The sequence below is a fragment of the Cryptomeria japonica genome, chromosome 2 (assembly GCF_030272615.1).
Source record: "Cryptomeria japonica chromosome 2, Sugi_1.0, whole genome shotgun sequence".
NCBI lineage: Eukaryota > Viridiplantae > Streptophyta > Pinopsida > Cupressales > Cupressaceae > Cryptomeria > Cryptomeria japonica.
This window is the reverse complement of record NC_081406.1, coordinates 611,487,884-611,559,972: the sequence shown is the minus strand read 5'-3', so window position 1 is coordinate 611,559,972 and position 72,089 is coordinate 611,487,884. Positions and strand designations below refer to the sequence as shown.

The following is a 72,089-nucleotide window of genomic DNA, read 5'->3' as shown; positions in this document are numbered from 1 at the left end:
TGTAATTCTTGTTGATCCAAGTCTAGGAGAGGAGTGGAAATGGAATGAACAGATGAAATGGTAAAGCTATGAAATTTCTCAAGAGGGTTGGTGATATGCTCAATAGATTCTTTGTTGGAACGACTCTTAGGACTATTGATATCAAGTGTTTCTTGCACCACTAGAGGAGATTTGCATTCAGACTTAGTAGCCATAACACTCGGTGCTTCATACATAATTTCTTAGCATTGCAAATTGTTTGTAGGTTGTTCCTATCGACGGAATTTCTTAGAAGATAGTGGGAGTTGATCAACATGAAAGATATACTCACCACATCCCATGTCTTTAACCTTGAATTTTTCTTTTAGCTCTGTTTGCTTTGATGTAGAAGCTTTCAAGGATTCTGGATCCACATATGTTGGTGAAGGAACAGCTTCTCGATTGACTGGGATTGTTATTTCTGATCTTTCTCGCAGGTTATTGCAATATATGAACAGATTCGGATCGCCTTTGATGGTCACTTCAACTCCATTGTAAGGAAATTTAATCAATTGATGATATGTAGATGGGATTTCTCTCATCTCATGAATCCATGGATGTCTTAGCAATATGTTGTATGTGAGATCTAGGTCTAGGACTTGACAAACCAGATCCTTAGTTACTGGCCCAACTTTGAGAGGTAAAGTGATTGTGCCTTTGGATGAGCGCTCTTCATCATCATATGCCTTGATGGTGATAGCATGTGTAGAATTCACAGTTTTTTCAGAATATCCCAATTGTTTAATAGTACTCAATGTGCAAATGTTCAGAACCGCTTCTCCATCTATCAAGACTAGTTTGATGCGGTTTTTATAGATAAAGGCTTCAATATGTAAAGGTGCATTATGAGGATGGGTTACCGATGTGTCATCAGCTTCTGTGAATGTGAGGCTATGCAGAACGGAAAGGTATCCCACCATGGCTTGAAACTAGTCCACGTTCAGATAAGTGGGTATGGAAGTTTCTCTCAAAGTTTTATCAAGGATGGCCTTATGTGCGGGGGATATGCGTAAAAGCTCAAGGATGGAGATGAGGGAAGATGTCTTCCCTAGATTATCTACAAGGTCATACTCATTCTTTATGGATGAAGACGATATGGGCTTGGATGGAACTCCTTGCAAGGTGACTTTACCTCGATGGGTTGTGGCATTACATTCAGAGGTTTCATTTTTAGAAGATGGGGAAGATGGTCCAATGCCTTTTAAGACAACATTACTCCTTTGGGTAGGACCTTCAAGATTTTTATCCTTGATGATGATGGTTAAAACATGGTTGTCCATTGAAATGTGATTAATGGTAGAATCATAGTCATAAGGCATCTTGTTATAATTGACTTGATTATCGGTAGTTTTTGTTTTTCCCTTGTCATGTTTAGGAAATGGCTCCTTAAACATTGCATGCTCTTCATTGGATGTATGTCCATCAACTTCTATGTCACCTCTATCAATGAGATCCTATATGATATTCTTCAATTTGTGACAATTGCTAGTAAGATGTCCTTTTCTCTTATGATATTCGCAATATTCATCATCATTCCACCAATTTGGTTTCACTTTTGGCTCATATGGTGGATTATCTAATAGTGTTATGAGCGTGTTTGCTACTAATTTCTTGAATGCGATTTCAATTGGTTCTCCCAACGGGGTGTATTTTCTTAGAGGTTTTGATTGCCTTGGATTGTTCACTTGATTATTTGAGTTAGAAGAACTTGCACCAGGGAAAGTTATCTTAGGTTTCACAACATTTGTATCTACTACCCCGTCATTGATTGTATCCTTATTCTAGTTCCAAAAGTGGGGTTTGTCTTTTCCATTTGATTCATCTTTATTCTCTTTGAATATCTTGATGATACCTTGTTCAATAAGGACTTTTTCTATCGTCATTACTTTCTCAATGACCTCTTTGAAGGTAGACAAACAAGGTTTTCTTAGCTCATATCCGATATCCTTGTTGACGTTTTGAGTGAACAATTCTACCATTTGTTTTTTGTGGTATATCACAAGAGTTTCTACTAGCAAGACCTCTCCATCGCTGTAAAAATGAAGAGAAGGATTCCCCATGTTTATGCTTATTATTGCATAAGGTGGCTATTGACACATCTGTTTCAATGTTGTATGAAAAATGTTGTATGAAAGCCTCTGCTAGATCACCCCATGACTTAATTCCAAGTGGAAGTGGGGATAACCATTCCATAGCTTGTTCACCTAAGCTTTGTGGGAACAATCCCATCAAGTATGTTTCTTTTGTTTCTACCTCAATGCAAGCTGTAAAAAACTTTCTTATGTGTGCCTTAGGATCCCCTTTTCCTTTGTATTTATCAAACTTTGGTATTACAAAATATGGAGGGAATGGAGGCATTGGAATGCTTCTATCAAATGGGTAAGGACATATATCCTTCATTGTGTACTGTGGCTTTGGTGTATTTATGTCTGCCATTTGATTTTGTAGGTCCTTTATTTGTTGTTGCAAGTCATTCTTGGGTGGTGTCCTTTCTCTTTGAGCTAGTCCCATGCTTGAGCCACCAGGCAAAGGAGGAGGGATATAATGCATATATGGATGGTATTTATCATAGATACGTTCATATGGAGGAGGGACATAGTTATAGCTTGCATATGGACCACTTGGTATGGTATTATAGTGATGAGAACTTCGTCTAGGTCGATATATGTCATGACCATGGGGATAGGAGGTGTCATAAGAATGATCTTGGATATTGCCCCCAAATCTGACATGGGGTCTCCTCGTGTCATGATTTTGAATGTTTGATTGAGTGTAATTGTATGCATTGGTATGATCTTGGGTATCATCATGAGCATGTGTGGTGGTAGTTCTTCTCCATGGGAAAGGCCAATTGCGGGGTTGTTCATGAGAGGCTCTCTCATAACTAGCATGAGAATGAGTGTATGTATTTGGAATCTTAGGTTTTTGAAATAGGGATGAAGGTGACTCAAGCATGAGATGCTCTTTCTTACCACCACTATTGGGCCTCCTTTGTCTTGTGTTAACTTGATTTTCTTGATTTGGATCATCCTCCAAAATTTGTGACATATCAAATCCATGAGGTATTCTTGTTCCACTTTGTGCCATGCCTTGTAGGAAATATTGTCTATCCCTTTTCGTGATTTCTTGAACCAGTCTATTAAAATGGGGATCCATGATAGTTTCCTCAACTTCTGCAGAATCCACATATGCATTGTCATTGTCATTATCATTTCCATTGTTATTGTTGTTGTTGTCATTGTCTGGTATATTATTGCAGTGTTCAAATGGATTGTATAATTTATCTGCATCAAACTCATAAGTACTCATGGTTAAAGACCTTAAAGCTTCTTCACCTTCCCTTCTAGACCTTTGTGAAAGGGTTTCAACCATGGACTATTAAAGTCTTGACCAAAATGAAAGGTAGGATGAAAATGCAAAGACTATGGAAGACCAAGAGGTGTATGAAGTGTAGATGAATTTAGGGTAAACTTGCAATGTCCAAGAGTGTAAGACCAAAGTAGGAGAGTAAGGTGTGGCTTCCAAAGAGATGATGGATCTCTTGATGAGGTAAGTTGACCTTAACTCAAGAAGATCAAATGAGACCCTAAGATGATAGATCTTGATGTGGGACTCACCTAGTGTTGTGTTGTAGTAGGTTCGCAAAGTTTGATGAGGACAAGCAAAGTAACCTTTTGACTCAAATTTGGAAGATATGTATGAGGGAAATGCAAGTGAAGGAAAATGATTGACTATGTGTGACCAAGACAGGTTGACTGAAGAATCAAGCCTTATAGGAAGCAGCCTTAGAAGCTATTTAGATCTTAAAACTTAAGTCCTTATTGTTCTCAACAATTCTCTTGTAATCTCTCAACTGTGAATGTAGATGCAGTTTTAACAAATCCATACGTGATTCTGAAAATGTTTTGCAATTATGTCCAATTGTAAAGTATTTGAATGTGACCAAATCTCAATGTTTTGACTTTTTAGTGGCAAGAAGACACAATAACAATGAAGACTCAATGTTTGAAGGTGTTTTGTCTTAAGGATCCAAAATATTTCCAAATGTGAAGTATAATGTGAAATGTTTTTGCATACACTTGAAAACAGGATAGACACAATGTTTCTTTGTTTTGTTTGAAAATGTTTGAGTGTTTTGATCATGCAAACACAAATCCTAGGGCTGGTCGGGACAATAGTTGTTAAATCTCACATGGGGTTTCCCCCGAGCTAAACAATTCAGAGCGGATACTTAGGCACTTGACCCCACTAGCTCCACCCTCGGCACTCACTTCTTCGGGGCAGCCAAGCGCCAGTCCCCACAAAAACTCCCCATGGTGAACTTTGTATCTCTACTAAGAACCATAAGAATGTGAGCTGCTTCAGAGGTTCAACCTCCTGCGCCAACAACTAGAAGGTTCTTGGTCTTTCTAAAACAAAAAGGTGCTAGTAAGGGTTTATGTTATGAGACTATCCTTTGAAGTCGTGCAAGCACGATTGAAGCCTATAGCCCAATAAAGTATCAAACACTTTATTAGTCACACAAACATTATTTAGACCTCAAGGGCTCTACAAATTTCTTGATATGAGATAAATCTCAGATAGCTCCAACCTCCAAAATTTTCATCCCAAGAGGCCTATTTATTATAGTGAGTTGGAATTCTTGGGTTTTAGCCGTACTCACTTGGGTCGTTCCCTCCTCACTAGTAGTCCTAGTGACCACACAAGGAGGCAGACCCTCTAAAGATAAACACAAAAGAGCCTAATGCTCAAAACACGAAAGACACTGGTTCAATTTTAGTGCACCAATTGAAGTATTTACTAGACTAAGAAGATAAAGCTAGCAATTTTAAAATCAAATCTTTGCCAAATTTCCTACACCAAGATTATTAGTAGTTTTGAAATAATACCCCTCCTGCAAGCACACAAGTTAGGTAAATTTTAGATCCAAAAGACTTTGTGAAATAGGGGCCTTTGACAGGACGTTTTTTGATAGATTCAAATATTTGATTGTCCATGAGTTCCTTTGCATCATAGAAAATATACCACCTGTAAAATTTCAAGAAATTTCCAGAAATGTAAGAAAAAACAAAAAAACTTCTAATTTGCTCCAAAAAACATTTTTTATGAAAAACCATAAAAAATTCATAGAAAATACAAGATTGATCCAAAAAATATGATTTTTTTATTGGAAACTCTTAATGGCCTTTCAAACCTGTATCAAATAATTCCTACAAAAATTCCAAGCAGTTTGTGAGATATGATGAAGATAATGCAAAACCCTAATTCTTAAAGATCCAATTTTTTATGAAATATTTTGCATCAAAATTAAAATCACAAAGAATAGATCATGTGTATAATTCTAAGAAATTTCCAAAATTGTAAAAAAACCCGAAAAAAATCGCTCATTTGCTCTCACAATTAAATTTTTATGAAAATGCATAAAAAATTCATAGAAAATTTAAATATGCTCCAAAAATTTATTTTTTTTTACTAAGCACTTATGATACTGTTCTTGACCTGTTAAAAACAACTTATGCAAAAATTCCAAGTCATTTATGAGATCTGATCAAAATAATGAAAAACCCTAATTTTTAAAAATCTGATTTTGTATGAAATATTTTGCATCAAAATTTAAATCACAAAAAATAGACCCCCTATATAATTCTGATAAAATTACAAAACTGTAAGAAAATCCAAAAAAATCGCTCATTTGCTCTCAAAATTATTTTTTTATGGAAAATCATAATAAATTCAAATATGCTCCAAAGATTCTGAATTTTGGATTGAGAGCTCTTGATACTTTCCTCCACCTGCAAAAAAAATTGCTGGAAAATTTATAAGTCGTTTGTGAGATCAGATGAAATCTCTCCAAGATCTTGATCTTGTGTCCAAAACCCTAGTTGCACAAAAGGTTATTCTCCAAATCGTTTTACAAAATAGCAATATAGGATTAGAAAAACCTACAAAAAAAACATAGATCTAACGAAAATCCATGTCCAACTAGGCATGCCAAAATATGTATGGTGAAAATTGGATATTGGAAACAACAATATTGAAAGACTAAATGAGTTCAACCACAAAACCCTAGCCTAACAACAACAAAGATCCACCATAACATATGAAGATTACCTAAGATAATGCAAATCAACAAAATCAAAAAGTTTATACCATCACATGTCCACTAGGGTTTGAATCTTCGTTCTTCCTATCTCCATTGATCTTGTTTGATATGTTTTCTCTCATATTTTATGTGTGCACAAGAGCTCAACAAAGAACGGAAATGTGGTTGATAGCTTGATCACAAAAAGGCTTGATTGCATAAGATTGATTAGAATGCTCATGAGCTGAATAGAATACTTAGAATTCTCATTAGCTTATTAGGGTCGATAATGAAAAAGAGTATCCTCTTATTTAGAAGACACTTTAGAAAATGAAGGGATAAGATTAAGAGGTGTAAAAGATAAATGGTCGGCTAGGATTAAAGGGTAGGTAGAGGAAATAACTAAATAATGAGAGGGTAGGTAGTGTAGGAATTAAGAGATGAATGACATGTGTCATGGGTAGAAAAGGATAATGAATTAATTAAATATATAAAGATTTATTTAATTAATAGAGGAAGTGGGATCAATTAAATAAATAAACTATTTATTTAATTTAGGAAAAGGAGAATTTAAATAAATAAATGTATTTATTTAAATGAGCAAAAAGGCTAGAAAAGGATAAATTAATTAATTAAATAAATAAGGATTTATTTAATTAATAGAAGGATTAGGTTTAAATAATTAAATAAATAAAAATGTTTATTTAATTAGACATGACAATTTTAGGTGTCTACAAATACAGTTTCAGATCTTGATGCATGAATTTTCCAAAAATTGTAAATTCTCATAAAGGTCGTTGTGTAGTTCTCATTTTGGTAACTTCAAAGTTATTTAACTTTTGCAAACAACGTTGGATCGAGGTGATCCTTTTTTTGAAAGTGCGTGATTCTTGTGTACTTCATAGTGATGCTATTTATTTCACTTGGTACTATACCAAAATTGTAATCTCATTTATGAGGATTTATAAAAAGAATTGAAATCAAATCCTTTCAATGTTTCTTGTTAGTGGTATTGTTAACCACACTAAATTTAAAATTCCAGATCATATTTATTTAGGGGGTTCTTTAATTAAATGAATCAAGGGTTGTACGTACTTATACATCTATTTCCTAATGTGCTATATTTTCCTTCAAATTGGTACATTTAAGTTTTCATTGCTAACACCATACACCTACAATCATGACATCAAAATTCATGGAATTCTTTAATGCAACTAGGATATACACCTTATTTTGAAGAAAAAGTAACTAAAACCACCAAAGATAAGGAAAAACTAATTTGGATTATTGAACATAGAAAAATGATTGATTACTCTATATAGTACAATTAATGAAGTTTGGCTTCTTAAATTAACAACAAACTGGTGAGCCTTGATCCTAAGTATTTTGATAACAACCAAGATTGTGTAAGAAAACTCAATAACATTAGAGTCCAATGTAAAATGATGTGGCCTTAAGAGTACAGATGTTGATTTTTTATAGTACTCTCACCAAACTTGGACCTAAATATGCAACTTTTTTTCTAGCTTTAATACTCATAGGTTGGAAATGGGATCTACATTCAATACACTTTCTTATGCTTCCTTCTTTGAAATATTTATGCAAGAACAATGAAAGCTTAATTTAATGGGTCTCATTGAGCTTTCATAGTCTCAATCTTTGTTGCCTAATCAATCAAAGGGTTGTAAAGAATCATGGAAACCTGACAAAAAACAAAAGTAGTTTAAGAAGTCACCAAAAGATTAAGCATAATCATCATCTACACCAAAACTAGACTCCAAATCCTCTTCAAAGGGGAACTATAAAAATAAGGAAATGTCAACTTGTAGCTATTGCAATAAATCTAGTCCTTCAAAATTAGGTAAAGAGAAAGAAATTGTACTTATTTCTCTTTTGAATTCTTCAGAATAGTGGATTCTTCATTGGAGTGCATTACATCACATGGGTTTTGTCAAAGAATAGTTTTCTTTGTCGAAGCCTTGTTTTGTACCCCACATCTCATCAAGGATGATTCTCTAGTGAATGGCATTAGGAAGGATGCAGATAATGTTGGCATCGATACATTGAGGGTGTCATATATCTGTCTAATTTTTTTTACTAGCCTTTTCTCCATCTACCATATCACCCAAAAAAGTAGAAGGGTTGAACTCACTCTTGATGCTATGAGTATCAAGAATATTGAAGATAATACACCCCACACAATTGGTAAGGTTGATCACAATTCTAGACTATGTTTTCTCTCACTTTGTACTTGATGCACATTCTACTACTTTGCTCACCCTTTCATATTTTGAGAGAAAACTTTGGCATAAGCAGTCTGGTCATCTCAACTATCATTACCTTTAACAACTCAGAAAGCAAGATACGGTCATGAGTATCCCTCAAATCAATTATTTTGATTAAATTTGTTTGGTTTGTTCATTCAAAAACTCTCCTGAGGACATGTTCAATAAATGAAAGACTTGGATAGATTTATAGGTCCTTCATCTAGTTCATAGTGACTTGGTAGGTCCTTTTCCATCCTTTTTCTTTAGAAACACTCATTATTTTCTCACCTTCATTGATTAATATTCTAGATATACATGGGTCTATTCTCATCAACACAAAGGAGGTGTCTTTGATATATTTCAACATGTTAAGGCTCATGTCAAGATGTAATCTAGAAAGTGTGACGAAATTCTTAAAACAAATAATTTGTGAACCATCAATTTGACCAATTTCACACTCCTGAAGGGATTGAGCTTCAACATGCTATTGCCTACACACCACAACAAAATGGTGTAACTAAGAGAAAAATTAGGTTCTTGAAAAAATGGTTGGCTACATAATTCACACTCTCCCTTCCACCTACATTCTGGTAGAATTTCTTAACTATGCTACTCACATTCAAAATAAATTTCAACATAAGGCATTGAAGGGCATCCCTCCATTTAAAGCTTGGTGACGTAAAAAATTTGTTACATGTTACACTTCAAGGTTTTGGCTCTCGCGCATGGGAACACATTCCTTCAAAGAATTGTGAGGCCTTGGAATTTATGGGGACCCCCTCTCTTTCTCCTTCTTTCCCTTTTCTCCTTTCCCCTTTCCCTTTTCTTTCCATGTGTTTTGTTGATTTCTTTAGCAAGCTTCTAACCTTGAGTAGATGTAAGAACTTTTGTCTTTTTATCCTTAGTCAACCTACGTTCCTGCTTCCCCTTTATTTGTTTATTGTTTTGTCTTTTCGGTCCTTTGGGTACTAGACAAAAATAAGGAAATTGGTCATGTTGTCCTTGTCTGGCATATGCCCTTGCCCCAGCTTCGCTAATATTATGTCCAATAAAAAATTGGATTCCAAATGGACATAAATATTTTCATCCTTTTTCCCCTATCTACCCTAAGTTCCCACTCTCACCCTTCTTCCTTCTTGTTTGTACCTCAAAATTTCAAGAGGATGGTGCATATGTGGATTATAGTCTATGTGTCTATGTCTAGATTGAGGTCTCACTCTCACAAACCACATTAATGGTGATACTACCATTCCTAGGAAGCACTATCTAATCAACTTGAATGATCATTTGGGCATCTAAATGTTGCAAAATCAATAAAGCATATTGTTGAGACTATTTTATGGATGTACAAACCATGCAAGACAATGAGAGGATTTAACAATAAAGCATATTGTTGAGATTGCTTTATGGATGTACAAACCAAACAACCCACTAATAAAACATGACCTTCATTTATGCTTCTCAACAAGCATTTTAGAACCAATAAGCTTTGGAGTACACTTCTTTCCATTTGCAACATATTTTTTTGTCTCCCTATTACAAATGTCCTTCATTTTTTATCTCCCTCAAGTTAACTTCACCGATATGTCAATTATTTTCTTAGAAGTTCTAGTAGTATGAATACAAGATAGCTCCATATATTGCTTCAAATTTGAGAAAGGAAAGGGAACATGAGATGTCACTCAGTGGTATGATTTCCTCCTTGTATATCTCTTTATTAGAAAATGAATATGTTTCTAGATTCCAACTCTAGATCTCAAATCATTATATTTTCATATTACACTACCTGTAGAATAAGAACCACCAAAAGTCTTTTCCTTACCTATTGGACTTATTTATCCTTTTTTTTAAAGTTAAAACACTTAAACTAGAGGTGTTCTAAGTGATTTTTATGATATGTGGATATATATTGTCTATAACATTCAAATTAAGCTTATAAGCATGCAAAAGGAAGAATAAACATTCATTAGTGAGTGCAATACTCACTTGTCATGGATTCCTTACTTCATTTTAATTCATTTGTTCTCTTAGCATCCCCACATAGAATGAAAATAAATTATTTAAATAATATCTATGATACCAAGCAATTTATGGCACCCGAGGATAGTAACTAAAAATTTCATTTCACTAGTATATGGGATCAATCCATGTGTATTAAGTACTCTACCTTACTACTTGTGTGTATCCACCACTTCTTTATCCAATTTTTGCATTGAAGATAATAGGGAGGCGCTTATAGCTAAAAGTGGCATGTGTGAATATGGATACAATTGCTTGTGCGACATGCCATGAGTGTACTAATTATTTAATGTGTTGTGATGTATGAGGTGGTAACACTTTATGTTACAAAGCATGTTATCATTATTGAGCACTATCTATTCTACGTTGTGCATGTGACATTCTTGTGCCATGCTTTATTTTATCAATATTTTATTTTATATTCATTTATTGAATCAATCTTATTTCTATTGTTCTCTATTTAAACACATTGAGCTAAAGATCCACTTTCTAGTAAAACTTTCTTTTTAAAAATTATGTAGCATGAAATTTCAACTACTAAAAAGAGAGCATTGAGCTATATATTGGAAAACTTGACAAGCCAAAATATCAAACATGTGAAATCCAAGATATTTCCTTCTGCATTTACTAATCATCGATACTATTGTTGAGTTCTCGTGTACAAATTGTGATGTTAATGTCTCTTAAAAATAAAATCACTTCTAAGACTTGAAATTTTACATATCAAGTCAAAATATCCACACAAATGCATGTTATTATATTAATATGAAACAAGGTAAAACAATATTTACAAGATATATAACTACTTTGGTTCAAACATATATAAAAGAAATGCCCAAGGGTTTAAAAGGTAGGACAACAAACAAGAATTGAGACAACTTTTTGTCTTTTAAAGCATAGACAAGATACATTAACAAGTAAAAAAATTCTAAAGCAATGTTTGGAGCTCCTGCCCATGAGACGAATTTAAAATTTTGCAACGGCTCTCTTGTGCGCAAGTCTCCTTTGTTGAAGCTGCTCCTGTAGTGGTCTCCTTTGATGTTGTTGTTTTTTCGCCCCTTCCCCCTCGTGTTGGGGACATTGGTGTTGTTGGTGGTTTGTGCAATGCTCCCCGAGGGAACTCTCTTGTTGGGGACTTTGTTCGCATATGATGAAGCAGTGACAAGCTATGTTGTCATTGATGTCAATATATTCTCAAGCAGGTGAACCGGTATGCACCAATATGAAGATTGGAAGTAGTTATGGTCAACTGGGATGGAGTGGACTGGTGTTGGGGTTCACTAAGTGTGACTATCGGTTGGTAGTCTCTGTTCATCTCTAGGGTTTCCGATTTGGCTTATGCAGTGCAACCGATGGTGTTTTGTGAGCAATAAGGATAAGGATCAAGATGCCATGTCATTTATGTGCATGTGAACGATTTCCTTGAGGATCTTGCACGTGAAGATCGAATGCATTGAATGCCTACCTCGAGAATGCGCGATGTTCTGAGCGGTGTGTGAAGTGTGTGTGATAGGTTACTGATTTCTAGATGTGGTGAAGATTGGACGATGCAGAATGACTTGAGATCTGTTTTAGATTGTTTCACTATATGCAATATGTTTGGGCGGTCAAGATTGGACCGCTTGTAATTGTAAACCTAAAATGTTTAGGGTTTAGGGTTTATGCTACCAACTTAATTGTTGTCTATAAGGTCGATGATGTTTGTTATTGTTTGTGTTGGTAAAAGTTTTGTGTGTCCGCATGTTGAGATACTTGCCAAACCAGAGTGTGGAATCTGCAGTGTGATTGTAGAGGAGAGGAGTTGAAAAGGATCTGCCTTAGCAAGTAGTGTTGTTATCAGATCAGAGCTTTACCTGTTGACTTCTAACCATTTCAACAGAAGGAAAATCCCTTAACCGGGTAGCTTTAACAGGCTTGTTGCAAATCCTCTTTCCAGGTGACTCAAGTTCATTGAGTTCTTTAAATCCTCTAGCGAGGTAACCTTTAATGGGGTTTATAGAGATCCCTTAACCGGGTGATCCCTAACAGGATCGGTTCCTAACAAAACCTTATTGTAAAGTCTTTAACCGGACTAGGCTCCTCCTAGAGTGGACTTCAAAAGAGTTCAAAACAAGCTTGTGGGTATTCATCCCCACCGTGGTTTTTCCCATTTGGGTTTCCACGTGAAAAATTTGTGTGTTATGGGTTGTGAGTTTTCATGTGATGATTGAGTAGTTTTTTTATTAAAGTTGAATATGCATGCAGTGCTAAATGATTGTGGTATTATTAATGCAACTCATGCATGACTAAACTGGTAAAGTAGCTATCAAGATCTGATATCTGTTGAATGTTGTTTTAAGTACTTTTAGTTAATCGGTTTAGGTGTCTGAAGCATTTCTGTTTAACCGCTATTGCTATGATTAAGTACAATGGTATAGACAATCAGTTATTTGTGTTAAGAGAGTGTCAAAATATTGAAGCAAGTTTTTGTCTATATTGATTCACCCCCCCCCCCCCTCTCAGTACTGATTAGGATATTAGTTGTTCATCATTATTCATCAATTGGTATTAGAGAAACTCCAGGTCCTCGATGATATAAGCTTAACCGCTTGAGGCAAAAGATCTTGCTTTAATGATGAAGAGGGAAGGTCCTAAGTTCAATAGGGATAACTTCAAAATATGGAAGGACAGAATGAAGATTTATATCAAGAGTTTGGGCGCTCAACACTGGAGCTATGTTGAGAATGTCTATGTAATCCCCACTGGCACTCTGATCGATGATCAAAAAAGAGAGATTCAAGAAAATGGGCAAGTCATGGAAGCCCTTATTAGCAGCATGTATAATATTGAGTTCATTGATGTATAAGATAAGGACAATCCTAAGGTTGTATGGGACACACTAGAAACCATTTATGGCAGTGATGAGCATGTCAAGCAGGCTAAGCACGAAAGCCTCAGAGGAAAATTTGAAGACGTGAGAATGGTTGAAAGTGAGACCATTCAACAATATGGCATAAGGATCAAGATTGTGGTTGGAGATATCAAGAGCACTAGTGGAACAATTGATGATGCCACCGTTGTCAGTAAAGTTCTCAGATCATTGTTATCAGTCTATGCAATCAGGGTTTGTTTCCTCCGCACCAACTAGAAAAGGAAAAGAAATCAACACCAGTTATGAATCCAGGCCAAGCAAAGACATGGATGATGAGGAGATTCTGATGGAGTTTGAAGCTCTTCTTTCCAAGAGACTTCCAAAAGGCACCGGAAAATACAAAGGTAAGCTTCCTCTAAAATGTTTTTCTTGCAATAAGATAGGACATATAGTTGTTAATTGTCCTAACAATGACAATAAGGATAAACTGAAAAGGTTTAGAAAGTATAAAGGAGGAGGTAGGAGAAATTGTCTTGTTGCAGTGGATGAAGGTGTTACCGATGAAGAATCTGAGGATGAAGAGGAGGACATAGTGTTTGTAGCTATAAAGGAAGAGGTGTCTGATCAGAAAGCCCTTGTCTCTCACATTGACAACTCTAATGAGTGGATCATTGATAGTGGGTGTTCTCACCACATGACCGGTGACTAGAGAAAGTTTGTCTCTGGAAGAATATGATGGAGGTGTTGTCCGATTTGGCAACGATGCACCTTGCATGGTGAAAGGAAAAGGATCCATCTCACTGAATGGAAAGAGCAGTGTGGATGATGTCTATTGGGTGGAAGGCCTTAAGAACAACCTTTTGAGTGTTGCTCAACTGAACGACAAAGGACTCATTCTTGGAGTTCAAAGGTGGAGTCTGTAGAATAATTGGAAAGAGTGGTGAGCTTATTGCCACCGGTAAGCAGACCAGAGGAAACTTGTTTCAGTTGAATGCCAAGATTAGGTATAGGAGACTTTATCATGTGAATTTTGATAATATTGTAAAGGCTAGTAAGATCAAGGTAGTAAGAGGATTGCCTTTGCTGAACAAACTGGAGAATGCTTTATGCAGAGAATGTCAACTTGGGAAGATGTCTTCCTCAACATTCAAAGGTAAGTCTTTTTCAGTAGAGAACTTACTTGATCTTGTGCACACCGATCTATATGGTCTGATGAAAACTAGAAGCATTCAGGGAGATTGGTATTTCATGATTCTTACCAATGATTGCTCAAGAATTATGTGGGTCACATTCTTGAAAGACAAGTCTGAGGCGTTTGGAAAGTTCAAAGCCTTTAGAGCATTGGTAGAGAAGGAGAGCGGTAGAAGAATAAAATGCCTAAGAACCGATCAGGGAGGTTAATTCACTTCTAATAAATTCAACAAATATTATGAAGAGAATGGCATCAAGAGGCAGTTGTCTGCCCCAAGGACACCACAACATAATTGCATAGCAGAAAGGAATAACAGGATTGTAGTTGAAGCAGCCAGAACTATGTTGATCCAAGGAAAGGTTGCTCACACTTTTTGGAGAGAAGCGGTAAGCACTGCAGTCTATACTATGAACCAGGTACTCATCAAGAAAGGTAAAGACCAAACCCCCTATGAGTACTGGACCGGGAGAACTCCTAATGTGAGTTATTTTAAAGTGTTTGGTAGTAAGTGTTATATCAAGAGAGGTGAGCATCTGAGCAAGTTTGATGCTAAATGTGATGAATGAATATTTCTGGGATATTCCACTAAAAGAAAAGCTCTCAAATGCTACAACAACAAGACTTAGAAAATTGGTGAGAGTGTCAATGTCAGGGTTGATGAATCCCCTAAGGAGCCTAAGGAAACCTACAGCAAGCAAGTGGAAGATGAACCGGGTGTAGCCTTCTGGGAACCGGTTAAGAAGGAAACAAATTGCAAACACCAGAAAGACCTCAGTGTTCCTATATCGGTAGAAGCTGCAGTAAGTGAAGAAGAAGATGAAGTGGAAGAAGAAGAGGAAAAGCAAGCAGAACCAGCTAGGGTCATTCCTGGGTATGTGAAACTACATCATGATCTGAAGCAGATCATAGGAGACAAAGATGCAAGGATACTCACAAGGAGAAAGGTGAAAGAAAACTCTTGCATGATTTCAGAATTTGAGCCTAAGACCACTAGAGAGGCACTTACTGATGAAGACTCAATAAAGGCAATGGAAGCGGATTTGGACCAGATAGAAAAGAATTCAACATGGTCCTTGGTACCCAGACCGAAACATAAGAATGTAATTGGTACCAAATGGGTCTTCAAAAATAAGCTGAATGAAGAAGGCACAATGGTAAGGAACAAGGCAAGACTTGTATGCAAGGGATATGCTCAGGAAGAGGGAGAAGACTATGGAGAAACCTTTGCCTCAATGGCTAGACTGGAAGGTGTTCGAATGCTACTTGCATTTGCAACATTCAAGGGATTCAAAGTATACTAGATGGATGTGAAGTATGCATTCCTAAATGGAATCCTAGAAGAAGAAGTGTATATTGAGCAACCAGATGGGTTTGCTTTGTTAGAAGATAGTAACATGGTGTGTAGATTACACAAGACCCTGTATGGATTTGAAACAAACACCAAGGGCATAGTATGAACGATTACACTCTCATCTTGTGAAGATAGGATTTCAGAGAACAAGTGAGGATAGCAACATCTACCTGAAATCTGAAGGTGATTAGATTCTGATCTGTGAAGTATTTGTAGATGACATAATCTTCGGAGGAGAAGATGAAATGAGCCATGCATTCGCAAATGAAATGAAGAAAGAGTTTGAGATGTCTCTGATTGGAGAGATAAAGTTCTTCATTGGTCTAAAGATTCAACATATGAAGGAGGGTATCTTTATTACCCAGTCCAACTATATCAAAGAGGTATTGAAGACCTTTGGCATGGAGGAGAGCAAACCGGTTGGAACACCAATGGTGACCGGTTGCAAACTGACAAGGGAGGATGATATAGCGTTGGTGGATGAGGAGTACCGGTCAATGATTGGTAAGCTGCACTATGTGGTGCACAGCAGACCAAATAATGCCCATGCAGTGGGCATAGTAGCCCCCCCGCACTCTCAGTACCAATTAGGATATTAGTTGTTCATCATTATTCATCAGACTTGACCTCTGTGATGGGAGTCACGGGCTCGTGTCCACCCCCACCAGTTCTTCTGTGGGGTGTTGCTGGTGTTGGCTCTCTAGCTTCTGGTGATGCTTCTGGGGATGCTTCTAGTGATGCTTCTTAGTCGACTGCTGCTGATACTATTGGTGCTAAGTCCAAACCTTTCTCTGTTGGCAAGTGTAGCTTTGCTCGTGTGTCCAGATCTGCTGCCCAGCCCTCCAAAGTAGTTCGTCCTCTTCCCTGTGCCAAATCCTCCCTTGTGGTGGTTTGTGGACAAGATGTGGTGGACAACATTGGGTTCTACCAACGTTGTGCTCTTGTGTGCAAATTTTTCAGGGCTCTGGCCTTCACTATTGGACCTTCATCACTGGGGAAGTGACTCTTGGCAGCCTTTGGTGGCTCGCAATATTGAGCTTTTTCCCTGTGCTAAAGGCTTTTTCATTGCTTCCTTCACATCTTCGACTGATCAGGATTCGGTTTTGGGCATGTTATGGGCTTGGGGAGTGCACTCCCTCTTTGTTAAGCCTTGGACAACCTCTTTTAACTCTCATTGAACCGCATAATGTGCATCTAGTTTGGGTTCGCCTCATAAATCTCCCTCTTCACTTTTGAGAGCACTCTTACTATGAAGCTATTAGAAACTCTATTGGTCGATTCTTAAAGGTCGATAAAGCCACGCTTGGACCACACTACTTTTGCTCGCATCCTTGTGGACATTGACATCTCCTCACCTCTCCCGAGAGATGTGGGTCTCATGGTGGGGGATAGGCCTTGGACACAACTGTTGGACTTTGAGAGCCTCTCCTTTCTTTGTCGAAGATGCTTTTGTATGGGTCATCATGCTTCGAACTGCTTTTCACGCCACAAAGGTGTTGCTACTTGGTGGAAGAATGCTACTACTGGTCATTTAACAGTCAATGCTCCTGACTCTACTTCCCCTGGCTCCTCCCAAGACGAAGTCGTGCCCCTCATAGCTATTGATACTCCTATTGATCCTCCCTTTGTGGCCTCATTTCCTAAGGTCCCTACTGCAACTTCTCCTATTCTACAGCCACAATCTACTCCTACTGGACTTGCTTCTGGTGTTGTTTCGTCACAACCTATTGTTGTTTTGTAGTAGCCTCATGTTGTTATGTTGCAACACTCCGTTGACACCACTAACTGTAACCCTACGGGGTCCCTTCTGTTTGATCTCTCTTTTGATGGTCCTAATGACAACATCGCCTAAACAATGGTCGCTCACAGGTAGAAGGGGAAGTCTCCTCCCCTTCCCCAAACCCCCTTTTGTCGGGGTTTGGGTGTCTCCTCCCCTCCTTGATCGTGGCTTTGGGTGTTCTCTAGTTTGATAGGGCTTTCTTTTGCCTGCCTGACTGTGTTATGTTTCTTACTGCCTTCGGGCAATTGTTTTTGTTGCCAACATCATGTTTTTTTGGTGTTGCTTGTTTTCGATTGATAGATTTTTACTATGTGAAGGGTCAGTGCCCTAGTTAACGTTGATTTACTAATTAAAAACAAGTAAAAAAAATATTAAACAAACCATTCAACAACATAAACATTTAAAAGAAAATATTAATTATAAGTGTGTTTAAAGGGAAAAAAAGGCTACACAAAACTATTTACAAGATGACAGTATCGTATCAACATTTATAAGTTGTTGAGTCAGTCATGGTAAAAGAAAACCTTAAGAAAACGCAAGGATTTATTTGAAAAAAACATGTGAAAATTGAAAAATATTTAGTGAATATAATATCCCCAAATTTTTGTTGATTGTATCATTTAGAGGCAAACTTTTATTGTACATTTACATGAAAGGTGAAACCATCATATTTTGACTTCATAATCTTCATCTTCATAAGAAAATTTTCTAGCTTGAGATTATTGAAACATGTGGAATGTTCCTCTTTTGCATACATAGAAGGTAATCAATCTAAGGTTGACGATATTCATTAGAGCCACATAATGGATTATTCTTCTTTTCAATATTTACTTTTTATTCTAAGCATGCTTAACATATATACATTATTCTTTTATTTTCCAACTTATCACTAATATTTCCTTTCTATCTATTATTTTTTTCATAAATTTTTATCTATAACTTCTTGTCCTTCACATATTTCCAATTATAAATATTACACCTACATAATAGAAAAGATTCTTTGTTTACACCCTTCGTGAATTCAATGAATAAGTACTTCCTTCGTGAATTCAATGAATAAGTACTTCGACACAATCAATCTGATAATATCCTATTATGCCCCCTTTTTATTGACTTTTTATCCCATTATGTGTGGGATCTACTTATGTGTAGGATCTACTTTTTTGTTATTCTTGTTAAGTTATTAATATTATCATTTTTGTAATCCCGACTCCTATGAGGGTAGAACATTATTAAAGGCATTTTCATCAACACATTCCAAACTTTCTAGAAGTCCAACACTTTGTACTAGATGTTAAAGATATTAGTTAGCCATAGATGTCAAAGATATTAGTTAGCAAGAAATATAAGAAGAATATGCGAAAAAACATATTGATATATGTGTATAATTAAAAAAGAACCTTTTGCCTTGCCAAAGGTAGAATTTGGGTTGTTTACAAACTTTGTATGATAGTTTCATTATGATTAGATTAGGTAGAAGTTTATTTTCTAATTGTTTAGATGTTGGGTGGTAACTCGTCCATATTACATCTAATCTAAGGAGATTGAAAAAATTCAGTAGTGTAAATAATATTATGTATATTTTGAATTAAGTTTAAAACTATTTAAATTTTTTCTATAATAATAAGTTATTATAGTTGTGAGCTGAAATTGTGTAGCCTATACACAATAGACATAATCACACATATGTGTTTACCTCCTTCATATATTTTCCTTTAAATTTTCCATTACTAACACAATTTATAAAATGAAAAATTGACAGTCATAAAAGCACCAACTCAAAAAAAAAAAAAATTAAAGAATAACTGCTAAACAAAATAAGCTAGACGGCCACATGAAACCTTACTCTAAATCATTAAAAAGCAAACTTCCATAAACAGATTGTTTTTCAATTTAACGTGACAAGGAGTTAGATCATAGAATGAGATAGTAGACCTTATTAACCATTTGGCAGTATGTGAGGCGTGTGGCTGTTGGATGTAATTATCATTATTACAAAATTATGTAGAGTCTGCCATCTTTTATAGCTCAAAAGCATCCTACTAAGGGGAGTTAGTTGAATTAGCTATTGCATACTAATTTAAAAAGGTATGAATCAGTATGTGCCTTGATTAAATGTAGCAACCCCCTATTTTTGTCTCGTGCCAATAACGCATCCCACATACAAATAATGTGGTTCAATACATAAGGCTTCATTTCTTACAGAACACTGGCCCTTTGCACTTAAAGCAGTTGACAAAATCTATTGTTTTCACCAACTATATTTTAAAGGTTTATTCATACTGCTCCTAAAACATAATTACAGAAAAATAGCTAAATACTCACAATCCTCACAATCTGGATGTATCTTTCTTGTTCTCAAGCTTGCTTAAATATCCCATCATATTGATTTCTGAATAACTAGAAAAACATGAATAGGAATCGAGTCCCACAGTCCACATAGAAAGTAAATAGGAATATAGCAATACTGCCCATTTACTATTTGTGGGTTTGGGATCAGCAAACATGCAATGGTGGCTCCAGTTAACTTAGTTTTTATTCAAAATTCCATCATTAGCAATCATCTCATATTAATGCAAACCAGAATAAAAACTATTGATATAAAATATATAACTAATCAGCATGTAAGTGTCTTTGTTTTCGAAGACACCTACGAATATACCATCTAGCATGAGTCTGCAAGCCAAGACCGACTACAACTTTCAAACTTGCCAACATTAAATATGTCACTGTAAATAGCAGAACAATCCAAAACCATCTCCACCAAACTGGGCCAAAGGGAAGACGTGAAGCATAAATTGGTGTCAAGGCTCTAATAACCTGCAAAGTACAATTTAAAGCACAAATCAGAAGTGTTCCAAGAGAAAGAAAAAAATAAACCGATTCTTTCAATACAATATACTTATTATTCTTCTTTAGATTCTTTAGATTCTTTTTGTTTAACCAGCCCATTCTGAAACTGGGGTAGCATAATAATTCACATTATTAATAAATGAATTTTCCAAAAAGGAACGAGTCTGCTACATGAAGCCATATAACATACCACGCATGCTGGTGCAAGAGGAACAAAGGTCAATGCCTTATGAGCTTCATGTGATTGATTGTTTAAAGTCTGCATCCAATATGTGGAAGAGAATATTAGTCCACTGAGAACGAGAATAAAGAAACAGAAGTCAATATAGCAGAAAGACAACTAGATGGATAAATCTGTTATGATCGTCCTATCTTTTGTCCCATAATGTCCCTTCATGGATTCATTATTTTAAATGGCAACTGTTTCCATATCAATCACACGAACATCTACATGACTTGATATGTTTCAAGGTAATACCTGTTTACAAAGAGCTTCAAGAAATTCTGAATAAGCATCCGGTTTTATCTCATTAAACTTTACAAGAAATGCATGCTTGATAACATCCACGAGAACTTCACAGCTCCATATCATGCATGAGTTCTGTATCCATGACAACGCAATTAGCAATTAAAATGATTACAGAAAATAAAACTATAAGAAAAATTAAAACTATAACTTCTCCATAGTTGTGAAAAATAAAACTATAACTTCTCCATACTGGAATTTAAAACATTAAAAAATTAAGCTCTTTGTTTGGGACTCAAGATTCAATTGCAACAACAGAATACACCATCAATGGTTGCCCAGCAATCCTACCATCACGAAACTCCACAACCATGGACTTTCTGCTTCCAAAATATTTTGAGCCAATACAAATATGACATAAGCCATGATATGGAATCTCTCCACAGTATCTGCAGAAGAAAAAACAAGGGCAACAACAAAAGAATGATCTCTGTATATTTTGGTCATAAAAATCTCGCATACGAATCACACAATAAATATAAAACAAGAGCCAGCTGACTAGATGTGTAGCCATTATTCCTCACAATTCATAGAAAAGCAGCCAAAGAGAGGGTATAAGTAATTATGCTTCCAAAATATTTTAAGCAAATACAAATATAATACAAGCCATGATATGGAATCTCTCCACAGTATCTGCAGAAAACAAGGACAACTAAAAAAGAATGATCTCTGTATATTATATCTCTGTATATTTTGGTCATAAGAATCTTGCCCATGAATCACACAATCAATATAAAACAAGAGCCAGCTGACTAGATGTGTAGCCATTATTCCTCACAGTTCATAGAAAGTGCCCAAAGAGACTAAAAAAATTTATGCCTCAACAAGCTCTCATGATATTAGATAGGATATAAGTATATAACATAGACTTAAGTACGTATTTAAACTGAAATGTAAGCAACAAAATAAGCACAGAATCATCTATTCCCTCTATTTCCAAGAGAATATTATATTTGAACCTGTGAGCACCCTCTTTGTTTTAGATCTGCATTTCTCGGTTTTACAAGATGCAAGTTGCAAGATTCAACCTCATGACGCCAGCTCACACCAATTAAAGAAAAAAACATTATGATTTGCAATCTAATATTTCAATATTATTTGTTATTTGAGCATATTCATTCATCCCAAACAACCTGTTCTCTTTTGTAAGAAATTTTTTTACCCCATCATAACACCCTACAGTTTTCAGGTAATTAAGTCTTCTCTGCTAGTAAGGACTAAAATGTTATCAAAATAAAAAATGATTTACAGAATCATCTATTTTCTATCTTTTGAAAATAATACCATGTTTTTAGATCTGGATATCCTGTTGGTTTTAACTTTTATATCTTTCATTTTTTAATCCATCTTCTAAACATCATGATCCCAAGTGATACAGCCAAGTGATGCAGATAGATCTTGGAATCTACTTTTACAAAAGCAAACCATCCTAAATTAAAGTATCGAACACAGGAGTTTCTAACAGGACTTATTGCCAAACACAGCATATGCATTCCATTTCACTGGCAAACGATTGGTTTGTAGCTTTACCAAAGCAATTTCTCTCATTTGGATGGAAAAAAAGCACAACCAAAATATCTAAAAGGTTCAAACTGACTCTTCATTGTTAATAAACCTATTTCATAGTCACAGTGCTTTAAAAAATATTGTGTGTAACTCAATGTATGTATTTGTATTATACAGGGTAAATATATAAAGAATGGAATTTGCCCCCTCAAAAGTAAAAAAGTGCAAGACAACTCACCGTAATAGGCCATCTTGTGCAAATTCTCTGTGCTCACCCGCTTGAAAACATTGCTCTTAATCTCAGCAAAGTTATTGGATACAAGTAGTGCCATCAAGGCATTGTTATGGGCTATTATTGCAGCTGATAGAGTAATTGCTTGAGCTAAAATAATGAAAGAATGCACAAGTAAAAGCAGTTAAGGGCATTACTATATACAATTGACAATGAAAATGTACACCTCACTGGTAACTGAAATGAGATTATAAATGAGCATTTCATGTCACTGCACACATTAGAACACAAAATTGCTCTTGGAAAGGATATTGAAGGCAACAACAGCAATAGCTTCATCCAAAATAAAGCGCATAATTTCCATTGCCATATGCTCCTTTGAACTACTTGCAACTCCTGCTGCTGAATTGAAAAGTACTTGAAGTACATCCCCTCCAAATGATTGGCACAGTTTATCAAATATCTGTTTTCAATGGCATATGGTTTACTTAGAACACCACAAACCAGGAAGGCTATAGAAAATTAAGACTAGCCTTAATTGAGTTTCAAATCCTTGGAAAAAAATTGTACGTGCTGCATAAAGCTTATAATCTTACCCCACCTCTAAGACATTGTACACCACATAAAGTTTTATTGTGCCCTGTCCTCGAATAAAATGGTAAATTAGGCTAATATCTGTGATTTTACAAAAAGAAAAAGTTAAGTGAAACATAAATATTACAAGAACTACCATTTGCAACAGCTAAAACACAATCCACTACCAAAGCTGCAAAATATCTACTAAAGAAATTAATGGCTGATAGAAATTGACTGTTCTTTCCTCATCCTGATGATGTATCACTGAGTGTGATCTGAAACATTGATGCAAAAAAAACTTACGGAGTGGAATCCAAAAGCATTAGAAATCATGAAACTTACCTGTAACTTGTAAAAGTGTCACTCCCCAAATTAACACCACAAAGCACCCAAAGTCTGAAAGGTCATCAGCCAATGGTATCTGGAACTGCCTGCCCATTTCATTGTCAGTTCATTTGGTAACGTTATAGATGATTAACCATTACAAGCATGTTTGGTACCCACAATTTTAAGGCAAAAAGAACCACTTGCTTTGCTTATTTTAAAATCCAATAGTCCATATTTGAAACATTTAAGGTTTTTATTCCTTAGTGGAAAGGGGACAAAGTAGCTTATCATCCAAAAATCCTTCTTCAAAAGCATACTGATAGTCATATGTGTATTTCTGAGCTGAAAAATGGCACAGACTCAGCAAGTCCAATATGCCAAACTGACTCGGACTCAACAAAAAATCAGCTACTCCAAATAAGATAATTGACTTACAATATGCTTTTTATACTTTCATTTTGTGTTGTGCAGATCCTTGACCATAGTATAAATTGTTACTGCATTTTTATTTAATTTCTTTTTGCTACATGCAAATATGATGTACAAATAGCTATACCTATCCCTTGTATGGTGTACGAGATCAGTAGAACCAGTTTGAGTTGTGTAAATGCTCAGTTAACAATATTTCTCATTTTCTAATTTTCACTCTATCCTTCTTTGTAATGATAGAGATGTGTACAGGTTCTACATGTTCTTGATCTACAATCAGCTTGTGTAGTGTTTTCGTAAATAGTTTATCATATAGAATTTGTGCAAACAAGATTGATTTCCTCTAACAAACTCCAATGATAATTCTCCAGCGAGGGGCTGTGTGTACTACAGCAATTTTGATAAAGCAGGCCAGTACAAGACGAGAATGCATGCCAGTCCCGGATGAATTTTGGCAAAATTAAAATGCTTGTATATGACTTGTAAGATTAATAATGTAGTTGTATGATGTATCCCCCAGTTTTAGTTGATGGCAAGATGCCTATTACAATTCACCTGAATATTAAACTCTACTAGAACCCCTAAGTATCCATAAAATCCTTTCTAACCTGTATAGTTATCAGTTACCACAGTAACTCATAAAATATTAAAATGTTCTCATTCCATTTTGGTGTCTCGTTTATGTTTCAATCAACCATAAACATTCTCATAAAACAAAAATTACAGACTCTATCACAATGTTCTATTATTTCCACAAAAAAATTATTTTCACCAAACACAGAGCTAATAATGATCCAGAAAAAAATTCAATCCCTCAAAAACAAAGAAGAATTAGAGAGATTTTTATACAGTAACAGACAACTAGATACAGCATGGTGGTGGCCGCATTGCTGGCATGTGTTGATGTGTTTTTTATGCACATGCGAACACAGAATAAAATATCTTAAGTATCTTATCCTCTCTTGAACAAAATCTCCTCAAATGCTGAAGATTTCACCTAAGGATCATTCGAAAGGACTCCAAGGTTCTTATATCTCTACGTGTGGATAAGCTTTGTTGGTGTGATGTGATTTTGCTGGAATCACAAGGGGACTTACATTTGATGGCCTGAGTGTTTAATCTGCTGGAACTTGAATCCTATCTACTGGCTGGAAGATAAAGAAACATCAAAAGATACAAGGCTCAAAAAGTCTACTCGATGACCTAGAATGTGAGAAGATGGATGAATGACTAGTTAGAGTCCTACTGGGTTGGGTCTCACCATTAGGCTGAACAATTAACACCAACTCAGTGCGATCTTCTAAGGGATGCTTCGAATATGTTGAAATCGTACACCATCAGACACTGATCACCATTCAAGATAATGCATGAACAATAGACATGTAAAGACTCGAGATTAAGCTCATTCTATGCCAGTTGACCACGCAGAGTGCACTTACAGTCAGCAAAAGGCTAGTGATTTGGACTAGGCGGATTCCACGCAAGTGCATTAAATAACTTCCTTCATTCAATCTAATTATTTACCATCTACGAAGAAGATTCAACAAGACACCATGCATATTGCAAAGAAACAACACACTTCACCATATCTTCAATGAAAATGGAGTCTTTTTACAGCCAAGGCAACAATTTCTTGCCTTCTCTTCCTAATCTACTCTATTGCTATTCTATTCACTATTCTAGCTACTAACTCTTAGCTGCTAACTATTAACTAATCTCTAACTATTAACCCACTATTAACCTTTACAAATGAAGAGCTAGAGCCTTATATAGGGAGCTCTTTACAATTTAATGGCTCTGATTGATTTACAATCAATGGCTAGGATTACAAGATAGAAATCCTAATTAGGGTTTGTTATAACAAACTCCTTTAGCCAATGATAAAATTGCATTTCATAAGAATGGACCAATAGATGCCAGGGGTAGTGTTGACGTGTATTTTGTACACTATCAAACACAGAATAAAATACCCAAGGGTACCTTATCCTCTCTTGAATAAAGCCTCTGAATGCTGAAGATGTCGCGAAAAGGTTCAATCGGGATGACTTCAAGGTTCTTGTATGTAGGGTCTCTACGTGTGGATAAGCTCTCTGTGGTATGATGTGATTTGTTGGAATCACAAGGGGACTTACACTTGATGACTGAACTTCTGATTTGCTTTGAATATTGCTGGAACACAGGCTCTTACTAGCTTTGATTTGAAAAAAGGAAAAAAGACGAGGGCGAGGAGAGGATCTAATTCTAATACTAAGAATGTAGGAGCAATGAATGATCTTTGATGAAATTCTAACTAAGTCTTGTTTTGACATCACAGGACCATCTCCACAAGGTTAGTGCGATCTTCGAAGGAAAGCTTTATGATGTTCAAATCATCACTGCAAGCATAGACACCATCAAGTTGATGCATATCAATGAAGAAGCGACAACTGAAGTTAAGCTCACGCTGAATGATTCCAATTGACTACGCAAGGCAAGTCTGCAATCAACAAACTGCTAGTAGTATGGATATACGAATTCCACCATCAATCAAGCACATTTCTTCCACTCATCTAATAACATGAAATCAAATATGAGAAGTATAAAGACCATGCAAATTGTCGAATCGACCCATAAATTTCACCATTTCTTCAATGAAGTTACAAGACTCTTACAACAACATCTTGGCAACAATCTTTGCCTTCTCTCTCTACTCTACTCTAATTGTTATTCTATCAGCTAGCTAATCACCTTCTAACTACTCTCTATCTGTCTTCTATTAACTGCTTCTATATCTAATACCTTTACAAAATGAAGAGTCGGGGCTTATATAGTGCCCACAATACAATTCGATGGCTAAGATCAATTTGAGATCAACGGCCAAGATTTTACAATGAAAACCCTAATTAGGGTTTGTTACAACCATTACATAACATTTAATGCTCGACCAATGAAATAATTGTATTGCTTGGACACATGTCCTCTCTGGAAAATTCCACCAATGGATAGCCGGGGTAGGTACATCGAAGTTTGTGCCACCTTCCATGAGTTAGGTACATTGAATCTGGACATTGTTGAGGTGGACCAATCCGACTGGAGGAGTGATGACTAGGATGCCACCTCGTCTGACACTTGTAGCTTGGTAGATATTCAATTTGATGTTGTTGAGAAGCTATTTTTAATTAACTCTTCTGAAATTATCTGCTTCTTCAATGAACCCTTGTTCTAACTCCTTTTGTCCTTGATTTGCAGGATGATTGATGTACCTCGCCTTGGAATGTTGGATTGGAAGAGGTCGCCCTTGTTGATGTTTGATCGAAGAAAGCCATCCTTGTCGATGCTAGACTGGAGGAGGTCGCCCTTATCCTTGCTTGATCTTCTTGGAGGAGACCGTCCTTGATTTGGCTTGATTTTCCTTGAGGAGAGCCTTCCGACTTGTAGATCCTCCGGGCTTTGGAGTCGCCATCTTGATACCTACACAACATTTCAAAATTAGTAATATATCTTGAAATCTAAAAATTAAACTTTAAAAGGAAGATTCAAGATTTTAATTAGGAAACTTCATTATAAATCTTGAGTTATCATTTCCTAATTAACCATGCAATACTTAGACTTTTCTAAAAAATGTCTAAAAAAAATCAAACCTTGAATAAGGGTGTCAAGATGATTTTGCCATACCTCCTCTTGAGAATTAACTCTAAGAAATGATGTAAAAATAGATGAATTTTGCTAGGCAAAGTGTAGATCAAAGCTCTCCCTTGGATAAAATGCACCTCCTTTAGCTTGGAAAAGAACTCCACCTTCCTCTTCAAAAAATCTAGAAATTCGTCTTCAAATACCTTCAAAACATCTGGAATTTATCCTCCAATCTAGCAAGAAATTCACCTCTCCAATAGCCTTCAAGATGAATTTCGCCCTCCTTAGTCTTCACACTTAGTAGAAATTCGCTCCACTCCAGCTAGATTTCGCACCTTCTTCTTGCTCTCCAAATTCGCACTTGAAGTAATGAGTGAATGATTTGAATTGTGAAAAAAAACACCTCCAATATATAGAGCGCTCACCTTCCACTTACCCATGAGGCTGACCTAGCAAATAAAAGGTGAAATAATAAATAAAACCTCAAAAGGAGTAGGCCGACTTGTCAAATAAAGGCAAAATAATGCCTTGTGCGCTCAACTTTTAATTTTTAATTTCACAAAAATTAATTTTAAATGCCTTAATAATAAAAATTCAATTTTTTTGAGGCCCAAAATTAATTTATTAAATGCTATGCACTTTTATTAAATGCCAATTTAATTAATTCTTTTTTTCAAATATTTCAAAGTTGATGATTTTGGCATTTCATGCGATTTGGAGGATGTTAACGTTCGGATATTGCAAAATAAAGAATGCACATGTTAAGCGCTCTGGTCCCTTGGAGAGGGACAGGAGCACTTTTTTCATTTTTAGGCTAGGATTCTCAAATTTTGAAGTCAAGTCTTTGTTCACCATGCTTTAGAAGATCTTTCCCATCTCACACAACTTTGCCTTAGCATAATCTCGGAGGGAATTTGTTGTTTTCATAAAAAGCGCTCTAGTCCTTCAGTGAGGGATGGGAGCACTTTTGAGTCCATTGCATGAATTCTTGATCACATTAATCTTCAATTTACCCTCAAGGCGTAGAATATCACATTTCACTCCATCTTGAGCCTTGGTAATAAAAATATCATTTCAAAATGCAAGGTAAATAGTCATATTTGAAAAAAGCGCTCTGGTCCCTTGGTGAGGGACAGGAGCACTTTTGCATCTTGGTGTATTTCTTTGTTCTTTTAAAAGTTCAATTGCGTCCAAGGCATAAAACATCCTTCGTCCTTCCCATCCAAGTCAAGTTTTGCCATAAAATATCAAACAAAGAAGAGAAACTTGAAAAAGTGGCATGGTCCTTCAGTGAGGGACAGGAGCACTTTTTGTCATTTGGGTTGATTTACTCCTTTGTGAACCGCTTAAATTATATTCAATGGACAAAACATGCCTCCCTTAACCTCTTCAAATCATAAAATCACCTTAACCTTGCAAAGATAGTGCGAATTTGAAATTCAGTGCTCCGGTCCTTCAGTGAGGGACGGGAGCACTTTTTGCCCTCTAAGCCAAATTGTCTCACTTTTCACCTCGAAATTCCTTTGCTAGAGAAGATTTCATCTTACTTCACGCTATGAATAAAAGTTAATGTCCAAAAGAGGTCTAAAATTGTGCATATAAAGAAAAGTGCTCTGGTCCTTCAATGAGGGACGGGAGCACTTTTTACCTTCTAGGCAAAAACTTCATCATTTTATTGTTTTCAATCAAGTCTAGATGCTTTATCATGTTCATTTAGTCCTCCACGATGCCTTTGATGTTTCGATTTGACCAAACAAGGCTAGGAATGGCTCAAATAAGTCTTTTCGCCTTTGTCCTTCAGTGAGGGACGGGAGCACTTTGCCTTGGTCCCTTGGAGAGGGGCAGGAGCACTTTTTCCTTTAACCTTCAAAATTCACCATTTTTGTGCCTTCAAAATCTTCAAAAGTATCAAGTCATGTCCAATTATCATTCCGGAAGACCCTGCACAAAACAAAATAGAAAAGTCAGTGACAAATATGCATAAAATAACATTTGTGCTCTGGTCCCTTGGTGAGGGACGGGAGCACTTTCGTCCTTTCTGGCTAAAATATTCAAAATTTAGGTCTCCAATCATTTCACAAGGCAGAGTTAGGTCATCTTCAAGGCCCGGAATCGGTTAGCAAGCTCTCGCAAAATCAGAAATTGCACTTAGAATGAAATTCGCCCTGGGCCTCCAGTGAAGGACAGGAGCACTTTCTCTATTTCAGGCATCATCTTGCCTCCGAAATTTGATCAAAATTTACCTAGGCAAGAATACACAATTTCATCTTCAAAATGCTAACACTTAGACAAAATTTGAATTTTACCCCAAAAAAATTCCCGAATCTAGACCTAACCTGGGACATATCTGACTTCCTAACAGACTCACCTTATCGACTCAATCTCAATTCTCGGGAGGACGCTTAATAACTTTCAAAATTTGACTGGACTCAGCTTGAAAAATATCCAAAAGAAACCCCTAAGGTTTAGCCCTAGACCAGACAGACAACTCACTCATTCAAAACCCTAAAAGCAGAGAGAAGAACAGGCAAAACAAAAGCGAAAAGAGGGGGTCCCCATTTAAATGGGGCGATGTGTGAAAACGTCACAACAGGTAGGTGCCTCGAAGTTTGTGCCATCACTGGTGACTCGGGTACATTGAATTTGGACATGCTAAGGTGGAGCTATTTGATTGGAGGAATAGTGACTGTGGCGCCACCTTGTTTGGCGTTTGTGCCTTGGTTGATCCTCCTTTGTCTTTGATGCGATCTATGATGTACCTCCTTGACTCCTATATGTTTGATGACGCCTCCTTGCTGTCAAGTTTTCTTTCTCTGGTAGCTCACCTTGCCTTGAAGTGTTTATAAGATCTTTCTTCTTAACATCCTGTGGTTTCTTCATGTGGTAAAATGAGGTCTTTGAGGATGGTTAGCCCCATCGCTTGCAATTCCTTGAATACTTGAAGTCCTCCAACTTTGAAGCACCTTGAGTCCTCTCTCACGCATTTGAAGTGTCCTTGATAATGATGGAACTTGAGTAGGTCTTCCTTGTCCTGGCCTGATCCTCCTCCATTTTGATTTTGTTGATTTGCAAAACAAACAAAGGATGATTAAGTATACATGATATATTCGTTCTAACATGATATTTCTCACCTTAAATCATCAACATGAAGGCATTAAGATCAACTTGCTTTGGAACCTCTCCAAGGACAGACCCTATAATAAAATTCACTCAGGACCCTCTCCAAGGACAGGCCCTATAATAAAATTTGCTCAGGACCCTTTGGAAGGGTCAGGAGCGAAATTTGACAAAGTTGCTCAATTAGACCTCATTTTCAACATTACCTTACCAAGATCAAGTCATTCGCCTCGAAAATTGCCTAGGAATAGGTTTTTCTCAAGGACCTAGGCAAAATATTAGACCTAGGAATTTCGCTCTGGACCCTTTGGAAGGGTCAGGAGCGAAATTTTGCATTTTAGGCTTAATTCACATTCCTTTAGCCTTGAACTTCACTTGACCTTTGAATCCCTTTCTCCTGAAGACATCATTGATTTGACCCCCAAAAAGACCAAAAAGAAGGATTTCACTTTGGACCTTGGCCAAGGACAGGACCTATTAGGAATTTCGCTTTGGACCCTTTGGAAAGGTCAAGAGCGAAATTGGTATTTTAGCTCAAATTTCATCATCTCCTTGCCTCAAATCTCTTCTCAAGGCAAGAACACATTAATCCCTTCCCAACCATGCCACAGGAACAGAAATCTTGGTTTCAAACATAGAGCAAAATAGAGGTTTTAAGAATTTCGCTTTGGACCCTTTGGAAGGGTCAAGAGCGAAATTTGCCATTTAGTCTTGATTCCATCATTTCCTTTGCTCCAATCTACCTTGCAAGGCAAATACACATCAATCTTCCCTCAACTACGCCATAGGGATAAGGTTCTTGGTCTCGAACAAGGAGCAAATAGAGTTTTTAAGAAATTTCGCTTTGGACCCTTTGGAAGGGTTAAGAGCGAAATTATTCCTTAGGCTCAATTCACACTTCTTTTCTCCTTTCTTTGCCTTGTATTTAACTTGCCAAACCTCCTTCTAACACCATCAAGTCAACTTGCCATCAATTTAGCTTAAAATAAGGTTCTTTTAGTGCATTAGGCAAAATTAGGGAGTCCTAGGAATTTCGCTCTGGACCCTTTGGAAGTGTCAGCCAGCTTGTGCCCATTCTCCTTTATCTTATCATATTTAAGCTAACTTGCTCTCAAAGTGGTGTCCATTTCAATGTTTTGGCAAGGATTTAGGCTATCACAAGGATTTCGCTCTAGACCCTTTCGAAGGGTCAGGAGCTTGAAAAAATTTCGCTCTGGACCCTTTGGAAGGGTCAAGAGCGAAACTTGCAAAATAGGGCTTGTCCTTGAGAAAGCTTTCTCCTAGCTTGCTTGTTTAGCTTCAAACCATCTTAGGAAAATACCTTGAGGGCAATTTGCTTTAAAATTGTGAGGAAAATCCATGTTTTTTGAAAAATTCGCTCTGGACCCTTTGGAAGGGTCAGGAGCGAATTTGCTCTTTTAGGATCAATTCTTCCTCATTTTCACTCATCTTGCTTTAGACTTGTCCTCTTTGAAACCTTTCCTTGCCATGTATGACCACCATTTGATGTCCCTAGTGAAGAAATAAGCCATTTGGGGAATTTCGCTCTGGACCCTTTGGAAGGGTCAGGAGCAAATTGTGCTATTATGCTCAAATCTTTCACTTTCCATCACTTCACTTTGTTTCACACATCAATTCTCTCTTCATAATGTCATAAGGACAAGGTTTATGAGGCAAATTAAGACCAGGAAAGGAGATATTAGGAAATTCGCTCTGGACCTTTTGGAAGGGTCAGGAGCAAAATTTGAAATTCGCTCTAGACCCTTTGGAAGGGTCAGGAGCGAAATTTGACATGTTAGTCTCTCCGTCAAGATTCATATATGGAATATAACATTTAAGTATAAGCGACATTTCCTTATATCTTTTTTCTTTGTTATATTCCATATATATTGTCAGGATGTTTGAGAGTGGTTTCGGACCTCAAGGAATTATAATGCAAACTCTAGTTTTTGGAGGATTCTTCAATTTTCCAGACTTAGTCAAATTTCAGGATCAGGATGACATTCCAGACAGCCAAATTTCAGGACATTTGAGGATCAGGATGAAATTCCAGACTCCTTAAGGCGAATTTGTTTTGTCCTTGATGTAAGGGATGGGACCCAGGAGGACATTATGCATTCAACCAAGGTTTGATTTAGCAACTTGAAGTGTGACCATATAGTACACAAAAAACACCCTAGGAATGATCTAAATAACCCCTAATCACTCAATTGACCTAACCTCTTGAGGAGATCCACCTGACTCAATCCCTTCAATGCAAAGGCTAAGACACTAAAACAACTAACAACAAAACCAAAAGGGCTAACCCCAGAAAGTAAAAAAGTGGGGTTCCCCATTTGCAATGGGGGCGATGTGTGAATACATCACAACAGCATGGTGATTTAAAACATGTTATTAATCTTTTGTTTGTATCATGGCAGTGTGTATGTGGCAAGGTGGTTTTCCTCTTGTCCATTACAGTTTCTTGTGTTTCAAACAAACAAACAAACAAAAAGAGGAAAGGCAGAAGCATCTCTTCATGTTCCTTGGCATTTGAAGGTCCTTTAATGCATAATGGATGCCCTAAGTAATAATATTTGTATGCAGCATAAGCTCAATATTCATATAAGAACATGAGGGTGAGAATTGAAGAGTTCTAGTAGGTTGCAAGGATAGAAATTCTTAGTGCAGAGAATAGCAAAAAAAAAGCTTGATGTGACATGCTATACCAGAGCATTTAGAACTACCCTAGCCAAAAGAAGAGAAGGGGCCAAACAATTTCCATTTCCAATTGGTTTTTACTTTTTCCCCAGACGAAGATTCCCAAATTACATTGTTTTATGCTAAGTTACCAGGTTCGGCACTCAGAGCCCATATACTGGTCCTAGTTCAAGTTGGATCCCGGTTTGAGTTTGGTTCGCGTCTGGTTCGGTTCAAAACAGATGCCATCGATGAAAACACCCATTTGCAGTTGCCATTGATGAATGGAGGGATACAGTTGCCGACACCTGTTTGCAATTGATGTCGATGGAGGGAGAGATACAGTTATCGTCGATGAAGGGAGGGATACATGCCATCGATGAATGAAGGTCTATGAATAGTGAAGCCTTTGATAATTCATTGGCTTTCCGTTTATTAAGTTTACACTTCAAAAGCCTTTCTATAGATTCATAATTCACTGATTTATAATTTTATACATTATTATATATATTATATTATATAATATATAATAATTATTATATAATAAAATATAATGTATATAATAATAAATATATATATATATATATTAGCCTATATATATATATATATATATATATATATATATATATATATATATATATATATATATATATATATATATATATATATATATATATATATTAGCCTATATATATATATATATAATTTTTCTACTGTTTTTGTACTAACCAACCCAAACAAACCCAAACCTCATTTCAAAATTTTGTCCTGCCGGCAACTTAGGTTTCATGCCATACTCTCAATGGTTTCTATTTCATCCATGATTTGCTATAGTGTGCAAATATAATTCTGCTCCATTCCAGCAACTTGGGAACACTATTTCCAGCACTAAATTACATTCCATCTCTGTTAATTTCAAAGTAAATATAAGAGAGCAGAATTTCATCTGTTCATTTCAATCATGTACTTGAAATCTTGAGAAATTGCAGATGAACAAAAGGTTAAAGCATAGTTCTCCAATTAACAACAACAACAGCAACAACTACGTGAGGATGGCAAACAGGGCCACATAACAACAGGAACAAACAAGGAATTGGTAGAAAGAAACATGTGTGAAACCTAGGACAGCATGATTTGATCTTCTCTTGTACCAGAAAATACCCTGAAATGATACAAGAAAATGAATGGTTACTTCTGGTTGCCCATCTTGTTTAAGGCGGAAATATATTGTTGGCATTGGGTTGTCATTAATGTCAACCGGTATGGGATGACTACCGGTGTGAGAGATGTATGTGCAACACTGTCAAGGAGGAGTACAGGTTGACATATCTTTGATATCACCTTGTGTTGCAGAACACCGGTAAGGTAAGGAAGATGACCCCGAGAGTCACCGGTACACAAGTTAGCGCCTGACTTGTGTGGATGGAATGGTAAGGTGATCGGTACCGGTACAGTGTATCACCGGTTAGGAAAGGATGTCAACTGGTAAGTGATGTTCACATGGGGAAGTCGGATCAACCAAGTGAGTGGTTGTCAGCCTGCAAAGGTCATGACCAGTGTACAAGTAGGAGGTCTAAGGTGCTAGAGCTGTTGTTTGTAATGAAGAGGGAAAATGTTACCTAAATCACATCAACACAAGAATGATGTGAGGTTGCAGAACAGCAGGACTCCCACCGGATGAAGAATGTAGTCACCATATGAAGAGATGACTGACAGTGAATGTGCATATGCTGCACAAACAAGGAAGTCACACAAGTACACTGCAGGATGCAAAAGACAAGGTGTCACTCCACCGGTAAGTGGAACTTATCTCCTATCATGCATTGTGTGCATTATAGTTTTGTGAGATAGGGAAGAAGAGGTGTGCATCGAGTGCATGAAATCAAGGATATGCACAGAACCGACTAAGAAGACATGTTGAGATGCGGGTACAGATCAAGAGTATTTACCGGTATGTAAGTCCACCGGTAATATGAGCAAGGTGCAGATGCAGTTGTCCTCCCACTTCGTGGGAATATGCATGCTTGGGATAGACATGTCTGAAGACCGGTTTAGGTGTTCCACCAACAGTTCAGCAAAGAGCAAACATGAGGAGTTAACCGGTAGAGTGTGAGATACCGGCAGGGTTAGTAAACCAGCAAAGAAGAGAAACTTGTAGAGTGTTTGGTCAATGATCCTATCTGTACCGACATGAAGAGTCAAGCTGGCAGTTGGTCGACATGGATGCCACATGGAGTCAAGGTAGCGAACCTGCATTCGAATGAAGAAGGAATGTACACCGACGAGGTAGTTGCAGAGTTGGTCGACATTAATGGAAGATCCCACAAATCACGAGACGAGTTGTAGAGCTGTTGCAGAGGTTTGCGGTTCGAGGCCTGGAGGACAACTTAGAGCCAGCTAAGAGTGTTTGAAGAGATCGAGGCAGATGAAGGAAATAGCAAGATAGATCTTGGTGTCTGACCAAGAGATCAGCCGATAGGGTAAAAAGCAAATCGCCAAAGATAGAAGGCGTAGTCAAGAAGGTGCGATAATGGCGGAGGTGTACTATTGGTTGTCAGAAAGATCAGATCGGGGAAGATCTGATTGGATTTGGTTTGTCTCGAAGGTGATGAGGAAACCCTAACCTCTTGGATTTTGAATTGGCTTTTGGCGGTAAAACCAGACTTTAAATATACAAGCCAAGGACACTGTTAAGGGCTGTTGAATAGAAGAAGATTGTGCTGCTGCGAAGTGTATTACTCCTGCATGTGAGAGCAAATCAGTCAAGTGCACAAAGCATATATGAGAAGAGATTGAGTGTGAGGGTGAACCTGGTTAAGTGTTCAACCGGTAGTGTCCATAACAGCAGAGCAGAAGAGAAGGCAAAAACAAAATCAATAGAGTATAGCACCGTTAAAGTGCAGAGCAGTGAGGAGGAGATCCAGCAGAGAAGAAGAAGAGGAGAGGTGTATCGGTAGGGTTTGCCGGCAGTAGAGCAGCAAAAGAGTGAGTTGGTGTAGCAGAGAAGGTATCTCACCGGCAAAGTAAGGTATATGAAATAGTTAGAAGATTCACTTGTAACAAGATAACTACTTTTGTAATTGATGTTTTCATTGTGATCACTGAGTTGTAGCTCGATGCAAGGGTTGTAGCTCATAAACAAGTTAGGGGTTGGTGCTCCTTGGGTTGGTGCCCTAAACATTGTAAGATAGTTTTCATTGTGAGGCTGGATTGGAGCAGTAGACTCCAGCAGCATTGCATACCGAAGTTTTTCCCATCTTGGGTTTTCCTCGTATATATTAGTGTTATGTGATGTCCCTTGTGTGATTGCATTTGTGTTGGTCTCCCTACTAACCAGTAAGTCTGCATTGAGTTAGATCTATTAACCGGTATGCTCGCATAGGATAGCTAAAGGGAAAAGTTTGAGAACCATTGATTCACACCCCTCTCAGTGGTGCATTGTGTATATTTCTCAAGAAATCGCCATCTCTCAAGAAAAAGTCATCCATGTATCCAATCTTCTCTCCCTCAAGGACATGTTTTAGTGTCTTCTATAATACTAAGTAAAATTAGAGATTTTCAGAAATTGAAGCTCACTTTTCATATTCTTCAGAAGAACAAAAGAAGCTCATAAACCAATATAACTCAAAGGCATAAAAACTTCCAGACAGAGCTCAATTATCACAGGAATTCATTATCAGAAATTTATTCTAACTAATGCATATCAAAGAATAAAGACAACTGTTCTCTAAATACAAACAAGAGCACATAGATAAAGACTGAACATCTGTACACTGACCTGACAGACAAGCATCTCCAGAAGAATCCTAATATCCTCGCTGGCATGATAGTCAATAATGAAAGAAAAGAATCAAGACATACGAAAAATCCTACATCAATGAGCTGCAACAGCAAGTTTAATTCTTGGTAAGTCGCAAAGACTTGGTAGTACTAATAACAATCAAAATAAGCTAGATTATACTGAAAAATAAAACAAAATTGAAATCCTTGATATGATCAACCAACAGCTATAAACCCTCGCTAAAAGTCTTTAGGGTGGTATCTAATCCGAATCTCAGTACACAAATTTTATGATCTTTATTATACAGTCAAATGCATTTTCAGTGTAGAATCCAGAACCAGATATGCCATGAGATATATTATACCCCAAAAACTAGTCTAGATAATAGCAATGTTAACTGTGACTATTATGCAACACAAAAACATTAGGATACAATGTCATCCAAGAAACAACCAATAGAGAAGATAAAATGCCATTTATTCTTGTCAAGTCTAGCTTTTTATGCTAACCAATTCTGTAAATCAGATATCACTTTTCCCATAAATAGATTTGTCAAAGCTGATGATTACTTCTATGTTGCTGAAAATAAAACCTCTATATTTCCTCCCAGGAACATTTTTAAAAAGAAATTAAAAAAAAAACAGAAAATGAGCTAGATGCATTTATTGAGCCGTTTCTAGAATGATAACTGGATGTGTCTCAGGGGATGACCTCCTCTCAGGCCATCTCCAACCTGAAATAGTGGCTCATGAGAGACCATAGATTACAGAATGAGCCACAGTCTGCCCCAATTTCAACACCTCAAATGTATCTGTACCCGTGTCATGTAATTATGTTTGTAACATGTCAATTTTTACATGGGAAGCCAAGTGCAAAGGCTTCACAGTAGGGATTAAATTCAGGAGTTGGAATTAAATCATGTCATCTGTGTTGTAGCTACTTTATCACATATTGTGTTGCATTAGCATATTGTGTTGCATTAGCCAAGGTAAGATGCAAAATTTAATTGCCCATAACAGAATAAGACTGGAACATGTTCTTTGAGGCTATGAAAGATTTTAATCCATCTTCCACCAAGTCCATCTTTTTAAACATGGAGGCCCAGGTAGAAATGCTCAATGACTTGCACCTCAATGACAGGAATAAAATTTGTGTGTTGCAACTACATAATGGCATTTGCCTTGTGACTGCTTTATAACAACATTTGGTAGCAAACACGAGAAAATGTAAAATCTAATTATCAGTGAGTAACAACAGGAGCACAAAAGGTTCTTTGGGGCTACGGAGATTTTCATACCATCTCCAAGTCGGTTTTGGATGGAAATGCAGGATACTGACAAGGGAAAAAGAGGGAAAGGATGAGGAAACAGGGAGACACAAATCGGCAATGGCTGGAAATATCCCCATAATTCTAAGAAAAATGGGGGCATATGGGATGAGTGAAAAAAAGTGGTCCCTGGATATGGAAAAATTTAAGCTCAAAGTAATATATTTAATTATTTCCCTTGTTTGGGTTATAGGTTTCTCTTTTCTGCTCCCTAGCAATCTGATGCGTGAAGATAGATTGTTTTTTCTTAGGTACGTTTACAGTTTACAAAGGATTTTATAAGTCTTATTAGAAGCAGCTGCTTGAATGTGGTAGCAGTCAAACGTCTTCTTTTATAATAACCTATTATTGAAAAAAAGAACAGTTGTACAAAAGAAATAAAAGTATGATGATTAAATAAATAGAAAATAAAATACATTTAACAAAGGAAAAAATTGTAGTCAATATATTTCGTATTAATAGTGGTAGATACAATGTCAAAATGAAAATACAGATACTTACTCTATGCTTAATGGATAGACTATAAGCATAGACTTACAAAGTTATTATACCAAATGAGAATACAATAAACTCTAAGATACCGATTCTTGGCATTTTAGGCTGGGTCCGGGTCCTGGTTCTTGCCCGGTCCTAGTCCTCCCCGAGTTCTCCCTGGCCCTGCCCGGGTGGAACCCAGGGAGAACCCGGGCGGACCCAAGAGAACCCAGGCCCATGGGTTCCAAAAAACGAGGCCCACGGGTCATAAAAACACAAAAACCAATTAAAAAACACTTTTTTTAATATTTTTTTAACATGTAAACCCATGTCTCTCTGATTTTTTCCAATATGCTTCACCGGTCTGCTCTGAATTCTGTTCTTAAACTCTACATAAGGCTGTTCATATATTCTATTGTTCTATCGCACCAAGCTGTTCTAGACTACTACAGATCTGCTTTTATTTATGTCCTTATTCTGTTTATCCTTCTGTCCTAATTCTATTGTTATTCATCTCTATCGTGCTCTAACTTGGGCTCCTTTTTTCGTGGTTGAATGATGTTGTATTATATTATTCTCTATAATATCTGATATGTTTATAACTGCTGTAATATATCATTGCAGCAGTCACATTGTATATTTCATTTTTGTAAGGATTGTATCATTGTAATAATCAATAATGGTATATATATTATTATATATATATACACACGGACGAACCCGTACCCGTACCCAAGAAAAAAAAAATTTGCCGAATCCGCAAATCCGTACCCGAACCGGTAACTTAGAATAAACTAAATCAATATATGCCAACCAGGCTCAATTGGTTGTGCTTGATCCTCTGTCTGTAGGCAGTCTAATGAGGCTTTGGCCTCATCACTATCACTGCAATCGGACTTGTTAAGGATATCCAATGGCATCAAAACTAGACCTATGTGCTTGTCTGCATTATCCTCCTGATCAATTTGTGTGGCATCCCCCATTATGTTCAGTCATTTTTCCTTCAGTTGTTTTTTTTCCAGAGACCTAAGGGCCCCTGTTGGGAAATGCCTGGGCATATCAATGCAACCCCACAAGGATGGGTGTGGAGGATGCAATAGAGACATCCCCAGGCAATTCATTGTCAAAGGAACATCTCAGAGAAGTCTTGGCAACAACTTGCCTATCAATATATATATAGACAAACCCATACCTGAACTCGGAAAAAAGAAATCTGCATTTTGCATGCCCAAACCAGCATCTTAGCTCAAGATTCATTGCTAGGCTTAAAAAATGGATACAAATAGAGATTCAGCATCTCAGGCAGCTTATTTCTCATGAGGGAGTGCCACCAGTACCATTAGTTGGATTCTCTTCAAAGATGTTGTATAGGCTGACAAAATTTCAGTGATCACCCCTTTGTCTCTAGGAATGAGTTTCAAACTAAAAAAGCCCCCAAAGAACTTGAGCATTAACTTTTTAGAACAATATCTTTAGAATTAATTAGTTAATGGTCAATAATGTAACATAATGTACATATTAGTTAGTTTCTATTTTTCTTTTGTTTATGATTGTTTCTTAATAGAAACATCATCTTCATGAATGCTATAAGTACATCTCTATTCTTTTAATAAAATAATTGTATTCCATGAACATGGTATCAGAGTGGGAAGATATTAAAAAAGTTGTCAAAAAAAATTTTCAATTGCAGTAAATTTGAATTTTATCCCTATGTTGGTTTTTTGCATTCACGAAGCCTTCTTTTTTTCGCGACGGGATTTAATACTTGCCTCTTTTTGTGCTCGCGCGACTTCGTTTTTCATGGATTTACCCTCATTTTTGGCTTGCATTTAAGAAAAAGCCCATGTTCTCGAAGTTTGTGCCCGCACGAACACTTGTGACCTCTACTAGTGTCTTTCACAACTTCTTTCTGCGCAATTTTGTGTTTTTTAAAACGCATGACGGGATTATTTTGTGACCGTGATGGCTCTGCAACCTTCCATGACGGTGATGGCTCTATAACCTTCTACAATGGCAACGAGAGATGTGTGCTTTATGCAACTAAAATAAATTCGCATTTTTTGTGCGCAATTTTTTGCAATTTCTGCAACAAAAGAAATCTAGCGACGTGATTTTCTTCTGCCCGTGATTTTTTATGACTTCCTGTCCACTCTACTTTGCAGCTAGGGCACGATTTTTTTTGCCTTTACAAATCCGACTAGGGTTCTGCTTTCTATCAGCTAGGGTTTTTTTATAAACCCTCTTATTTTTTGCTGGAATTAATTTTCAATTGCAAATTCCTTGTGGGTTTTTCTCATACATTTCTAGGTCTTCGTTGGAATTTTCTAGGTTTGTCAAAATTCATACCTTGGGATATGTGACAGCCATACTTCATTCAATCTCAAAATCTGTACTTGAATCTACCTCAGTTTTTGCATTGGGTTTCATGCCTCGAGTTACGTGCTCTTCAATAATCAATTTTTCACGTCATTAATTCTTGTTTTTCATACCTCAAAAAGTGTGCAAGATGACATCTTTGACCAACATAATGTTGGAAGCCAGTCGGCGATTTAACAGCAAAAATTATAACACATGGAAGCAACAGATGATGATGGTCTTTGAATATCGTCACCTAGATGATCTGATTCTGGGTAAAGAGACTCATCCTACCACAACTGGACAAGATCAGGATAAGTTTGACAAGCGCAACCAGGAAGCGGTCATGCTTATCAAACTTTCCGTTACTAATGATCAACTGCCTCAAGTGCCATCCGACAAGACAACTGCAGAGATCTAGACTATTTTGAAGGATCTCCATGAGACATTAAACAAGAGCCGTGCATTCTTTTTGAAGAACCAGCTATTTTCTATCATGATGGATGAGCGTATGTCCTTACAGAAGCATTTGACAAAGATTAAAAACATTCGAGATCAGCTAAAAGCAATAGGTCAAAAAATGGAGGAAGAGGATATGGTAGTAATCACCCTGAAGAGTCTACCTAAATCCTATGAGCACTTCATAGAAACGCTCAACATTACTTCAACGAATGTTGACTTGAAGTTTCCAGAGTTGCTGGATCTTTGGAAACAACAGTTTGGTAGCAATGCCACTTCGTCCTCCTCAGAACAAGCCTTCGCAGCCAAATCCTTTCACAAAGATAAAGGCAAATCTCAATCCTCTCAGCAAAAAGGCACCAGTCAATCTTAGGATAGCTCGAAGAAGAAGAAAGTCCAGTGTAACTATTGCCACAAATATGATCACTTGATAAAGGACTGTCGGAATCGTTTGGCTTCCGAACAGCGAAAGTAGGGAGGGTCTCAACCTAATGCCAACATCGCAGAGGACTCAGAGCAAAAAGAATCTACATTATACACTTTCATGACGAAAAGACTTGTAGATCATGTGAAGTCTTCTGCTTGGTATATAGACTCCAGTGCATCTCGACACTTCACTCATTGGCATTATTGGTTTGTAGACTTCTCGCCTTTCACTAATTCAGTCATTTTTGGAGGAGGAGAAGAGTATACTATTGTCGGCAAGGGCAACGTTTAGATACAGTTTGGTGGGAGGAATCTCATATTCCTCAATGTATACTACGTTCCTGGTGTAGACACCTAAGATTGTCTTAGCTTAATTAAATAAATGTTTTATTTATTTAATTATTTTATCTTAAGTCTTCTATTAATTAAATAATTTTTTATTTATTTAATTAATTCATTAATCCTCTTCTAGCCTTTCTCTATTTAAATAAATATTTTTATTTATTCAAATTATCTTTCCCTAAATTAAATAAATATTTTATTTATTTAATTGGTCCCACTTCCTCGATTAATTAAATAAATCTTTATTTACTCAATTAATTCATTTGCTTTTTCACTCTGACACATGTCATTTTCCTCTACCTACCCCTTTATAAAAGGATTCCCTCATTCTTATCAATCCTAATAAGCAATCTAGCAATCTAGCATTGGAGCGTACTTTTTGCATTCTAGCATTCTTATTTTGCATCCATCATATTTCAAATCTTCATTCACCATAGCTCCTTGTGTGTGTGCTTTTGAGAGCAATATTATTAATAAACACATCTTGAGGAATAGGAGTGCAATGGAGTAGTTTTTTGAGCATGCATGTGTGTTTCTAGTCTAGATTTTGGTTTGCATTGTGTGCATTTTACAAGTACTCTATTGAGGATGTTGAAATAAATTTGGATCTTGTCCCATAAGATTTCAATATTCTTTTTCCCATCCACACCTGGCATGGAACTGAACCTTTTCTCTGTGAGCCAGATTATGCAGCACTCTCCTCAGCTTGATGTGGTATTCAGTTCACACAAGTGTTTGAAAGTTGATCGTGCATCTCACACTATTGTGGCTATTCGCATCGAGGATCATGGTCTATACAGACTTGTGGCTATGGGTGATTCTCTAGAGCATGCCTTTGCAGCTAAATCATCTTCTATCAACAGTGTCCGACATCAGCAGTATGGCCACCCGAACATTCATTATCTTGCTCAGCTTGTTTGGGAAAATTTAGTTCATGGCTTACCTGAGATTCAAACTCAAAATCAGCAAGTTTGCATAGCTTATCAGGCTGGGAAGCAGCACAGGACACCATTCAAGGATGGTGACTCATGGCGAGCCACCAAGGTACTACAGTTGGTTCATGCTAATGTATGTGGAGCACTTAATACACCTTTTGTTATTGGTTCCAAGTATTTCTTGCTTTTTGTAGATGATTTAAGTTGTAAAATGTGGGTGTACTTTCTTAGACAAAAATCAAATGTGTTTACTATATTTCAGAAGTTTAAGGCCTTAGCAGAGAAAGAGTCTGGCTGTACCATAGTCACTATTAAGGTCCGACAATGAAGGGGAGTTTTGTTCCATCACTTCCTCCAACTTTTGTGATACTCGTGGCATCAAATGCCAATTAACCACAACTTACACTCCTGAACAGAACAGTGTTGTAGAGCATCACAACTGCACTATCACTGAGATGGTTATAACAATGTTGGAACACAAGAATGTTCCCAAGAAATATTGGGCAAAACCAATATACACTACAATCTATCTCCTTAATCGGTCTCCCACACAAGTTGTTAAGGGGAAGAATCCTGAGGAAGCCTGGACCGGTCCCAAACCCAAGATCAATCATTTGAAAGTCTTTGGCTCTTTAGCATATGCTTGGATTCCAAATGCCAAGCGCTCCAAGTTGGATTCCAAGAGTGAAAAACTTATGTTCACAAGGTACAATGACAACCATAAGGCTTACTGGCAAATTGATGTAGAAACCGATAGTCTCATCTTTAGTCGCAATGTTGTCTTTCATAGTCTCATCTTTAGTCTCATTTTCAGCTATCCTTGTATGTGCAGAATTCTAAGGATCAACCTTTGAAGACTACTGAATTGGGTGTTCGTCTTTCATTAGGTTCACCTGATGGGAGGAATGATGCAGAATCTGAATTTGATGATGCTCAACTTGAATTTCCTCCGGATGATGTCAATATTCCACTCGTTCAACCTGTTCCAGATCCAATCCTAGTTATTCCTCCTACATCTGATGTTGGTCCATCTACTCTCCTGCCTAAATGGTGGACTAAGACCATAAGTGATCTTCATCCTAATGAGCTCATTGAGGGTAGATCTTCCAAAAACAAGAGCAAGTAGCAAACTACAGTCAACTTTGCTCTCATGGCCAACATTCACAGTGTTTTTGAGCCCCAAACATATTCTGAGGCTAAAGGAATTCGTGAGTGGGATAAGGCTATGGAAGTTGAACACCAGAGTCTTTTGAAGAACAACACTTGGGTCCTCTCTGATCTTCCACCAGGGAAGAAACCCATTAGCTGCAAATGGGTGTATAAAGTTAAGTATAAAGTTGGCGGAACCCTTGACAAGTACAAAGCTCGTCTAGTTGCTAGGGTAGAAAGAAGGCATTGACTATGAGGAGACTTTTGCTCCTACAGCCAAAATGAGTACCATTCGGCTTGTCCTTGCCTTAGCAACTCAATTTGGTTGGAAGTCCATCAGATGGATAAGAGTGCATTCCTCAACTGTGAGTTGTAGGAAGAAGTCTATATGACGCAACCTCCAAACTTTAAGGTTGCTGGAAAAGAACACCAAGTGTGCAAACTAATGAAAGCACTCTATGGCTTGAAACAGGCTCCTCGAGCTTAGTATATCAAAATTGACAAGTACCTCACAGATAATGCCTTTCAAAGGAGTCCATCTAATTCTAATCTGTATGTCAAAAACACTAGTAGTGATATTCTTATTCTTGTTGCCTATGTTGATGACCTCATTATCACTGGTAGTTCGACACTTCTGATTGATCAGATCAAACAAAGTTTGTGCCAATCCTTTGACATGACAGACTTGAGACTTCTGCACTATTGCTTAGGTGTTGAAGTTTGGCAGACTGAAGGTAGTATCTTCATATCTCAGTCAAATTATGCTCGCAGTATGCTAGACAAGTTTCGAATGCAAGACTGCAAATCTGCATCCACACCTATGGAGAAAAGGCTGAAGCTGACAGCCAAATCAGATTCACCTGTGGTGAATGAATCAGCATTCAGGCAACCGGTGGGCAGTCTCATCTACCTTACTACTACTAAGCCTGATCTCACTTTTGTAGTGAGCTAAATTTCACACTTCATGACAACGCCCAAGGCAGATCATTGGGTAGCAACGAAGCATGTGCTACATTATGTGAAGGGCACTTCTAATTTTGGTCTTCTGTACAGCAAAAGTCACAATCCTAGACTCATTGGTTTTACAGACTCAGATTGGGCAGGTTCAATTGATGATAGAAAATCAACATATGGGTATGTTTTTAGTTTGGGATCTAGTGTAGTCACATGGACTAGTAAGAAGCAGCAAACTATGGCCCTCTCCTCGACAGAAACAGAGTATCGAGGAACAGTTAAGGCAACTTGTGAGACAATTTGGCTTCAGAGGATGCTTTCAAACATGCAGATGTCTCAAGCAAGTCCTACTCCCCTTTACTGTGACAATCAAGGGGTGCTCAAATTGGCCAAGAATCCAGTCTTCCACGAGAGAACCAAGCATGTTGACCTCCATTGTCACTTCATTCAGAAGCTGGTTGAAAACGGATCAGTTTACTTGTTGTATGTTCCAACAAAAGATCAAACAATAGATATTCTCACCAAGTCTTTGAGCCTGGACAAGTTTGTTAAATTTAAGGGGCAACTTGGTGTAGCTGACAGATTGACCATTAAGGGAGGGTATTAGAATCATAGTTGAAAAACTCGAACTCAGCAATGACTCGGCAAGCCCAAAAATTTTAAAAAACTCAAGGAAAAACTCGGCAATAACTCAGCAACTTTATCGAACATTTGGAAGTACATTTTTTTAAATATTCTTCAAAAACACACATTTATATAAAACTAATGTCATTAAATTTATTTTTTAATTATATTAGATAAACATATATTAATAGGATACTATTTAAATCATAATAATATTAATAATTATTGAAGCCTAATATGTATCCTTTAAAGTTTATAAACATTTTTATTTTTAATTTTAAAAAAGCCCATTTTCAATTAATTTAATCTTGTAGTATATCATACGATGCTATTGTGACTAGGTATGGACATCGATCTTTGCATAAAGGAAATAGTGAAATATTATTGACAAATGAATGAAGGCAATTCTTAACAAGTGCAGGAATAGTCGAAAATGAAGGAGTTGCACCAATATCGTGCCCTAGAGTCATGCCTGTCGTCGTGCCCTAGACTTGTGCCAACATTGTTCCTTGGAATCACACCCAAAAACCCTGACTTAAATAATGTGTTCTTTCATTTGCGTTCCAGACGAGTGTTTTGTGCTTGAACCGCACAATTTCGCGATTTTGAGGGCCAGAAATCGCTGCGAGTATTGCTTAAAATTGTCTGCGAGTCTTTCTATGAGTGAATCCCCTGGGCAAATGACCCGCGAGTACTCGCGATTTTGGCAAGTCTCACGTGAGTTTTTCAACTATGATTAGAATAATATATTTCTAATTAATTAGTTAATGGTCAATAATGTAACATAATATACATATTAGTTAGTTTCTATTTTTCTTCTGTTTACGATTGTTTCTTAATAGAAACATCATCTTCATGAATGCTATATGTACATCTCTACTCTTTTAATAAAATAATTACATTCCATGAACATAACTCAACAACATTACACCATAAATGTACATTTGACATCAATCTTGTCAGTTCAAACTGTGACAGGTTTTAGGACGCAAATATTAAATGTTAGAATTTGTTAAATTTCCCTGATTTGGTGAAAGGAAGAGATGAATGTGGTATATAATTTAAAATAGATGGCTAGTTAAAATGAAAATGAATAGCCTTTTGTTTTAAAATAGGGTAAAGCAACATATTCACCACAAGTAAGCAAATAACCCTAGAATATTTATGAGTTGGGATTCGCTGTGCTGCTGAAATAAATGCTCATACATTAATTAAATAAGACAATGTTACTTAGCTTGAAACTCAATGAAAGATATTGCTTTGCTGGATACCAGAAATCGATTCACCAATTTATCAGATCACTGTGATGTCAGATGAATGCCTCTGTATCAGTATATTTTCTGTCTGATGTTCAGGTTCAATTCTGCACCTGCAGATCTGAACCATACACATGGAAATGCTATTGATTCTTCACAGAAAATGACTACGGGATTCTACTAACTTTGATGTCCAAAAGGGTGGTGTCAACAGATACTATTGAGGAGCTTGCTAGGCTAGGGTTGTTCTCCTTTGATCAAAACCGTAGGATTGATTCAACAGTTTGGTGGAGATGATTGAAGACAGCAAGCAAACATGTAGCAATGCCAAGGATGCTGATGCAAGATGAAGTTGAAATGTATATGCTCTACAATAGTTCTTGGAATCTTGAGTGATCATATGAATTGGAATGAGTGCTTGTGGATGCTTTGAAATGAATTAGGGTTTCTCGTTAAATAAAACACCCTAGTGCAAAAGCTAATAAAATTTGATGCTCAAGTTGGCACATAATGGCTGGTTGGAAGTAATCAGCTTGGACCTAAGTTTCAAATTCAAATAGTCCTAGGATTATTTCCATTCTCGAGGAACTGAACTAGGTCTGTTCCTCACCTGCCAATTTGACCTGGGATAATGGATGGATAAATTGAGAATCATAACCATAGGGCTATATGCAGATGGACTGAGCTTGGGATCAGGTTTTTTGCTAGCTTTTATGCTGAAACATACCACTTGTACACTAGTAAATACATAAGCCCATTCAAAAGTGATTCCAAAACAAAGAGGAAAAATGCAGAATATGCAATTTTCACCATTACAATTAGATTTTAGACAAAAAGAGAATATTAAGAGTAGCCAGCAGTGGAGGCCATTTTTCTTGGTTTTTCCGTTTTAAATTAGAGATATATGAGACATTGAATTTTCTATTCTTTTTAGCTGCTCTCTTTTTTTCTACATTTGAGACAACAGGAGATGTCGGTGCAATAGTACACAAAACAATTATTGAGCTTAAATATTAAACACACATACAAAGAGAGGGAGTGCGAGCAACCACTAGATATCTCAAGGACAGCAAAAATATCTCTGGTCAAGTTGCACACTGTGGATGAGGCATATAGATAGGATTTAAAGGCAGAAGAAAAATTGAACACGAAAAGTAAAATAGTGATGAACCATTAGAACAGGATGTGAAATCCACTAAGGCAAATAGTGAATTTTGATATATAAAGTTAATGAATTTTGATGTAAAAAGTTAGAGGATCCATATAGGTTGATTTCAAATGTGAGATTGGATCATCAATGCTGACATCTTCTATTATAGATAGGATTTAAAGGTAGAAGAGAAATTGAACACGAAAAGTAAAATAGTGATGAACCATTACAACAGGATGTGAAATCCACTAAGACAAATAGTGAATTTTGATGTATAAAGTTAATGAATTTTGATGTAAGAAGTTAGAAGATTCATATAGGTTGATTTCAAATGTGAGATTGAACCATCAATGCTGACATCTTCTATTATATCGATACTCCTTAACAACCATGTTTTTCAAATACTTGGATTTGAGTGGGTTGTTCAGGCATTCCGGAGTGCCCTTGGCTTTCGTCTGATGTTGAAAATTGGAAGACACTTAATCAATTAACAAAAAACTCACAGCAAGGGAAAGAAAATCATTGTTTTTCAGAGCACAAATAAGATCATATGTTGTGATCATGGTACTTGCACAGAAGACAATCTGAGCGTAATGGAAAAGGTACCGGCAGGAGGATGACCGGCCTAAGAACAGATTAAAGGTAGTGCACTATCATCACCAGTCAGCATAAGATGAACAAATACCAAACTGGCTGACAAGGAGAAAAACCCTGCAAATGAAGTTTATAACGGGAAGGATGTGGCTACAAGGGAATTTTTGGATAAAGGTTGAACTAAAGATAGATAGGCTTATGGAAGTTTTATGATGGCATTGTACACATTTTGTTTCTTATTGAAACACACAACCCTACAGATCTATGAATGTTGATAAACTATTAAGGCAATGATATGGGACTCCCACCCCCAGATTGACTTCCTTTGTTATGGTGATTCTCTGCCGTGTAAAAGCCTAGCCATCTCTGTTGACCTGGACATGAAAGAGTTATATGTCTTGCTCGCATACCGGGCTATGCTGTTAAGAATTTTTTGAATGGTTTAGTACTTCATAGTGTGTTGTACTGGGTTGTTATTGCTAAGCAGTTTTTTTAATATTGGAATTTCATAGTTTATTGTTCTTGGTTATGCTGAGCAAATTTTAAACATTTTAGTACTTCATAACTCGCTGTTTCTCTTGTCACTGCCGAAGTGATTCTATAGCGTGGTTTAGTTTGCACAACTGTCATCATATTGATGGTCCAGTATCGATTCTAGAAAAGGGTATAGTTTCCACAGCTGTTATAATAATAAGAAGATTCACGACAGTGGTTTGGTTTTCTGAGCGTGCATGCTTTGTTTTGATGTATCAATATGTTTTCTTAAGTCTAACAAAAATCCAATAAATTCGAAAACCAGAACCTAAAAATTAAGGAGTAAAGCTATCATACGTAGCTACTTACCAGTTCACATCGCCAGGGAACATGGAACATGGTATTGTAAACCTTCTGTCTTTCCTTGTCGTTCCCCACCGATGTTGTGCTGCGCAAAGAGTTGCCTCTGTTAATTTCCCTTAAAAAATATCCTAAAGGGGACATGGCAGAGTATATAGGAAATTCAGAGGTTTCAGCCATCACACGCTCCCAATCCAGCAACTGAGGGGTTGCGTGAGAAGCTTTCTTCTCAGGCTGCGGCTCCTTCAACGCACCACTCCCCCTCTCCTTCACCTCTTCCACAATCTCATCTCCATTTCCCTCCACAGCGTCGGCGTTAACATTAACATTCCGCTGCCTCAATTCAGCAGGGGAAATCTGTTCCAAAAACCCTACTTTGCAATTACTCTCAGCGGGAGATACTTGCTCCAAAAGCCCTGATTCGAGCTTATTTGAAACATCTTCAACAACTGAGTATGCGATCGAAAACGAACGTTCCAGCCCTTCCACGCCCTCCGATTCAACCGAATCAACTCGCTCGAAATGCAAAATTCCGTTTGGTCCGTCGGCGTGCCCTAACAGGGAATTGAGCGTGTCAGGCTCATTACCATTAGCGTCGTGTGAGCAGCTTAAAATTGTTCCATCAACCATTTCAACAGCATCTGAAACGGCCAATTGCTGAGCTGCGTCCATTGAAAGATCCGCAAGGCACCCGATGTCAACAGTGGCACATTTCCTCAGGCTGGACGAGTCTCCCAAATGAAGTGCGTCATTACTGTAAATCTGGCCATTGTCTAGTGTTGCGTGGGCAAAATTGACAGACTTTTTCTTGTGTCTGCGTCTCCGGCTGTGTGATTTAATGGCGAGTGCATCCTCATTGGGAGCGGGAACGTCTACATAGCGCAGGAGATCGAAGGAAAGCTTCCTGCGATTGGCCATGGATTCACACCAGATATAATGTCTCTGATATCTATGATTTCAAAATTTCACGATGGAATGAAATCCTGCTAAGGGAGATGCCAAAGATTGGTGCTTGAGATTGGAATAACTGAAGCCCAGTTCCGATGCGCATCTTTCCCAAATCCAATTCCATTTTTAGGGCAGGTAGCAATCCTTGAGGATGCCTTGGAGCTCAAACCTTCTAACTATATTTGTTTCGTTTCAAAGCTTATTTATCCCGCTGAGTCACATGGAACTCGAAAATTAGTGAAATAAATTGAAATTCGTTAAAACCCAGATTTTCCATTTGCTTGTAAATTACTTTAACGAAGTCATTGAAATATTCTGTTTAGAGATGAGCGGGGTGATTATAAATTAATTTGTGCCTCTAGATTTTTTAATATTTAATTTATTTTAATTTTATTTATGTTTTTATAGTCAATAGATTGATAGTATTATAAATATCTTGAAAGGATTATTAATATGTGATGAAGGGATATTTATAAATATCAAGATAGGATTATCAAAGTTTAATTTTATCTATGTTTTTATATTTAATAGATTGATAGTATTTATAAATATCTTGAAAGGATTGTCAATGTGTCACAAAGAGATATTTATAAATATCAAGATAAGATTATCAAAGTTTAATTTTATCTATGTTTTATATATTTAATAGATTGATAGTATTTATAAATATTTAGATAGGATTATCAATATGTCATAAAGGGATATTTATAAATATCAAGATAAGATTATCAAAATATCTTGATGGGGTTATCAATATGTCAAAAAAGGACATGTTATTTTGGATCAATGTGAAGTAATGAGGACAAATGATTGAAAATAACAATCTTTGGCCATGTAATGCTCTAGAATATTGTCTCAAACTATACTCCTTTTACTACACAAAATCAAAATGTGCAAATGTGAATGATTATTTGATTATTAATAGATTCATTCATGTCTTAAATGTGCATTGAATGCCTCCATATACAAAGATTATAACATTATAAATATCTTGATAGGATTATCAATATCTCATGAAGGGATATCTTGATGGGATTATCAATATGTCATAAAGGAACATGTTCTTTTGGACCAATGTATAGAAATGAGGATAAATGATTGAAAATAGCAATCTTTGGCCATGTAATGCTCCTAGAATGTTTGTGTGAAAATAGATTCCTTTTAATATACCAAATCAAAATATGTAAATGTGAATTATTCTTTGATGATTAGGTGATTCATTCATATCTTAAATGTGTATTGGATGTTGCAGATGTGATTGTTGTAGATGAGATGGTGTTGTTAAGTTGTTGTCATTGATGTCAACATATTGGTTGGCATTGATGCCTCTGTTGTTCTTGAAATTGGTGATCTGGAATATGTGTTCCCAAAATCTTTGGTGCTCTGGAAGATGTGTTGGTGATCTGGGTATTTTAGGTTATTGGATATAGAGTTGATCGTTGGTATTAGTGTGTACTATTTTTCTTGTTGCTTTGGGCAATAGTGTTTGGGTGTGAATTAAGTCTGAAATTTGTGGATGTGTAGCGGCTTGTGGTGTAGCATGTATCATGTTTTTTGGGTCCGGAATTTGTAATGATTGTAACGTGTTGATCTAACCGTTGATGTATCTTGTACTGTGGTCTACTAATCATTCATTTTCACCACTGAAATGTTTAATGTTGACCTATTTTAGATCCTTGTCTTGGCTGACTTGGAAGATTATGCTTTGTGGAAGACATTATATATATGAGAGTGATCTAATTGTGTTAGATATAGAAAAAGTGTGACATTGTTTTAAAGATATACGAAACTAGAAAGAAAAGATTTGATTGTTGGTGATATGTGAGAGTGTGTTGGTATTGAGAGACCAGAAGCATTCCATTTGTGAAAATTGTGATTTAGTGGTGGATTCTTTCTTTCTTTCTCTCTTTCTTCAGCAGTGAGCCTTTTTATAGGCAGTGAGCCCATCTGCAGTGAGCATTCTGGTAGTGAGCCAGCCTTTATAAAAAAACACCTTAACTGATGTCATCCTAACTAGTGTTTTTATTGAGAACTAACATTCTTTATGGTTTTTCCCTTCTTGGGTTTTCCATGTCATATCTGGTGTTCATTGTGTGATTTGTTGTTTATTTTCATGCTATATATGTGTTAATTAATTTTGTTAGCTTCGATCTAGAGGTGAAAAGAAGAAAAGTAAGTGTTTTAAGTTATCAACGGATTCACCCCCCCCCCCCCCCCCTCTCAGTTGCTCGGATATTCAATAATTGGTATTAGAGCTTTGGTTCCTTGGAGAAGAGCTTAACCGCTTAAGGTAGATCTTGATCCGATGGCACATAAATTGACTAAATATATTCCTATCTTTGAAGGATCTGAATATAGTTTCTGAAAAGTGAAGATGAGAGGCTACCTGATATTTTTGGGATAAAATACATGGAAAGCAGTGGAAACTAAGTATGTTCAACCAGCAAATGGTCTTACCACTTCTGATGACATTCAATCTTATGAAGAGAATGAAAAGGCAAGGTATATTATCTTTAGTGCTTTATCTAAGACTGAATTGACAAAGGTTATGTTGGAATCCAAGAACACTAAGAGGGGGGGGTGAATCAGTGTTCTACCGGTAAGTGAATTTCTGAACTTATTGTTGATCAACCGGTTAACAAAATATAAAATTAAAGTGCATAAAAAAATCAACACATAAAGCAGCAATACCATAATACCAATATTTTTTACATGGAAAACCCTGTAAAGGGAAAAACCACGATGGGGTTGATACCCACAATATCTATATACTTGATCAAGGTATACAAATATTACATAAAGGGGATTGCACATGCAATTAGGCTTACCACCTAGAGCTCACTACTCAAAGAGAAGTCTCACTAACTTACACAACATTACACAATGATTTCATAGAGAAATGAACTTATATAGTGCATCTGACCATGCTGGATAAGTTCGGGTTTAAGCTATGACAACCTCCTCTGAATTGGTTATTATGATACTTTGTTATGCTCTACCGGTTAGGATAGTGCACATGTAACTGCGCACAAATGCAATCACTCGCACACCAAATCGCATACCATTAATCTTTGACTGATTCGCATCTCAAATCATATATCCACTTACATGAAATCCATCTATAAGATGATCTCCCTTAAATACCTTTGTAACTTGTTTATCATGTCGGCCTCAAGATGAAAAATAAACTTATCGGCTTTCGGATCACGAAGTATATTATGCATTATCCCAATGATCATATCTGATGTCGGCCTACACGCTACCTCCAATCTCACAAATGATTTTACCGTGGCCAATAATATCTTAACTGGGTCCTAAATATACGTTACTAGTACCAAGACTAACCGGTTAACAAGAGTAAAGCAAAGTGTGTATATCAGTTCGCCCAATCTATACAAAATGATAAATCAATGATTTCAGATGAAAAATACCAATACTTGAAGGTGAGTTGCCATCAATGACAACCCAAAATGTAATTTACCTTAGAAGGTGACTACCGGATGAGTTCAATTGCCAACAATCTCCCCCTTTGGCATTGATGGCAACACTCATGTGAAAAATGATATTACCTCTGAGTGCTCCCCATGACTTGTACATCCATGCAATTATATACATTTGTACACTTCCCATGTGATATACATTTGTTTTTCACTATACTCCTCCCCCTTTGGCATCAATGACAAAGCAGGGTGCCCACCAAAAATGATGTACACATATATACATACCAGTTTCTATACAAACTTCAAAATGTCAGCATATAAAGTCTTCAATGATGAAAAGTAAGAGTCCTTACCTTGCTTAAGAGAATCAAGAATGGAGGTGAATCCATTCAAGAGACTTACATAATATTTTATAGCCTGAGATTCAGTGGGATCCTCTTGCTACATATTAGATATACGTTTTGTTTTATGACATAGCAGCTTATCTAGCCGGGGACCAATGAAATTCAAGAGCTCCGTACCTCGCCTTATTGTGTTGTCCCTTTCCTTTTCTAACCTCAAAATCTGATTCATAACTACCAAAACTAGACCTTCTAAAGAACTTGTTAAATTTGTTGTCGGATTATAAGAATTTAAAATTTGTAGCGGTTGGCCCTTGCAATCCAAAATTTGCTTGTCTATAGAAGTAGTAAGCTTTGAAAAATCTAAGCAAGTCTTATATACCTTTCCTCCTTCGGCTAAGGCTGCATAAATGGACTATAAACATCTTCAAAGTTTAGCCTTCTCAGATGCAATCATTTGCAAAAATGTTTGCTTCCTTGCTTCAACAAATCTATCCTTAGCCTCAGTTATAGAAAGCTTAACCAAAGAATTGTATTGTTTAGGAATATATTCAATTATCTCTTGCAATTTACTATATGAGCTTGCGCTCTCCTTTTCTTGGAATTATGGTACAAGTCGGTTCAAAACTTCAAAAGTATTCTAAATCAACTCTCTATCTTTAGACTCATCATGTGCCAATTCCTGAGTTGCTTGTGCCTGAAGTGTTGCAGTGGCCAAAACTTTATCTGCTAGAGACATCAAATGATAAGGTTTGTCAAAACTAATAGTAAATTCTAGTAATTTCCATTTGGTTAAAGATGATGTGTTAATTTCCAAAAGTTAGAAGGGAAGACCGACTCTGTCTTTTTGTCTGAGTCTACCGATATCTTATCCTCAGAAGTCTGTACCTCCTGTGTATCGGTGGCTTCACCACTTGGTGCCTCACTCTGTTTAGGTGCCTCATCAGAAACTTTATCATCTGAACCTTTATCCTTAGCTTCAAAATTGGACTCATTAGCTAGTTGATTAGTAACCAGTGGAGTGCTAATCGGTGGATTGGTATCCACATTTTTCTCATCAGTCTTTACTGGTCCCTTGCCCTTGGGTAATTGAATGTTTTGTGATTGAACAAAACTGGGACTAAACTCATAACCAAGACTTAAAAGAATTCTTGCCCATATATCAATTGTCTCCTTTCGGATCTCCTCATATTTTTCTAGCATCAAGTTATTAATCTGGTGTTTGGGATTAAATTTTGTTGAACTTGTCTTATTAATCATATCTATAATCTTAGGTGGAGTTATTGATGGGAAAAGATTAACCAATTCAATTTCTTTTATTTGTCGGTCCAAGTTCTGAGCATGTAATTTCCTGACCTCTAGTTTATCATAAAACTCCTTGGGCAAAATTTTCTCTAACTCAATCAAAGTCCTACTAAAAGAATCAAGATATAAAACAATTGCTTCCTCTAGCTACTTTTTGTCTTTATCATCAAAATCATCATAGAATGTAGAAATGTTATCCAAATTACCATCATTAATAATTTGATCAATGATTTCCTGAGCATCTAATTTCTTGTTCTTACTAGGCCCCCTTTTTGCTTCCGGTTTAGACTGCTCATAAGACTTAGGCTTCCTTTTATGTACAATTGTGATTTTAGGAGTCTTTCAGGGAGGCTCCTTCATAGGTTCTTTCTTCAGATCTACCTTATTCTCTCTCATAACTCTAGCAAAAAAACCTTTCTTCTTTGGAGCTTGCCGGATTTCTTCTCCTCTGAAGAAAAATTCATGTACTGCCTAGCCGGTTTTTGCGTTTTCTTTACTGGTTCTTTAGGATTAGAAATTGCAGGCTCATCAGATGGTCCTTCTGATTGTGTTGGTGGATCAGTGGCAACCGGAGCAATATTGGGTGTAGCTTGTGCTGCCTTCTTAGCCTCTCTTTCCTCTTTCCTCTTCTGCTTTTGTTCTTCCTTCCTCCTAGCCTCAAGGATTTTGACCTTTTTCTCTGCATCTACCATGTCATGCCCTTCATTGATTAGTTGTTCCACTACAACCCTTGTCATTTTCTTTCTAATGGTGGGTGCAACTTGTTCCTGATGAACTTTTAAACCCTTCTCCTGAGCAGTACCAATTTTTTTTCTTTCTCATCAACTAGAGCTTTCAATAAATGTTGTGCATAAACATCCAATGTGGCCTCATCCACTTCATATCCCATCGACATGATCCAAACTATTCTAGGCTGGACTGTATCCTTATATTTTTCAATGATTTCCTTTGGAATTCTAACCATGTTCTTCATTTCTACTTGAAAGGTTTTGAAAAATGCCCACAGGTTAGCCTTTTGTTGCTTATCACCTTGCCAGTCTAATATTTGTGCAATTTGTGTTGCAACCAATCTATCAAAAGCCCATTGAATCTTCCCATATCCGGGAACCATGTTCAGAAAGTAAAATGTCAAATATATGATAAAAGAGCCATAGCGGAATGTATTCTTCTTGTCTTTCTTTATCTTTCAGAGATTGGTCATCAGTTCCTTTAGTATTACACTGTAAAGGTCATAAGCATCTTCCTTCACCATCTGATATGCAATTATAATGGTGGTTTCAGAGACAAAGTTCAGCTGGTTTGACTGATAGACTTTGTAGCCAATCACCATCGCTACAAAATTTACATCAATATCCTAAATGTCATCAACTCTCATCGATCTACCATCATAGGTGGCACCGGTGAGTTTGCAAAGATCTATGTTACAGAATTTTGACCTATGCCCTGGCAAACCTCTGACCTTAGGAAGGCATGTGATATTCTTGATGACTTCCTCGGTAATTTTGTATGGTCGGTCCAATGATAGGAATTCACCATGAATGCAGCTAAGAATATACCTAACCCATTCATCTTCGTCAAAGGACAAAAAATCCATGAACTGGGTAAAACCCTTCTTTTGTAGATGTGCATATTTTGGTTTCAGTTGATTGTCGGTGATCGGGTGCTTAGTGAATACACAAGATATTTCATAACTTTTGATCTCCTCAATGTCGCAGTGGATGTATGCTCTAATGACTTTGGTATGAAGAACACCATGACAAACACTTGAAAATGCTCCCAATGGATCATCCAAAAGAGAGTTGAAAGGATGCTTCTTAAATTCCAGATGAGGGCGGCCCTTAATTTCCACTACAAAAGGAGTGCCAATGTTTGATGATGATGCCATGATAAATATCTAAGGTTTCTGCAAATAGTAAATACCTTGATAACTTGTTGGATGATGAAATGCTCTTCAGATGCAGAAGCTAACATAAAATCACCTTTGGACTCTTGAATGCCTTTGAAATATCTCTTCATAAAATCTCTCTTCATAATGCTCAATCCTTTTGTGAATAAATGAGTTAACTCTTTCCCTTTTATTGTCATTAACCCTAATTTTCCAGTATCATAAATACTACCAGAGAATCTGATCGGATCACATAATCTGCATATAGGTTCCAAGAAACACTTGAATTCGCTTGAGTAACCATCCGCAATCAGAATTCCCTGACTACAAACCTAATCTGATGTGTCTGCATGATCTTCAATGATTTGCCTACCCCTAAAGCAGAGTGCCTTAGTTACTGGTTGAAGTTCCTACTTCTGGTGCAAGACCTGTTGGCTCTACCGGTTGATCTGTTGGTGGAGTATCTGATTTACTAACCCATCTTCTCTCATGTTGCTTACTAATATCTTCAACTTTTGCTTTTCATTTCTCATCCGCATTTCCATCAACTACCGGTGGATTCTTACTCCTGCAATACTTGGCAATATGTCTAATCTTGTTACATGCATAACAACCAATGTTGTTCTTCTGAATTGCTTTGTTATACCCTTGATTTTCTTGATTTCCTTTTGATCTGCATTGGTTAGCCATATGTCCAAATCTACTACATGCATGACATCTGACATTTCCAAGACCGGTGAATGATGCATTGTTCTGATTATTCTTATTTTTGCACCGACATGCTATATGACCATATTTATTGCAAACAAAGCATGTACAATTAAATTTTTGAGCATTAGGTTGTCTTATTGGTGAGCTCTGGTTCTGGTTGTTGGTATAATTCAGCTTCTAACCGGATAATTGATCTTGTTGTGCAGTATCGGAGCTCTCTCCTACTTCATATCCAAGACCTCTCTTGTCATTAACATCTCTCTCATTCTTCAACAATTCATCAATTCTTGCAGAGCTGGCTTTGAACTTGTCTTTGTACTAATTTGCAGTGGCTAAATCATCTCTCATGATTATAATTTATCTCTCAAGTTCTTGTTCATTATTTTGGGATTGAGTCAACTCAAGTTTCAACATGTGATTCTCATGTATTAGTTTGATGCATTCTGTAGCGTCCTAAAATTGTGACACTTACAATTTCGACTGCATTTGGGTCTTCACGATGGCAGCGCAATGTTAAACCTGAATGGAGACCCCGAAACCTGCTTGTGACATCAAAAACTGCATATTTCTACACCTTGGCCTGATCCTTCCTTGCACCCTGCTGTCCCGGGAGGTGGGACCATGGCGCCCAGCGCCCTGGTCCCTGGCCCTATTTTGGGCCCGGTCTCTTGTTGGGCATCGGGTCTTTAAGTTTGCAATACGGAAAATAATGCTTCTAGGTCGGCCTAAGGTCAGAAAAATCAGTCTCTCAACCCTAATTGACAAGTATATAAACTACTTTTCCTCTCCTAGAAAGGGAGGAAGGAAGTAAGCAAGAGCAAGGCGCGGAAGCGATATTCAGACATACAAACATTCAAGCATTCCTTCAAGCAATTGAGCATTCTAAGTCTCCATTCAAGGCTAAGTGTTGCATTCAAGACAAGGATTCAACCATTGAAGAGGAGATCACTTACAACATACAACATACAACATAATTACACCTTCGCATGTAAGAATACAAACATTCTTACAACAAGGTATCAGTACTTGTTTACATTACAAACATTTACATTTACAGCATTCTCATTTCTTGGTTAATTCCAAAACCGGGGTTTGACTTAAAGGCAAACCCCTAATCCCTAACCCCCCAATCATCCTCTTTTTTCTGTGTGTAGGTTGCAGGTATGCGGCTGTAATTGAAGATCTGGAATCCTTGTGCAGAGACGAACAAATCCCCCTTCGTTTCGCGGATTTTTCGGAGGACCGTGTGCACTCCGGGCGCCATCGTCCCATCAACTTTCGCTCAAATTTGCAGGATAGCATTGTCTCGACATTTTACTGCTAATTCCAGGTCCGTAGCTTCATCCTGTATCCCTATCTCCGTTTATAAGCGAATCTTTCCTACTTTACATGCATTCCTAGTTCAATCCTTCTATCTACATTCTTTACAAAAGAGGGTATCCTTGATGTCTTAACCCTTGAAGCTCATTTAGAATCCAGTCTTGCATTGTGTGAGATTGGATCTTGTGGGTTTCAATCCCTCTTTTGAATGTAAAGTCTCTCCTAAGTGAAAACTGCCAACCCTAGTGACCTCCTTTCTCTCTCCATGGAGTGGGGGAACACCTAGGGTTCGATTTTCCGCTTTTCACATTCATCAGATATGTCCTTCAAAGCATGAGCTAGGTTTTCTTCATTCTTCTTCCTGTCTTCAATCTCCTTGCACATTCTCATCGTTAGGGCTTGCATTTCATTCTTCAAGGTAGTATTCTCCTAAGTAAGTTTCTGACATTGATCTTTCAAGGCATCTTCTTCATCACTAGTTTGATTTTGCAGTTGATCACAGAGTTCCTTCATCTTAGCTTGAACAACTGATAGCTTTCCTTGTAATGAAATGGTGTGTTCTCTGGCTTGCCTAAGTTCATTCTTCAATTTATTGTTTTCCACATGCTCATTATCAAGATCCTCAAGAGCAATTTGAAGTTGTTGCTACAAACTGGTTTCGATTGATTCCACGCTTTGGATCTTCCTCAAGTTGTTAGACTTCTTCCGAGGAACTAGGATCTGATACCAATAATTGGAATCCAAGAACACTGAGAAGGGGGTGAATTAGTGTTCTACCGATAAGTGAATTTATGAAGTTATTGTTGATCAACCGGTTAACAAAATATAAAATTAAAGTGCATAAACAAATCAACACATAAAGCAACAATACCATAACACCAATATTTTTTTATGTGGAAAACCCTGTAAAGGGAAAAACCATAGTGGGGCTAATACCCACAATATCTATATACTTGATCAAGGGATACAAATATTACATAAAGGGGATTGCACATGCAATCAGGCTTACCGCCTAAACCTCACTCCTCAAAGAGAAGTCTCACTGACTTACACAACATTACTCAATGATTTCATATAGAAATAAACTTATATATTGTATCTCACCATGTTGGATAAGTTCTGGTTTAAGCTCTGACAACCTCCTCTGAACCGGTTATTCTGATACTATGTTCTACTCTACCGGTTAGGATTGCACATGTATAACTGCGCAGAAATGCAATCACTCGCACACCAATTCGCATACCATCAATCTCTAACTGATCTGCATCTCAAATTGTATATCCACTTACATAAAATCCATCGCTAAGATGATCTCCCTTAAATACCCTTGTAACTTGTTTATCATGTCAGTCTCAAGATGAAAAATAAACTTGTTGACTTTCGGATCACAAAGTATTATATGCATTATCTCGATGATCATATATGATGTCAACCTACACACTACCTCCAATCTCACAAATAATTTTATTGGGGCCAATAATATCTTAACCGGGTCCAATACTTAACGAGGTCCTAAATATATGTTATCAGTTAACAAGAGTAAAGTAAAGTGTGTATATCGGTTGGCCCAATCTATACAAAATGATAAAGCAATGATTCTGAATGAAAAATACCAACACCTAAAGGTGAGTTGCCATCAATGACAACCCAAAATGCAATTTACCTCAGAAGGTGACTACCGAATGAGTGTCAATTGCCAACAATCTTCCCCTTTGACATCGATGGCAACACTCATGTGAAAAATGATATTACCTCTGAGTGCTCCCACTGACCTATACATCCATGCAATTATATACATCTGTACATTCCCATGTGATATACATTCATTTTTCACTATACTCCTCCCGCATCAATGACAAAGCGGGGTGCCCACCAAAAAATGATGTACACGTATATACATAATAGTTTCTATACAAGCTTCAAAATGTCAACATATATATTCTTCAATAATGAAAAGTAAGAGTCCTTACCTTGCTTAAGAGAATCAAGAATGGAGTTGAATCCATTCAAGAGACTGACATAATATTCTATAGCCCGAGATTCAGTGGGATCCTCCTGCTGCATATTAGATATACATTTTGTTTTATGACATAGAAAGTTATCTAGCCGGGAACCAATGAAATTACGGAGCTCTGTAGCTCGCCTTATTATGTTGTCCCTTTCCTTTTCTAACCTCAAAATCTGATCCATAACTGCCAAAACTAGACCTTCTAAAGAACTTGTTGAATTGTTGTCAAATTATAAGAATTTAAAATCTATAGCAGCTAGCCCTTGCAATCCAAAATTTGCTTGTCTATAGAAGCAGTAAGGTTTGAAAAATCTAGACAAGTCTTATATACCATTCCTCCTTCAGCTAAGGTTGCATCAATGGACTGTAAACATGTTTGAATTTTAGCCTTCTCAGATGCAATCATCTAAAAAAATGTCTGCTTCCTTGCTTCAACAAATTTATCCTTAGCCTTAGTTACAGAAAGCTTAACCAAAGAATTGTATTGTTTAGGAATATATTCAATTATCTCTTGCAATTTACTAGATGAGCTTGTGCTCTCCTTTTCCTGGAATTCCTATACAAGAAGGTTCAAAACTTCATAACTATTATGAATCAGCTCTTTGTCTCTAGACTCCTTATGTGCCAATTCCTGAGTTGCTTGTGCCTGAAGTGTTGTAGTGGCCAAAACTTTCTCTGTCAGAGACATCAAATGATAAGGCTTGTCAAAACTAATAGTCAATTCTGATAATTTCCCTTTGGCTAAAGATGATATGTCAATTGCCAAACTAGAAGGGAAGACCCACTCTATCTTTTTGCCTGAGTCTACCAGTATCTTATCCTCAAAAGTTTGTACCTCCTATGCATCGGTGGCTTTGCCACTTTGTGCCTCACTCTGTTTAGGTGCATCATCAGAAACTTTATCATCTAAACCTTTATCCTTAGCTTCAAAATTGGACTCATTAGTCGGTTGAGTAGTAACCAATGGAGTGCTAACCGGTGGATTGGTATCCACATTCTGCTCATCAGTATTTACCAATCTCTTGTCCATAGGTAATTCAATGTTATGTGATTGAACAAAACTGGGACTTAATTCATAACCAAGACTTAAAAGAATTCTGACGCATATATCAATTGTCTCCTTCTAGATCTCCTCATGTTTTTCTAGCATCAGGTTATTAATCTGGTGTTTGGGATTAAATTATGTTGAACTTGTCTTATTAATAAAATCTATAATCTCAGGTGGAGTTATTGATAGACAAAGATTAACCAATTTTGTTTCTTTTATTTGCCGGTCCAAGTTCTGAGCATGTAATTTCCCGACCTCTAGTTTATCATACAACTCCTTGGGCAATTTTTTCTCTAACTCAATCAAAGTCTTACTAAAAGAATCAATATATAAAACGATTACTTCTTCTTATAGCTTCTTTTTGTCTTTATTATCAAAATCATCATAGAATGTAGAAATGTTATCCAAATTACCATCATTAATAATTTGATCAATGATTTCCTGAGCATCTAATTTCTTCTGCTTATCGGGTCCCCTTTTTGCTTCCGATTTAGACTGCACATCAGACTTAGGCGTCCTTTTATGTACACTTGTAATTTTAAGAGTCTTCTGGGGAGGCTCCTTCATAGGTTCTTTCTTCAGATATACCTTCTTCTCTCTCACAACTCTAGCAAAAACACCTTTCTTCTTTGACGCTTGCCGGATTTCTTCTTCTGATTTCGTCTTCTCTGAAGAAACAGTCATGTACTGCCTAGCCAGTTTTTGCTTTTTCTTTACTTGTTCCTTAGGCTTAGAAATTTCAGGCTCGCCAGATGGTCCTTTCAATTGTGTTGGTGGATCAATGGAAACTGGTACAATATTGGGTGTAGCCTGTGTTGCCTTCTTAACCTATCTTTCCCCTTTCCTCTTCTCCTTTTGTTCTTCCTTCCTCCTAGCCTCAAGGATTTTGACCTTTGGCTCTACCTTTGCCCTGTCATGCCCTTCACTGATTAGTTGTTCCACTGCAAAACTTGTCATTTTCTTTCTAATGGTGGGTGCAACTTGTTCTTGATGAACGTTTAAACCCTTCTCCTGTGCAGTACCAAATTTTTCTTCTTTCTCATCAACTGGAGCTTTCAATAAATGTTGTGTATAAGCATCCAGTGTGGCCTCATCCACTTCATATCCCATTGACATGATCCAAACTATTCTAGGTTGGACTGCCTCCATTGTACATTCATCTTTATTAACCATGAAGAAAATTGTATTCTTATATTTTTCAACGATTTCCTTTGGAATTCTAACCCTGTTCTTCATTTCTTCTTGAAAAGTCTTGAAAAATGCCCATGGGTTAGCCTTTTGCTGCTTATCACCTTACCAGTCTAATATTTGTGCAATTTGTGTTGCAACCGGTCTATCAAAAGCCCATTGAATCTTCCCATAGCCAGGAACCATGTTCAAAAAGTAAAATGCCAAACATGATAAAAGATCCATACCGGAATGTATTCTTCTTGTCTTGCTTTATCTTTCGGAGTTTGGTCACCAGTTCCTTCAACATTACATTGCAAAGGTCATAATGTGCATCTTCCTTCACCATTTAATATGCAATGAGAATGGCGGTTCCGGAGACAGAGTTTAGCCGGTTTGACTGATAGAATTTGTAGCCAATCACCATCGCTATAAATTTTACATCAATATCCCTAATATCATTAACTCTCATCAATCTACCATCATAGGTGGCACCGATGAGTTTGTAGAGATCTGTGTTAGAGAATTTTGACCTATGCCCTGGCAAACCTCCGACCTTATGAAGGCATGTGATATTCTTGATGACTTCCTTCGTAATTTTGTATGGCCGGTCTAAGCACAAGAATTCACCATGAATGCGGCTAAGAATATACATGATCCATTCATCTTCGTCAAAGGACGAAAAATCCATGAACTGGGTAAAACCCTTATTCTGTAGATGTGCATATTCTGGTTTGAGTTGATTGTTGGTGATCGAGTGCTCAGTGAATACACAAGACATTTCATAACTTTTGATCTCTTCAATGTCGCAGTGGATGTATGCCCTAATGTCTTCGATATGAAGAACACCACGACAAACACTTGAAAATGCTCCCAACAGATCATCCAAAAGAGATTTGAAAGGATGCTTCTTAAATTCCGGATGAGGACGGTCCTTAATTTCCACTACCAAAGGAGTATCAACATTCGATGACGATTCCATGATAAATATCTAGGGTTTCTGCAAATGGTAAATACCTTGATAACTTGTCGAATGATGAAATGGTCTTCAGATGTAGAAGCTCGCCCAAATTGCCTTTGCACTCTTGAATGCCTTTGAAATCGCTATTCAGAATGCTCGGTCACTATGTGAAGAAATGACTTAAATTTTTCCCTTTTATCGCCATAACCCTAATTTTCCACTATCATAAATGCTACCGAAGAATCTGATCGAATCACATAAGCTACATATAGGTTCCAAGAAATACTTGAATTCACTTGAGTAACCATCCACAATTAGAAATCCCTAACTATAGACCTAATTTGGGGTGTCTACATGATTTTCAATGATTTGTCTATCACTAAGGCATAGTGCCTTAGTTACTGGTTGAAGTTCATGCTTCCGATGTAGGACCTATTGGCTCTACTAGTTGATCTATCGGTGAAGTATCTGATTTCCTAAACCATCTTCTCTCATGCTTCATTCTAATATCCTCAACTTTTGCCTTTCCTTTCTCATCTGCATTTCCATCATCTACCGATGGATTCTTACTCCTGTAATACTCGACACTATGTCCAACCTTATTGTATGCATAATAGACAATATTGTTCTTCTAAATTGCTTTGTTATACCCTTGATTTATTTTTGATCTGCATTGGTTAGACATATGTCTAAATCTACTACATGCATGCCATCTGACATTTTCAAGACTGGTGAATGATGCATTGTTTTGATTAGTCTTATTTCTGCACTGACTTGCTATATGCCCATATTTATTGCAAACAAAGAATGTACCATTGAATTTGTGAGCATTAGGTTGTCTTACCAGTGATATCTGGTTCTGGTTGTTTGCATGATTCAACTTCTGAATGAATGATTGATCTTGTTGTGTAGTACCAGAGCTCTCTCCTACTTCATATCCAAGACCTCTTTTGCCATTAACATCTCTCTGATTATTCAATAATTCATCAAGTCTTGCAGAGTTGTCTTTGAACTTGTCTTTGTACTCATTTGCAGTGGTTAAATAATCTCCCATGATTATGATCTATCTCTCAAGTTCCTGTTCATTATTTCGAGACTGAATCAACTCAAGTTTCAACATGTCATTCTCATGTATCAGTCTGTTAAATTCATCATATCTGTCTTTCAATGCATGAGCTAGGTTTTCTTCATTCTTCTTCCTGTCTTCAATCTCCTTGCACATTCTCATTGTTAGGGCTTGCATTTCTTTCTTCAAGGTAGTATTCTCTTGAGTAATTTTCTAACATTGATCTTTCAAGGCATCTTCTTCATCACTACTCCAATTTTGTAGTTGATCACAGAGTTCCTTCCTCTTAGTTTGAACAGCTAATAGATTTCCTTGTAATGAAATGATGTGTTCTCTGGCTTGCCTCAGTTCATTCTTCAATTTATTATTTTCCACCTGCTCATTATCAAGAACCTCAAGAGCAAGTTGAAGTTGTTGCTGCAAACCAGTTTCCATTGATTCCACATTCAGTATCTTCCTCAAGTTGTTAGACTTCTTCCGAGGAACTAGGATTTGATACCAATTTTTGGAATCCAAGAACACTGAGAGGGGTGGGTGGGGGTGAATTAGTGTTCTACCGGTAAGTGAATTTATGAACTTATTGCTGATCAACCGGTTAACAAAATATTAAATTAAAGCTCATTAATAAATCAACACATAAATTAACAATACCATAACACCAATATTTTTTACGTGGAAAACCTTGTAAAGGGAAAAACCATGTGGGGCTAATACCCACAATATGTATATACTTGATCAAGGTATACAAATATTACATAAAGGGCATTGCACATTCAATCAGGCTCACTGCCTAGAGCTCACTACTCAAAGAGAAGTCTCACTGACTTACACAACATTGCACAATGATTTCATACATAAATGAACTTATATAGTGCATCTGACCATGCTAGATACGTTCTGGTTTAAGCTCTAACAACCTCCTTTGAACTGGTTATTCTGATACTCTGTTTTGCTATGCAGGTTAGGATTGTACACGTGTAACTGCGCACAATTGCAATCACTCGCACACCAATTCGCATACCATCAATCTTTGACTGATTTGCATCTCAAATCGTATATCCACTTACATGAAATCCATCGCTAAGATGATCTACCTTAAATACCCTTGTAACTTGTTTATCATGTTGGCCTCAAGATGAAAAATAAACTTGTTGGCTTCCGGATCACGAAGTATGTTATGCATTATCCTGATGATCATATCTGATGTCGGCCTACAGGCTACCTCTAATCTCACAAATGATTTTACCGGGTCCAATAATATCTTAACTGGGTCCAATACTTAACCGGGTCCTCAATATACGTTACTGGTACCAAGACTCACCGGTTAACAAGAGTAACGAAAAGTGTGTATACCAGTTGGCCCAATTTATACAAAATGATAAAGCAATGATTCCACATCTATGACAGCCCGAAATGCAATTTACCTCAGAAGGTGACTACCGGATGAGTATCAATTGCCAACAGGTTATTTCATTGAATACTGCTTATGAGGTTTCGAAAAAGTTGAGAGACGTCTATGAAGGAAATGATAGAGTGAAATTATCAAAGAAGCTACTAGCTAAGCACAGATATGAAAATTTGAATATGGAAGAAGGAGAGGACATACCTAGCTATTTTCAAAAGGTTGATAGTGTGGTAAATGAAATCAGAGAGCTTGGCAGCACTTTGTCAGATGAGTACATAATTGAGAAGATCTTGATGTCCCTACTAGAAAGTTATAGTGACAAGATCTCGGTTATTGAAGAAACCTATGATCCAAAGAAGTTCACTAGAGAGCAATTGTATGGAACTCTATCAACATTTGAGATAAGGAAGTTTGGAAAAGACAAGCCTAAGACTGAATCTGCATTTAAAACATTTGAGGAAGATTCAGAAGATGTAAGTTCAAATGAGACATGGAAGTGAACTTTGTGAGGAAATTGAAGAAAGGCACTGACAAATACAAAGGTATGTTGCCCCTTAAATGTTTTAGATGTGAAAATATTGGTCATATTGCTACTAGGTGTCCAGAAAAGAATTCAAGACAAAAATCTAGAGAAAATAAAGAAAAATTCAATAAGAGAGCCTATTATGTCAAAGATGATGTTGGCATTTCAAATGATGAATTGGATTATGAAGATGGTGATTGTTTATTCTTGGTAGAAAGAGATGTTCCTAAGATTAATATTCCTAGGACTGTTGCTACTACTTTACATGCTAGAAGAGATAGAAATGAATGGCTAATTGATAGTGGATGTTCAAATCATATGACTGGTGACAAAAGTAAGTTTGTGAAACTTGATAAGTATGATGGTGGTTCTGTTATGTTCGGAGATGATCAGATAACACAAATTGTGGGAATTGGTTCTATTTCTTTTTATGGAAAACATAACACCGACAATGTTTACTATGTGAAGGGTTTGCATAATAATCTTTTGAGTGTTGGACAGATGTGCGAAAATGGATACAATGTTGTCTTTTCAGGATGATGGTTGTGAGATCCGGAATTGTTATTATGACAGGGAAAAGGATTGGCGGAAACATGTATCTACTAGAAGGAGCTACAAAGCATTGTTTTTTATCTGAGATCAATGATAGCTGGTTCTAGCACCAAAGAATATGCCATATCAATTTTGGCAGCTTAGTGAAGATTAGTTCATCAAGTGCAATGAGAGATTTACCGATGTTGACCAAACCAGATAACAACATATACAAAGAATGCCAAGTTGGAAAGCAGACAAGAGGAACTTATAGAGGAGAGGAGCATTCATCCACCAGATTGTTAGATTCAATGCTTACAGACCTATGTGGTCCAACCAGAACAAGGAGTATACAAGGTGAGAAGTATTTCATGTTATTGATTGATGATTACTCTAGAATGTCATGGGTTGCATTTTTGAGAGAGAAGTCATAAGCATTATAGAAATTCAAGATATTCAAGGCTAAATTGAAAATGAAGTTGACCTGAAGATTAAGTGTTTAAGGTTTGACAAAGGAGGAGAATTTACTTCTGATGAGTTTAACAATTTTTGTGATAAACATGGTATTAAAAGATAATTATCTTCCCCAAGAACACCTCAACAAAATGGTGTGTAGAAAGGATGAACTGAACAATTCAAGAAGCAGCTAGAACAATGATCAAAGGAGCAGAACTCCTGGAAATCTATTAGAGAGAAGCAATTCATACTGCAGTCTACACCCTTAACAAAATTCTATATCGAAAGAAACATAGAAAGACATATTATGAGTTATGGCATGCTAGAACTTCGATAGTGAAATGTTTCAAGGTATTTGGAAGCAAGTACTACATTCGGAGAGATGATGATATTCTTGGAAAGTTTGACAGTAGAGCCGATGAAGGCATATTTATAGGATATTCTACAAGGAGCAAGGCATATCAGTGTTACAACAAAAGGCTGAACAAGATTGTTGAAAGTGCAATTGTGAAGGTTGATGAAGATACCTCTAAAGACTCTGACAAATTGGCAAGATATGAGTCTGATGAACCAGATGATAGAAAAAGTCACTCAGTGGATCAAACTATTGGAGACAAGAACAAAGGTATCGTCACAAGAAGCAAAGCAGCTCAAGAACAAATTATGTTATGTTTACTTTCAAAGACTAAACTGAAAACAATAGAAGAAGCTTGCAATGATCATAATTAGATGAAGTCAATGAAAGAAGAATTGGATCGGATTGAGAAGAATTAGACACGAGAATTAGTTAACAGACTGGAAGACAAGAATGTGATTGGAGCTAAGTGGGTATTCTAGAACAAGATGGATGGAGATGGAAAGGTTGCGAGAAATAAAGCAAGGTTGGTTTGCAAAGGTTATACTTAGATTGAAGACATTTATTTTGATGAGGCATATGCCCTAGTTGCTAGTATGAAAGCAATCAAGATGTTTTTGTCTTTTGCAACTTTTAAGGATTTCAAAGTCTACCAGAGGGATGTACAATCAACATTTTTGAATGGGGAACAAAAAGAAGAAGTTTATATTGAATAGCCAGATGGATTCAAGTTGAAAGATGATTTGAACATTGTTTGCAGATTGAAGAAGGCCCTATATGAAATGAAACAATCCCATAGAGTTTGGTATGGAAGGCTAGATAAGTACTTGACTGATCAAGGTTTTCACAAGGGTTCGACTGACAATAATTTATATTTCAAAACAAATTTAGGTAAAATCCTAACTGTTGTGGTGTATGTTGATGATATAATTTTTGGAGGAAATGAAAGCATGTGTAGGAAATTTGCTAATGAGATGTAGAAGGAATTTGAGATGTCCATGATTGGTGAGTTAAATTTTTTCCTTGGTTTGCAAGTTAATCAGAATGACAAAGGAATTTTCCTTTCTCAGTCTAAGTACATCAAGGAATTGTTGAAAAAGTTTGGATTAAAGAACTCCAAATCAGCGTGTACACCTATGACCATCAGATGGGTATGTGCACCAAGTTGTGGTACCAAAAGGGGGTCTTAAGATGCCACTTTTTTTTTTCTTTTGAAATCAGCAAAGTTTGAACTTCAATGACAAATTGAAGATAGTTACACTCCAAATTTGAAGATGCAACAAGAACAAGAGTCAGAGTGCTTCGAGTCTACTTTCTAAACTACTAATTTTTTTTGAAAATGGTGGAGATTAAGGGCTTCAAAAAGGGGGGCCACAAAAAGTGGTCCTGTTTTTATGCAAAAAACATAACATAGCGTTTGTTGTGGCCCCCCTAAAATGTTAACTTTTTTTTTGAATTTTTAAAATTGCTTCAGTGAGAAATTAGCTAACACCTTGTAGTTTATGCCAGAATTTTCAGCTAATTTTTTAATGAGTATATGATTTTTTACTAATTTTCGAAGTGGACACATCCTGAAAAACAGAAATTTGAGTGTGCTCCCCCCTAAAATCATTGAAAACAAATAAAAAATCAAAACTTTTTTTAAAAAATTGTGTAGAATGGAGTCTAGTTTCTAAAAATGTAATTTTTTTCAAAATCTGATGAACGTGTAAAAATTTATACCCAAAATAGTGCATGTTGGTTTTTGACAAAAAACAGACACACTAACAAAAGAAATTATAGATGAAAGACTTAACGAAATCAAAATTTGAAATAAATTACATTTTTGGATAGCTAAGAGGGAGCTCAAGTTTACCACAGTATTTTTTTTAACTTCATTGAAACACGTGCAAACCTGATAGAGAGCACGACAAAAAATATGTCAAAATTTTCAATGTTTTGATAAAAACACGTCTCTAGCCTGAAATGGTCATCCAAACCTTTGGGTTGGATGCCCAAGGCAAATCCAAACCATAGGTTTGGTGTTTCCCAAAGCGGACCATTTGGCGCTCACCAAATATGGCGAGCGCCCTATTTGGCGTGCACCAAATGTGATGAATGGATATTCCATTTGGCGCACGCCAAATGTGGTCCATATTCCACATTTGGTGTGTGCCAAATAAGGATGAAGAGGGAGATAGCTCAAGGGATAGCAGAATAAGGGAATTGTGAGAGCTAGAAAGGGGAGGGACAAAGAAGAGTATGTATCTATAAGAATGAAGAGCCCGAGAAGAGGTAAGGGGAGAGAGAGAATATGAGATCTAGTTCATAGAGAGAGATGGAACTACGAGGGAAGAGAGATAAAGAAGGGAGAGGTGAGATGGGGGTTTCTATGTACACATTTGGCACTATCCCTATTTGGCGCGCGCCAAATGTGGAATAGATACAAACTATTCTTTGTCCCTCCCCTCTCTAGCTCTCACAATTCCCTTATTCTCCTATCCCTCGAGCTATCTCCCTCTTCATCCTTACACCCATCTAATTCCCTCTCTCACCTCTTTCC

General features: G+C 36.9%; 1 protein-coding gene across 3 annotated transcripts; it reads right to left on the bottom strand.

The window, feature by feature from the left end:
• Nucleotides 1-19,878: 19,878 nt before the first annotated feature.
• On the bottom strand, nt 19,879-51,216 carry LOC131064295 (protein POLLEN DEFECTIVE IN GUIDANCE 1). Of its 3 annotated transcripts, XM_057998398.2 has the most exons (10): nt 50,087-51,216; nt 37,196-37,299; nt 23,596-23,684; nt 23,279-23,352; nt 22,990-23,140; nt 22,684-22,851; nt 21,231-21,328; nt 20,892-21,014; nt 20,604-20,672; nt 19,879-20,380 (listed from the first exon to the last, which is right to left on the bottom strand). In XM_057998398.2, the coding sequence occupies exons 1-10, from the start codon at nt 50,993-50,995 to the stop codon at nt 20,174-20,176; spliced, it is 1,992 nt and encodes a 663-aa protein (XP_057854381.1). In that variant the 5' UTR covers nt 50,996-51,216; the 3' UTR covers nt 19,879-20,173. The 3 variants fall into 3 exon arrangements, with proteins under 3 accessions (XP_057854381.1, XP_057854382.1, XP_057854383.1); XM_057998399.2 differs by lacking the exon at nt 37,196-37,299 and having other exon boundaries at nt 23,596-23,680; XM_057998400.2 differs by lacking the exons at nt 22,684-22,851; nt 22,990-23,140; nt 23,279-23,352.
• Between the last annotated feature and the right edge of the window lie 20,873 nt (nt 51,217-72,089).

What these genes read in the sequence shown, in the direction of transcription:
- LOC131064295 (XM_057998398.2), bottom strand. Translation starts at nt 50,995, where the DNA reads ATGGCCAATCGCAGGAAGCTTTCCTTCGATCTCCTGCGCTATGTAGAC. An exon ending in TGGTGTACAATGTCTTAGAG is followed by an intron (nt 23,141 to 23,278) that starts GTGGGGTAAGAT and finishes CATTGAAAACAG; the next exon opens with ATATTTGATAAACTGTGCCA. An exon ending in TTGAAGCTCTTTGTAAACAG is followed by an intron (nt 20,673 to 20,891) that starts GTATTACCTTGA and finishes TATTGGATGCAG; the next exon opens with ACTTTAAACAATCAATCACA.